This window comes from Stegostoma tigrinum, chromosome 8 (genome assembly GCF_030684315.1).
Source record: "Stegostoma tigrinum isolate sSteTig4 chromosome 8, sSteTig4.hap1, whole genome shotgun sequence".
Lineage (NCBI taxonomy): Eukaryota > Metazoa > Chordata > Chondrichthyes > Orectolobiformes > Stegostomatidae > Stegostoma > Stegostoma tigrinum.
Genome location: NC_081361.1, coordinates 17,989,787 through 18,050,734, shown reverse-complemented (window position 1 = coordinate 18,050,734; position 60,948 = coordinate 17,989,787). Strand labels below are relative to the sequence as shown.

At 41.0% G+C, this 60,948-nt stretch overlaps 1 protein-coding gene across 2 annotated transcripts; it reads left to right on the top strand.

Annotated features, from left to right (window-relative positions):
• Positions 1-1,021: 1,021 nt before the first annotated feature.
• tsen15 (TSEN15 tRNA splicing endonuclease subunit) lies at positions 1,022-47,762 on the top strand. Of its 2 annotated transcripts, none has more exons than XM_048538720.2 (4): positions 1,022-1,225; positions 4,118-4,199; positions 15,589-15,724; positions 39,667-39,891. In XM_048538720.2, exons 1-4 carry the CDS (start codon positions 1,064-1,066, stop codon positions 39,758-39,760), a joined length of 474 nt encoding a protein of 157 aa, XP_048394677.1. In that variant the 5' UTR covers positions 1,022-1,063; the 3' UTR covers positions 39,761-39,891. The 2 variants fall into 2 exon arrangements, with proteins under 2 accessions (XP_048394677.1, XP_048394676.1); XM_048538719.2 differs by lacking the exon at positions 39,667-39,891 and adding an exon at positions 47,113-47,762 and having other exon boundaries at positions 1,025-1,225.
• The last annotated feature ends 13,186 nt before the right edge of the window (positions 47,763-60,948 follow it).

Here is a 60,948-nt window from a genome sequence, read left to right as displayed (position 1 = left end):
CTGAAGGCTTTTCTGTACGTGATGGTCCCACATTGGTCAGCGGTAAGATGTTGCCAATGGTGGGCATTAGGCAAAGAGTAGAGGCGGTTTTATGATATAGCATGGCGAAGGACTGGTGGGACCTGGTGCTTTCAAAGCAATAGATGCAGGAAAGTGCAGTTGCACGTGCAAGGAAGTATCAGTTGCACGATTTTGTGCTTATGTGAGACATTGGTTTATGCCAAGTTAAAATCTGAACGGGGTAGTTCGACGACTGTGTCAAAAAGTAATACCCTGATGATAATGCTGCTCTTTAGAAACATATACAGACTGATCCGAGATATACAATTTTCAAACCTTTTCGTGGATTGCCAACTTGCGGCAACGGGGATATTTGAGCATTCAGTTGATCCCAAGTGCGAAGCTGTCAGGAGTTCTCAACTCCTAGCAGGGACACCCATGACGGTAAAGTCGGAGAAGCGCAATCCAAAACAAATCTTCAGCAGTGATCCAGGCAGAAGGCATTTGTCTGATACGAATAGCTGCGATGATAGATGAAGACTGCAGCAGGACGCCAGTCATTGAGGTTTCTTTGCCAGCTTCTGTCAAGGTCAGTGTGTGTGCACTGACATGCTGCAACATTCCCACACAAGGCATTCATGTCTTTCTAATCCAGGATTTAGGAAGGCTGCAAAACCTCCTCATTATGAGAAAATAGATTCGCTGCGATGAATGACGAAAAGTGAAGGCAACAGTTGTAAATGAACTCACACTCAGAAGAAAACTGGAGTTTAAAATCTGAACTAAACTGAGCTACTGGGTGAGTTTTTAAATCAGCTAGATCTTGTTCCCCCTTTTGATCAGTGAAATAAATTATCTTGGGAAAGAGAGTGGGAGGAAGGGAGAGAAACAGGGGAAGGGATTAGGGGTATGGGGGACAGAGGAGAGAGAGAACTGCCTGCGGGCGGTTGCTCTGTGCAGGATTTGCCTGGGGCCCCCCGGAACCTGGATCGCCTGCCCCTCTGTCCCTGCCCGGTCGCCTTTTCGTGTGACACTAGCGGAGTGAATTCGGGGCTGCACTGAGATGGAGATGGAGATGGAGATGGATGTGGCGTGGGAGCTGAACGGGTCCAGCCCGAGTCCAGGGGGGGAGGAGGAGGAAGAAAAAGAAGAACAGGAACAGGAACAGGATGAGGAAGAGCTTTGTTGGCGGCGGTCGCCGCCGCCGCCACGGCACCACCCTAAGGTACAGGGGGACGGAAAGGAGCCACTAACTCCGCCCTTGGCACCCCCTCTGACCCTCCTCATGTCTCAAACCCACCCTCACCGACCCACTCTGTCCCTCCTCATGTCTCCCCCCCCACCCCCTCAGACCCACTCTGTACCCCTGCATGTCTTTCTCTCCCCCCCCCCCCTCAGGCCCACTCTGTCCCTCCTCATGTCCCCCCCCCCCAAGTTATTCTGTCTTCCACTCCTTCTGTCAGGCAGAAGCTATGAAAGTAGTATATACGTACAAATAGATTTAAGAACATGATAAGGGAGTTGCTGGCTGGGCAGCAATTATTGCCCATCCCTAATTGCCCAGAGTTAACCACATTGCTGTGGGTCTGGAGTGACATGTATGCCAGATCTGGTAAGGATGGCAGTCCCCTTCCCTTAAAGGGGCAATAGATTCATGGTCATCGTTAGACTCTTAAATCCAGATTCTTAACTAATTCAAATTCCACCATCTGCTGTGGCGGTATTCAAACCCAAGTCTCCAGAAAATTACCTGGGTCTCTGGATTAATAGTCCATCTGTTTCCAATCCCTAAAAGGAACTAGTGAAGCAGATGGCTTTTTCTAACAACCAACAATGGATTCACAGGCATCATTAGATTCTTAATTCCAGATATTTTATTGAATTCAAATTCCTCCTCCATCTGCCGTGGAGCGGGATTCGAAACCGGATCCCTAGATCATTATCTGGGTCTCTGGATTAACAGTCCAGCAATAATACCACTAGGCCATCGCCTCTCCATCTCTTGCAATCTAAATTTAATGTTGATTCTGCTGTCTGCACACCTTCCCTTTCAGCCAGAATGTTGTATTCTTTGCTCTATTTTCTTACCCTGTGTACATTGTATGGTATGACCTGCCTGTACTGAATGCAAAACAAAACTTTTTATCTTACCTAGGCAGCTGACAGTAATAAATCAAATCAAAATCAACTGACTCTAACTTGGGTGGGCAGTATCACTGATGGCTGATACTCAATTCTTTGAAAAGCTTTATAACTTAATTGTGATGTCTCTGTTTATGAGTGTCATGGGAATAAGATTTTTTGCTGTAATACTTCTTGTATTCATGCTTCAATTACATATAAACAGTTTTTACAAAATATCTGTGGAAGATGTATCTGATCCAGAATAGCATGGAGGGTGTCTTTGGCTGCTAAACATTTTCTGGGGCATAGAATGCTAGGAGTTATTCACATTGTTGGAGTCATGGTTCTCACTGTATCACCCCTGTCTTTCTTCAGCCTCACAGGAACCTTATATTTCAGAGAATCAGGATTTAATATTTTCATCTTCAAATCCCTCCATATCTAATGCATCCCCAGGCCTCCTGAATTCTCTGACACTTTCCTATATAATGTTTCTTGCAGTATCAGCCACTGGAACTCTAGCTTTCTAGATTGAAGCATGTTATCCCACAAGTTTCCTCATGCAGCCAAGTTTACATACACTCCATCAATTAACATGCAGCTTACTTTCTGTGGAAGAACAGTCATTGAGACGTTGTGTGTGGAATTATACAGAACAAAGTGATTTGGCTCAGCATATCTTCACTCACTCTTTGAAAGAACTGTTCAGTTAATACAAAGCTCTTGGTCATTGCATAGCCTTTTGAATGTTGCCTCAAATAAGTGTTTATCCAGTTTCCTTTTGAAAGTTGCTTTTGAGAATCTGCTACCATCATCTCTTCGGGCATAATACATCAGATCATCATAACACATTGCTTAAAAAAAAATTTGAAGGTACAGCTGGCCCCAATTACTCTTGAACTAAGTGTTCTGCACTGCTGTTTCAGAGTTCATTTAAGAGTCAAACACATTGCTGTGGATCTGGTATCCCATGTAGGTCAGAGCAAGTAGGCATGGCAGATTTCCTTCTCGAAAAGATATCTTAGAACCACATGGGTTTTCATAGTTAATCACAATAGTCCAGTGATCTCCAAACCTGAGACTAGTTTTGAATGCCAGAATTATTAACTGAGTTTAATTTCCATCAGAGGCAGTGATGGGATATGAACTCTTAACCCCATTACATGAGCATGGCGTCTGAACTACTAGCCCAGTGATATTTGATATACTACACTGTCCTTTCTGCTCCTTTCACCAATTACATTACATCTGTTTTTTTTCCAAGAGTTCCCTGGAACAATTACTCAGATTTTATCTGACTTCACACAATGCCTAGCTGATTTCCTACATTGATTGTACATTGGATGGACATAGACAGTTACAACTTTTACAGTTTGTAGATTTTTTGCATTAATCTGAGCTAATATTCATCACTTTAAATATAGCTTATAATCTGTGATTCTCTGTGGATTTGATTCTTTGATATCGGCCAGCTAATTTTGCACTATGTCAGCACAAAAAAAGACCTTTGACAATCATTCCCAGTTTAAAAATGACTAATAATTGAAAAGCTAAAAAATCATGAAAACAGGAGCAACCCGTGGTCTCTGCACGTGATTAAAATTACCTTCTAAAAATCATATATTTTTTCAACAAGATCCCGTCATGGATATTTTCGTGGATGTGCTGTCCTTGAGAATTCATGAGAGGAGACCTGTCTGGATTTTCGTACTATGCATTAAACAGAATTGTCATTTTCAGCATGCACATAGTATTATTCATCCCTCGATCTGGTATTGGTACTTTTTTGAATGCCTCCATCCCAGCAGATATGTTTTTTTGGATGAACAAAATATGTAGTTCATGTCTGGTTTGTGAATTCCTGATCTGTATGTTCTCTGTTTGCTATTTAGTTTGTACTTCTGTCCATTTGCAATCCAAACAAATATATTATAAAACAAAGAGATGATGCAAGCTGGATTAGAGTGGTATAATTCTTGTTTCTTATTTTCAGTACACAGAGATGATGGCTTTAGACATTGCAGATAGTACACAAGTATATACAGCTTTTCTGGTGCTTCTTGATCTTCTGGAAGGTAAGATGACATGAAATATTCTAGTTTTTTAATGGGAACTATTCAAGGTAACTATTTTGCTAATTATCTGCCTTTATGTATAATTTTGCGTATGGTGATGAAGGCATTTGGTACACTTGCTTTCATTGTGTATAGGAGTTGGGACGTCGTTTTGTAGCTGTACAGGAAACATTGGTGAGGCGACTTCTGGAATACTGTGTATAATTCTGGTCACCCTTCCGTTGTCAAGATGTTCTTAAACTTGAGAGGGCATAGAAAAGATTTACAAGAATGATGCTGGGACTGGTGGATTTGAGCTAGAGAAAGAGGCTGGATAGGGTGGGACATTTTCCCCGGAGCATCCTTATAGAAGTGTATAAAATCATAAGGGGCATGGATAGGGTGAATAGGCAAGGTCTTTTTCCTAGGATGGGGTAAGTCCAGATGTAGAGGGCATAAGTTTGAGGTGAGAGGGGAAAGATTTAAAAACGGCCTGAAGGGTAACCTTTTTCACACGAAGGTTGGTGCGTGTCTGGAACAAGCTGCCAGAGGAGGTGGTGGAGGTGGGTACAATTACAACATTTAAAAGGTATCTGGTTTATGAATTGGAAGGGTTTAGTGGGATATGGGCCAAATGCTGACAAATGGGACTAGGTCAGAGTGGGATGTCTCATCAACACAGTTTGTTGGACCGAAGGTGTAGAGCTGGATGAACACAGCAGGCCAAGCAGCATATTATGAGCACAAAAGCTGACATTTCGGGCCTAGAGGATCTGCTTCTGCACTGCATGGCTTTATGACAGCCACAAATTCTCAAGATAGGTGATCAACTATTCATGGGTACCTTTAAGGTATTTCATTAGAAAGCAACAGTTCACAGATGAACATTAGCTAACCAGTCAGAAAACATACCCAACCCGTAATGGTTGAGGTCTGTCACTACTACCAGACAGCAAATGGGTGGTTGGCACAGAGGGTATTGATCTTTATAACTTGTGAAAGCAGGATTGTTCTGTCCAACTTAGTCTTCCTTTTCTGGCTCAAATTCCAACTTAAGAAAACAAAAATGCTGGACATCAGGGCAGGCCAGGCAGAATCCATGGAAAGAAAGCAACCTAATGTTTCTGGTGTGGATACCTTTAACAGAGCTGACATGAACTGTAGGGGGAGCAGCACTTAAGCAATAGTAGAGAGGGGAGAAAGGATGTTGATAGTTCAGATTAAGTGATTGGAATATGAGAATGGCAGAACAATGATATGTTTAACTGCCAGACTGGAAAAGACACTCTCACTGGGGTGGGGAGAGAGGATGGACATGGTGACAGAGAATGTAACAAGCCAAGTTAAAAGAAAGTGAAGGAATGAAAGAGGGTTGACAATTTGATGGTGTTGAACTCCATTATTAAGTCCAGAACTTTGCAACCTTCCTATAGCTGACAACCAAAGTTCGGGACAGCATAAAAGAAAAGCGTACAATGTGGTGAAGATTAGTGAGAAGTCAGAAGATTGGAAAGCCTTTTAAAACGAGCAGAGGACAACTAAAAACAATAAGGGTGGAGAAGATGAAATATGAGACTAAGCCAGCTCGTAATATAAAAGAACATTGTGAGAGTTTTTTTTAAGATAGTCAAATGGTAACCAGAGGAGAGTAGTGGATGTCCCACACGTGGGCCCCTGAGCACAACTGGAAGGTAACCAGTGGACATTGGGCTGCTGGAAAATTAGGCGGGAGAGGTAGTCATGAGGAACAAAGAAATCGCAGAGGAACTGAACAGGTACTTTGCATCAATTTTCATAGTGGAAGACACCAACAGCATACCAGAATTTCAACAGAGTCAGGCGACAGAGGTGAATATAATAGCCATCACCAAGAAGAAGCTTTTGGGGAAGCTGAAAAGTCTGAAGGTGGATAAATCACCCTGACCGGATGGACTACATTCTAGAGTTCTGAAGAAGATTGCTGAGGAGATTGTCGAGGCATTCGTGTTGAACTTTCAGAAACAGTGGAGTCAGAGGGGGTCCCAGACGAATGGAAAGTGGCTAGTATAATAAACGTGTTTAAGAAGGTCGGGGGGGGGGGGTGGCGGGGGCGCAGAAAACAGAAAACTATAGACTGGTTATCCTGATCTCTGTCGTTGGTAAGACTGTAGGGTTCAGTATTAAGGATCAGATTGCAGAGTACTTGGAAGTGCATAGCAAAATAGGGGTTGAGTCAGCACAGCTTTATCAAAGGGAGTTCATGCCTGACAAATCTGTTAGAATTCTTTGACGAGGTGACATAAAAGTCAGACAAAAGAAAGCCATTTCAAGAGGGCTAGAAAGCAAGACCAGACATGTACTGCTGAAGCTGTGTAATGCTCTGGTCAGACCACATTTGGACTACTGTATACTATATTGATCACCTGGTTTAAGAAAAGATGTGAATGTTTTAGTGGCAGCTCAGAGAATCATTACTAAATTAATACATGGAATGGGTTGATGGTCTTTAGGAGGAAAGGTTGGGCGTGTTTTGCTTGTATCTGTTGGAGGTTAGAAGAAGTAGTGATGATTTACAAGGCCCTGGGGTGTTTGACAGTTTGGATGTGAAGAGGATGTTTTCTGTTATGGGAGAATCTAGAATTAGGGATCACTGTTTCAAAATAAGAGGTTACCCATTTAAAGAAGTCAAGTGGTTACATTTTGGAGTCTTTGTAACTCTCTTCCTGAAAAGGTGGTGGATATTTCAATATTTCCTATTATAGTTTCAGCTTTGTAGGACTTTTGCTTGGATACATACCCCAAATTCATTGTGTGTACGTACTGGTGTTGGACTGGGATGGACAAAGTCAGAAATCTCTCAACACCAGGTTGTAGTCCAACAGGTTTATTTGAAATCACAATACTTCACTTGACGAAAGAGCAATGCTCCAAAAGCTTATGATTTCAGGCCAGTCAGCAGCAATGCGGAGAGTAGTGGATGTCCCACACGTGGGCCTCTAAGCACAACTGGAAGAATCATTAATGAACCAAAACAAAGGAAGGGAGGTTGTGTACTTGCATGCAAGAGGATAGAATGACCTGTAATGTTATTACTGACAAACAGATGACAAAGTACAGATTAATATCAGCATGAAATGGTAAGCGGTATAACAAAGAAGAACAGAGATGTTTATGGTACAGAGGGCATGAGATGACAGGGCACATTGTATTGGAAGCAGCTTTCCCTCAAATATCCTTACCGGCCATGTGGGTCTCCGAGCCCCATGCACTGCAGCCAGTATCATGATTGACATGCTGACACCCATCAACCTACATGGAACATTGGAGTGGTTACATACTTGCACAGCCGAGCAGCTTGGAGGGAATGTTGATTGAAAGCATGAAAACTGGCAATTTGGAGAAAAGCAGGCTGACAACAAGGGTGCTGGTCCAGCACCCTATTCAGCAGAGGATTCCCATCCAAATCACCAGTCCAGCCTGCCAGTCCCCTCCCATATGCATTTAAATTTGAAATGAACTGCTGAAGAGAAAGTAGTATTCATTAAGGCTTGAAGCTTTTTTTTAAACCGCTATTAAGATTAGACAATTGCAGATAGAAAGATAAGGCAATGTTCCTTGAGCTTGTGTTCAGCTTCATTGAAAAAATGTTTTGTTCTGTTTTACCCTACATTTAAAACTACTGCACAAATGTGAATTGTTTGCCCTACATTTAAAACTACTACATAAATGCAAATTGTTGTGAAAAGTACAAATTATGAACCAATGTTTACAATACAAGGGATTTATTTTTTCTTTTCATTATTCTTGTATGTCTCTTAATTAAATGTTTGCTTCCCTTTTTAAAATGTATTGGAGATTCAGAAAACCGAAGTCCGAATGCTCTCAGTTCGAATGAGATGGGGAATTGAAATGGCAGTGTCAGGGATGGAGCATTGGTTATTTAGGGCAGCACTTAGAAAATTGTGCAAGTTGCTAATTTGGCATATTGGTTGCTAATTCTCAATCCCTAACATGTTTTCCCATTGCATGAAACTACGCACTTTCATTCTTGAAATTTGAACTATTTGTACTGTTTCATCCCTCTGTGTCAAATGTTGTTCAGAAGAATGGTATTGTCAAAAGTAATGACAGCAAGCCCATTAACATTCTATCCTCATGTTAATTCTGTAATGTTTTAATATCAGCTTTTCACATTAGTTAGGCTGTCTCTGGGTGAAGTATTGATTGTTGCAACTATCATTATAATGTGATCTTTTGAATAGCTGGAGGACGTGTTACACCAACTCCAGTTAATGTGAAATGTGTTTAAACGGGAAGCAAACTTTTGACCAAAGGTTGATATGGAACACAGCAAAACACTTACCAAAGCATAATTATAGATAAATGGACAGTGAGATATAAGGAGAAGGTGATCAAAAGCAGTTAGGCTTCAAGAAAATTCTTTGAGGAAACCAAAACTTGGAGAGAGTAATATGACTGCAGTAATCCTGTTGATTTCTCTTCTCACATGACTAAACACCCCCCCCCCCCCCCCCCATACCAGTTTTCATATTAAGGATGCCGATTCCAATTACAAGAGCTTTGTGAATGCCCTGCTGAGTTTGGCCTACCGAACATAGAAGTGTAATGGAATATAATACTAGCTTGTCCATTTAGTCTTATTCCAAATAAATCACTGGTGTCAAGCAGATGAAATTCAGCAAAGAAAATCACTTTTCACACTTAAGTTAACAATATAAGGAATAATAGATGTAAGATGGTGCTTCCCAAACATTTTTCAATGTGTGACCCCGTTTTATTGCCTTAGATTTTGTGTTAACCCAAAGTGAAAGTTGTTTAGCGTGAGGAAGTAAAGAGTAGTTGATGAATCTGTTGAGGGAGGGGGCCGACGGTGGTGGCCAAGGAGGTTGAAAACCACAAGGTGTGTCCTGTAGAAAGCGAAAGGGCAGACCCACCTTTTTTCAGGCTGGGTTTATAGTAGAAATTGGGCCAAATAGAACACCATGGCTGACAGAAAGAAAACCTGAACATGTCGGAATTCAGTCCAAACTCCACAGCTGCCATTACTGTGTCAGAGCTTGCAGTCCCCAGAAACTCGGCTTTTGACCTTTGGGGTTTGTGCCCCTCAGGTTGGGAATAGCTCAAGGCTAACAGGAGTTGTGTGTAAAGTGACTGCTTGGAACTCTTGTTTTATGATAACTCAGTATATTAATGGTGAATAGAATTATACAATTTGGAGTATGTGATATCAGAATTGAAGCATTCAACTCACTGAAATCAGATATGGTCTGTTTGTTTTTCAGCCTTTCCATGCTGAGTTTTACATATATAAACTGCTGAGTTGAAACACAAATACCGGTCAGTACAAAAGGCCCATTCAACAGCAATTGCCTTGAATGTTGAACTTTGATCTTTTGAAGCCAGTTGCAGTGAACCACATCAGTGTATTAACATGTCCACACAAAATGCATAACTTTCTTCTTAAATTCCACATTGAAAGGTTGCCAAAATGATTAGGTTAAATAATTAGTTTACCAGATGCCAATATATCCAAGCAATATAGATGATCCTTGGTAAAATGCTGAACTGAAAGTACAAGTGAGAGGAAACCAAGGTCAGACTGTAGTACTGTTGTCAGATCTCAACCCAGATATAATTTCTCAGTTCTGTGGAGTCATTAGAGCAGAGGAGCATTGAGAACAGCTATAGGGCTTTTACGAACTTTCTCAATGTAATTGTTTATGGCACTGAGGAGCCCTACATTGTCGGTGTTTACTTTTGAATGATAAATCATCGTTGCCCTCGGGTGAAAGTACAAGACTTTTAACTGAATTAAGACACTATTCAAAGCAAAGCAGGAAGTTCTCAGGGTGTCTTGACCAATATTTGTCCCTCAGCCAGCACCTGAAACAGATTATCGAGTTAATTACTGAATTGGTGTCTTTGGGAACACAACATTTGCAAATAGGGTTCCATAATTCCTATATTACTGTAGTGACAATGCTACAGAATTATTTGATTGGCTGTAAAGTGCTTTGGGATATCCTAATCTTGAGTCAGGCATTGTGAGTATGTAAGTCATTTTCCTTTTTTTTAAATGAAGAACAACTGGCCTTTTCAACCTGCGGAGGAGTTATTTGAGAGTGGATTTTGTGGAGGTATATAGTGCTATTGAATTGGAATACTATTTCACAGTAAGCAGAGGCAGTAAACTGAGGATTCAAATTTTAGGAACTGATATCAGGAAGTTCTTCACAAGAAAAGTGATCACTCCTTGGAATGGATGTTTGTGCAGAGTGAGGAAATCTCTGGAATCATTTAAACAGCATGTGAATCAAGGAATTGTTTTGGGTGAATCAATTAAGATGAGCCAGTGGGCACCCTCATCTGTAAATATGTTATGGTGATCTTTTGCAGAAACATATAGTAAATGTTTGTTATTCACATAGCCATCCATCTCTGTGCCCTTGTTGGAAATGTGCCCCACAGCTGTTATGTGTTAGTTTCCCTATTTGGTTGAGAGAGAAATTTCACCCATGGAAGGAGGTGCTATTTTATTGTCATCTGTTCTGATCATTGCTGCAATTCTACATATTGGCATTTTGAAGTTGTTTGTGTCATCTGGTGCTGGTATTACAATTCAAGAAAAACGAGCAAATAATGATTTGAAAAGAATTGATTTTAATGCTGATTGTTTCTGAATGCCTTTATTGTGCTGTTTCTCAATATCTATTTAGAATAAAAGACAAGATTTCAGAGATTACAATTATTTGACATTCATCTCTACTGTTGTAGAAAATATTTAACACTCTGCTTCCTGAGTAACAAAATAACATTTTTGCAGCCAGATTACAATTTCTGGTGTTGATAATTTTCATGACACTATTATCCCTCTGATTGCAGAGTGCTGAAATTGTCTAGTTTTCTAAACAATCTGACCTTCGAGGAAAATGTTTGACTGTAATGTTGAAGTGTAAAAAAGTAGGGGGAAAAAAATCTGCTTATCTGAGCTTTGGCATGGCAAGGGCCATTTTTCCCTAGGGTTATACAGCATGCTAAAACAAGAAGACCCCAAAATGTGATAATACTCACATCCTTGGTTTCATAATTGCTTGTAAATTTTATGCTTTTGAATTTAATATTACTTGCTGCATCAACATGTGTTGATGTTCAAGAAAGTGCTGTGATGAGGATCATCAAAACTGTCCCTTGTTAAACCACACTTAATCAACTAACTTAATAAATACTGAAAATAGGAATTTTAAAGCAATGAAGGTATATTACAAGTTATTTACAACAAAACAGAAAGTAAAGTATTGGTAAAGTGAATGAAATCCATAGCTGCTAACTTCTAATTTGTAGCCTTAAGGTCAGGGGCATAAATGTTCAGTGGTGACCAACTCACTGCCCCATCCAATGAGTAATCTCACCAGAGTGATCTCCAATTGACATGCTAAGAGTTGATCAGTGAGTTTCTCAGTCAATCGCAGACCTGAATAGGGGGAGTCCTGCCATCCTAACCTCCGATTGTCCCCAGATTGGTGCAGATGAAGGTCACAGTCATCAAACTGGCTGGCAGATTGCCCTGTTTTCCAGTTGGCAACCTAGCTACTATGTTTCAGAGATAGTAGGAACTGCAGATGCTGGAGACTGAAATAACAAGGCGTAGGGCTGGATGAACACAGCAGGCTAATCAGCATCAGAGGAGCAGGAAAGCTGACGTTTCTGGCCTGGACCCTTCTTCAGAAACGTCAGCTAGGTCAAGGCCCGAAACATCAGCTTTCCTGCTCCTCTGATGCTGCTTGGCCTGCTGTGTTCATCTAGCTCCACACCATGTTATCTCTTACCCTAGCTACTTTTCTAGTTTTGCTGGGGGTACAGGTGATTTGGCCAGTGATGACTTGAGATCCTTATGCGGCACTCAACTAATCACTTGGGGCCTTAATTACTGGCAAATCAAGAAAGTCCCCGATGGACCTTCTTACCCGGCATTTAGTTGATGAGGTAGTGATAAGGGGCAAACTAAACTATTTGCTCTTTGTGATATTTCTCAGACCACCTCCTGAGAGGGGAAAAATTGCCTTCTATATTAGCAAATATTGCTGCTTATTTGGAGCCTTGGCTTGACCCTGTCTAGACGTAGAATTCCTTTTGGTGGGCATTACCCATTTCAGGATACATTAACTTTGGCGAGGTTACAGTGCCGATTCACAATGATTGGGTGCCTCGGCTATAAGGGTAAGCTATTTAAACCAAGTTTATGTGCTTTCTACCTGAGCAGAAAAGTGGAATGCTTAAAATGTTGAAAGGATTTGATTAGGTGCATACAGGAAAACTGGTCCTTTGGAGTACAGGGAGGGGATTAGAAAACAGAATGAGGAGAACATGATATTAAAATGAGAGTCGGGCAGTTTAGGAGGGAAATCAAGAAGCACTTTATCATGCAGAGAACTATGAAATCTGAAATTTGCTTCTTCTGGTATGCTATGTAAGGTGGGCTAGTTGAAGCTTATGAGACAGCTTAGTGGGATTGTAACGGGTGTGGATATCACAGGATATGGAGCTAATTTGGGTAAATGTAATCGATGTACAGATCAGGCATGGTTTAAGTGGATTGGGGAAGGATACCGGGGGCTGAATGGCCGCCTCCTGTCTGAACGTGAATATTTTGATTTGACACTGAGTAACCCTATTGTTCTGAACATTTTGATTAAATGAATAATGACTAAGAAGAGTTAAGATTAAAACAGGGATATGCCATAAGGCCCTTAAATCTTCACCATGATCAACACCATCATTATTGAACTTCTATATTGATTCCACGTTCTTGTGCTGACCTTGTATCCCTTGATATCTGTGCACACAAGGTAATCTATTCCTTGACTCTGTCCACAGCTCGGAGGAGTAGACAATTCTGAAGATTCACTATTGAGTGAAGAAATTTCTACTTAAGTGCTAAATGTCTGGCCTCTTCTCCTGAGACCGTGACCTCTAGTTCTTGCCTCTTCACTGAGGGGGAAGAACCTCACATCACTGATCTTGATGCAGCCTCTAAGAATTGTCCATTTGAAGAAAATAAAATTTCGTTCTAGTGCACTCCAGGGAATATAGGCACTTGTTTTTATTCTAGACCGATTCAGACCCACAATCAACTGTTTCCAGGCATTTCACCCTTGGGACAAAGAACAAACACAGAAATTGAATCCGTCATGGATTGGAGGAATTCAGTGAAGAATTAGAGGAACATTGCTAAATGAAAATTATTTACGTAACTGTTAGAAATCTTGCTTTTTGCTTGCAAGCCATTGCATAGAAATCTACCTCAATTGGTCTAAAACTGGGCAATGCTTGGAGACTGAAGGACAAGAACAAGGGGGAAAACAGCCAATGATTTTGTGTTTAAGAACCTGTTCACTCAATCATGCCTTAAAGCTTTTCTAGAATAATTTTAGGCCATTTGTTGAGTCAGTGTTGACTTTCTACAAGAACAATTCAGCAAGCAGGTCCTGTTCCCTGCCCTTTCCCAGAAGACCTGCAACTTTTTTCTACTTCAGAAAATGATTAGGACCCGCTCATTTTCTGAATCATTCTCTGTGTTTGCTTCAAATTTCTAGCATCTGCAATTGTTTATTCGAGTTTAGTGCCAAAAATTCCTGTTTATTCTTGCTGTCTGTTTTTGTCCACTAACCAGTTCTCAATCCACATGAAATTATTACACTAATCTCATGAGCCCTAATCTTATGCCACAACCTCCTCTGTAAGTGTATTTCAGGTACCTTCAGAAAATTCAGTTATATAACATCCACCAGTCCATCTTTAGCTCCTGTTGTAGTTACGTACTCAATAAAAACCTTTGTCAAGCAAAGTTTCTTTTTGTTAATCCATAATTTCTAAAATGAACTTTGTGCCTGAAGCATTTTAACATTGCATTAAGTTGCTTCTGGTACATGATTTTCCAAGTCTGAATTTTATAATCATTTACCTCCAACAGTTTGAATCCAATCCTGACCAGTATTTTTTTCCCTTTAATCTTTGTGAACAAAGTTGTTTATATTTTGCACTAACCTGATGTTTTTGTCGTGGTGGCAGACTTTTGAAAGAGAAATGTTGCAAGTAGTAAAATAAATGTGAAGTTTTTGAAGGTTCGACTTGAGGCAGCGAATTTCCAAAAAGTAAGTGAAGGTTTGACATGCAATTGGCTGATTTTCGCATTTGGAATGTAGAATATAGTCAAAATTGAGGTTGATTGGCCTGCCGAGCTGGTGTGTTGTTCTGCAGACATTTTGTTACCGTGCTCGGTAACATCCTCAGTGCAGCCTCTGATGAAGCGTCGGTGTCTTTTCCCGCCTGATTTTTAAACTCTGGGGTCCGTTGCAATGGATTGCTTCACTTCCAGATTCCCTCCGTCGTGGAATGTATATGGGGTCGAGTTCAATGTGTTTATTAATAGCATGCTTCGTGGAGTGCCATGCTTCCAGGAATTCTCGTGCTTGTCTCTGCGTAGCCTGTCACAGGATCTTGTCCCAATCAAAGTCCTTGTTCGTGTGGATTGAGATGCGTGAGTATTGGTCGTGTCTTTTTGTAGCCAGCCGCTGTTCATGTACTCTTGTTGTTAGTTTCCTTCATGTTTGTCCGATGTCGTGTTTCTCACAGTCTCCGCAGGGGATCTTGTAGATGACATTGGTCCTGTCCATGGCGGGGAGTGGGTCTTTAGTTCGGGTGAGCACTTGTCGTAGGGTTGATGTGGGCTTGTGTGCCACTCTGATGCCTACGACAAGTGCTCACCCAAACTAAAGACCCACTCCCCACCATGTACTGGACCAATGTCATCTACGAGATCCCCATGCAGAGACTTCGAGAAACACTACATCAGACAAACAGGAAGGAAACTAACAACGGGGGTACATGAACACCGACTGGCTACAAAAAGGCACGACCAATACTCACTCATCTCAATCCACATGGGCGAGGAGAACCACGACTTTGACTGGGACGACACTAAGATCCTGTAACAGGCTAGGCAGAGACAAGCACGAGAACTCCTGGAAGCATGGCACTCCACGAAGCATGCTGTTTATAAATACATTGAACTCAACCCCATATACATTCCACTACGGAGGAAACCCGGAAATGAGGCAATCCGTTGCAGCAGACCCCAGAGTTTAAAAAACCAGGCGGGAAAACACACTGACACTTCGTCAGAGGCTGCACTGAGAATGTTACCAAGCACAGTATTGAAACTTCTGCAGAACAACAAACCAGCTAACTAACTTCAACACCCACAACCCGAGCTACAGATCTACTCCAAAACCTTAGAAATGTAGTCAAAAATTATTTTTCTCATGTTTCCCACTGTGCAAGGATTCCCCTGTGAGGAACAGGTGATTCCTGTCAGTATGTTTAAGCTAACCATTTCCTTATGTTTTTGAAGCCAGGAACTGGAAGGATGTCGCCTACAAAGGATCAGAAGAGCTTCAGTTGGTTTATCTACAGGGTTGTCCAGGCGGGCAGGAGGAAAAAGAAGTGGTGGTGCCAATGCCAGTTCATATGACATTGAGTCATGAAAGGTGAGCATTGCTGTGAGACAATGGCTGCATGTGAATTACCTGCAAATTTGTTGGAATGACAGGGTGGGCAGAACCATTCTAGGTTACTTTCTATTAGAGGACCGTAACTTAAATGCTTTATATGTGTTGTACAGATGGCTGAGCCAGAGGATGCAAATAAAATTAGTTGAACACGTCAAGTAGCGTCTGTGAAGGAAGAAATTGTGCCAATGGCCTCATGTGAAGCAGCAGGGATTCGCACCCAGAACATTATCTGAGTTTCTGAAGTAGCAGGGAAGATTGCAGAAGGGAAGGATTGCCATGTAGAATGGTGTCAGGAAGAACCCACTGTCTTCCTGACACCATAAGAACTAACCTCTGGCTGGGAAGGCCCAGCCCAAACTGCATGTTCCTGGCCTGCTACCAGTTGAGATTTTAAGTTGTCACTTAACAACCAGTTGAGGGCTCTTCCAGCCACTGTCACAATGAGGGATGGCGCAGTAGCTCAGTGGTTAGCGCTGCTGCCTAACAACGCCTGGGATCTGAGTTTGATTCTACTCTCCGGAGATTGTCCATGTGGAGTTTGCACATTCTCCTTGTGTCTGCATCTGTTTCCTCCAGATGTTCTGGTTTCCTCCAACAGTCCAAATATGGAATTCCTATTGTGTGGAAACAGAGCGTTTGGCCAAATAAGTCCACACCAACCCTCCAAAGATCACCCCACCCTGACCCCTCCCCTATCCTGTCCCTTTAAACCCTGCATATCCCAAGGCAGACACACCTTCACATCCCTGAACATTATGGGTCATTTAACATGGCCCATCTACCTATCTTGCATATCTTTGGACTGTGGAAGGAAACTGGAGCACCCAGAGGAAACTTCAGACCAGGTGAGGATGGCAGATTTCCTTCCCTGAAAGGCATCCGTGAACCAGATGGGTTTTGTCAGCAATCGACAACAATTTCATGGTCATCAGTGGATTCTTAATTCCAGACATTTTTTTTGTTTTTGAATTCAAATTGCACCAATTGTCATAGCGGGATTCGAACCCGGAACATTATCTGAGTTTCTGGAATAATAGTCTAGCAGTGATACGACTAGGCTATTACCTATCACAGATGTGCAGGTTAGGTGGATTGACCATGTGAAATGCAGGGTTACAGGGTGGGTTGCTCTTCGGGTGGTCAGCATGGATCCAATGAGCTGAATGGCTTCCTTCCAGATTGTAGTCATTCTATGATTCTATGAACTGCATACCCAGTACAGGACAATGGGTGAGTAATGGCAAGCGTGTTATCCCTTGTTTCCAACTCCTGTTCCTGTAGTCCGCATACTGTGATATCTCCTATCCCTGACATGTTACCTTACCTGCTGCTCCTGTACCTTGGCAATACTGTTATACCAGCAGCCTCTACCTCTGAGGCAGCGCTGCTGTCTACAGTAGCTGTGGGACATTGCTGTCCAGGTGTAATACATTGAAACACCCACTGGGTGACCAGTTTTAGGTGCCTAATTATTTGACGTAAGATCTGGTGGGTTTGTAGACTTGTGGTGATGGGTGTATCCCACACATTATGGCACCTGCCATTTGCAAGTAAAAACTTCGGCCAACAATTTGGATCACTAGGCAAGTGGTCATTGACCACTGTCAAATCTGGAAAGCACTATGTTGTGATGAAAGGATTTTCTCCAAGTATCACTTCATAAAATAACTAAAACTTTTTCTGGTGCAGACAACCTTTATTCTTGTAATTTCATGATATTTATTGAATTTCTTTGGCCTGTAAAGATATCAGAGAATTTCTAATAATTGATAATTCCTTTGCCTATGACTTAGTTGTATAAATACCCTGGTCATCTGTTTCAACACATTGCACTATGTGTTCCTTTTTGTTTGTGTACATCTTTCATTTTACCTGAAAGACTCCAAATTATGCCACAATGGTTAACTAAACCTCAATAAAATGTTTGGACAATTGTACTAATGAGGTAACTTGTCACCTAGGAGGTGGTGGAAAACCAATTACTCATTGTAAAGTACTAGAGGACCATAGGACTGTTCTCCCATTAGCGATAGATGACTGATATGAGTTTAACATGAGTGTCATCGTGCCGCAGGCAAGGTTGAAAAGGCCAGACCTTCATGGTTTGCATGTCTTGCTGCTGGTGTCACTGTGCATCGTAACCAACCATCTCGCTCTAATGAGAGAGCCACCCTGGGGTCCCCGAGGATTATAGCAACTTTACCCATTCTACACAAGGTTTGATATTCATCCCTATTGAAGATGGCCAATCTGCAAGTGCAAGATTCCTGTCTGTCTGTAAAGTAGAAATCACCCTGTGATTTTACTAGACTCTCTGGCGTGGTTGGTACGAGCTATTTTTGTAAGAAGAAAATGAAATTAAATCTGACATCCTATTTTCTGGGCATTTTAGCAGGATAAAGTAAACATAATGTGAATGGGGCATTAGTATAATCCAAGCACTAATCACCTCGCAAGGAACTCTTGACAGAAAGTATTATGTTCCCAGCAAACTTTGCCAGCTCTCATCACATGGATGAGGAGTCACAGAGAATGCTTGTAAGTCAAAAGATTTATTCAGGTTGAAAAGTAAGGATGACTGAATAACTATTTGCTGGACAGACAAGTAATTCATTGTTGTTATTACATTGTTAAACTCATTTTCTAGCGAACAATTTTTCTGTGCTATATACTAAACTCAGTCAAAATAAGTGTGGAGTTCTACTATGTTTTATTTCAGATAAATATTCAGCATGGATTTACCTATACGTAAACACATTTATAATTTTGATTGAGCAATAACTGGAGTGACCAGCAAGGTTTTGGGTAACTGGGTTTTTGGTATTCGCATATGAAACCACTACGGTTATGTTGTCAAAGGATTAATGAAAGAGCGAGTGGTTATGTCTGGAAAGAGTCATATTCATAGCTAACAAATGGAAGCTATTGCATTCCTGTTGATTGAGTGAATGAACATTTTGGTGAGCTTATGAGCCATGGAGATCAAAAAAGCCCCAGATTTGAACCCTAATCTGCTCATTGATAGAAACTATCCACTGACTTGCTAAAAATATTATACTTGCAAATACAGCAGTATTTTGCTTGTCTGTGCTTCTTCTCACAAACATGGTGACATTCAATAATAGTTCATGTGGCTAAAGGGACAGGCACTAAAATATTGACTGCATTTGTAAAATTGTATTTCCATGAAGAGAGAAAGCGCTGAGGAGGAAATTGTAGTTAGGCTAAAAAAAAACTTTGCCTACCGTCCTCATTATTCACTTCCAGGTGGTGAGAAAAGAACCTTCAGGACAGTATGAAATTCTTAAACATGTTGTCAGGTTTGAGTACTTCATATTATGTTTACTGTTGATAATCTTGATGGTGATGTTGCATTTGAAAATTGAATTATCCAATAATTTGACTAAGCATAATGGAATACACAGGAATCCAAAGAGATTAGTGCTCAAATTGAGCTACAAGGTGATGTAAATTAAAGTCTTTGGATTGGAGGAGTAGGTTGTAGTTAGGATTGTTTTTTCATGTTTTCGTTGTTTTAATGCTCACTTTCAGCATTGACTTCTAATACAGAATTCTACTGAGTGTTGTGTTTTGGATTGACTTTCTGTCGTACTTGTCAGAATTTCTTAGCGTGCGTTTTATGTAAAGTGAAATCGAAATGTCCTAATGTACAAAATGCTTGAAGTTCCTTTTTTCAAAAGAAAAGAAATTGGAGGTCGTGAATAATAAGGAGAAATGTGAGTTTCAAATTTGGGTTATTTCAATTTGGTTAAACTCACCTGATTTAAAAGTCTTAAATTAACTCCTTCAAACCATGAGTTCAAGTGCTTCATGCTTGGCAGAGATGTATCATAGGCAAGACTGGGTTACTGAATAAATGAATAATATCTGATTTTATTGAGTATAATCAAGGAAGATGGCACATTCAAGATATGTAAGAGACTATATCCTTATTGTTTTTTGGACTATGAATCGAAAATGAGAAACGGACATGCTTTAAAAAGGAGACAAGGTGCACTAAGTTAGTTGCAGCTTTGGAACAAAACAAAACTAAAAAACGCTAGCTTATGTTTTTTTTGACAACGCTTTGCTTAGATAATCTGGGGCCAACTATGTGTGTTCAGGGTAATTCTGTCCAGAAATAGTCTTTTGATCGGTTTTTCATAGCAACACGCCCGTGGTCAGGTTGCAGTTTAACAATGACTCGATGAAGGGGAATGAGAAAAGAAGACAGAAGCCCCAGGAGCTTAGCAGAATCAACATCTCTATTACCTGAAAAATTGTCTTTTCCACTCTGTCAAAACAGCGGGGGAGAACAGTGTTGATTTCCTGAAACGTGCGATATTAAGCTCATAGGAAACTAAAGAGTACAGGTCCAACCAAGCAACCAGTAAGCAAAAGATGAATCATTGCTGTACAGATAACGTCAGTTAGGAAAGGAGAAGGATTGTGGAACTAATTCAACTGATTTTGAACTTGGATACAAAACTGTGTTCCCTTTATTTTCCCCCTTATGTTTGTGTTTGTCAGTTTCTCTTGTGGTGCACATGTAGGAGACTTAAAAGGGGTAAAGTTTAAGTTACATATATTGGAAAGTCTGTACTTATTAAAGAAAAAAGTGTTGCAATTAGTAGAATTATTTTCATTTGTTACTGAAGAACAGGGCGTGGTTTGCTGTCATCCTGGACAGCAATAATTAGGTAATAAAGTAGGACTTGTGGTAGTTACCTTAAAGTTTTACATTTGTCATGTCTCCAGGAGTAGTGGGCCTTGATTTTTAGCAAACTACCCAAGTTAGCCCTGAGCTGTGCAGAAAACATTAAAGAACATTGAAGAAAGGAAAAGGATTGTGGGAATAACTCATTTGCTTTTGTGATTTTGAACTGATGATACAAACTGCATTCCTCATGATTTCCCCCCCCCCCATAATGTTTGTGATTGTTTTTGTTTATGTGTGTGCAAATCTTTGTCTCCGTTTGCATGCATGGTGCTTCTAATCAATCACTTGTTGGCTGACGTGCTCATAATTTAGCTCGTAAATGTTTTGATTTTGTCAGTGTCACGCATTCAAAATGCACAAAATCGTGTTTTGGCTTTGTGTGACTGATAAAATGCATGTGCTTGCATATGTGTCTGAAACTACATGAACTAAATCTTAAACCCAGAATTACTCGCAGAAGATTTCTCATCACAGTATCTTGAAGGAATGACCCAGTCACCGAAACAGTTATTTTTAGATCACCTGAAGCAAATAAGCTGTAAATGAATTGGGATTGTGTTAGCACACGTTTATACGTGGTATGTTGAAAACTTTGCAGTGCCTCGGTAGGGTCTGTGTGCTGGAAGTATTGCTCTTGTGAGAGAGTTATACCACTTTACAGGACAGCTTGATGACACCACATCCACAAATATTTACTTTATTCAGTAGCATCAGTGTGCACCATCTACAAGGCTCCTTAGACAGCACCTTTGAAACCCATTACCAGCGAGAAGGACAAAGGCAGCAGATACAAAGGAACGCTACTACATGTGAGTTCCCCTTGAAGCCACTCTCATCCTGACTTGGAAATATATTGCCTTCCTTCAGTGTTGCTGGGCCACAGCCTGGAACTCACTGTGCTTTGTGAGTCTACCTACAACAAATATACTGCAGGAGGTCAAGAACTCAACTCACCACCAACTTCTGCAGGCAGCTAAGGATGGGCAATAAATGCTGGTCCCACAATCACTGCCCACAGCCCATGAATTTTTTTTTTAAAATCATCATTCGTGTGTCCTCCTCATGGATAGTGTTGGCAGATAAATCTCTATTAGCCACATAAGACACCATAAAATCTTCCATGGACAAGATCAGTATTTTGGGAAGTTAGTCTAGCCAATCAACAGTTTGTCAGAACCTAAAAACTTGGTTTGCTAAACTATTACTCTACTAATGTCAGTGAAGCATATTGTATTCATTACAACTCATGAGAGAAGACTTGAAGTGAAGTGACTTCTGATTATGATAATCACTTGCATCTGGCCTCATCTTCCAACTGTTTTTTCAGTGCACCTTCAGGCTCAAGAACTGCACTTTAAGGATGATTCTGACACCTTTCCTGTCAGTAAACTGTTGGAATCAGCTGCAGTGTTGCTTTTACAGAATGATGAGTGAGGGACTTAAATCGACATGCCAGCTCATACTGTGGATTTCTTGCCAGATGGGGTTTGTTTAAAAAAGAATTGATAGTGTATTCAGTTCGGTTGATGGAGTACTGCTGTCAAATCCCACTCCCTAGGTTGCACCCTTTAATTAGCAACTGGGAAATGAAAGCTCACATCTCAATGTAGCGCTCATTGGTTGCTAATCGGAGTGCTTATACCACCGAACCTGAGGAAGTTTCTAAGGCTGACCCAACATTTGTAAAACTCCACAAAATAATGCATGTGGACATTCAGAAAACAGGTTTCATCTTACAAAGCATTAAAGACATTTGGAATTTCTTTTTTGTTTGTGCTGTTTCCTTCATTGGTTCTTTACACTCCATGACTTCTCATAGTTCTGTTCAATTAATTTGCACTTTCATATGGAGAACTGCAGACTTTGTTAATTTCACTTTACAAAAGAACACCTGCCATTTCAGGACAAGCTGGGGAGACAATAAATTTGCTGTTTTAAGCTACAGCTTCTCATCATTTTGCTTTTCCAGCGTATAGGAAATTCTTCATATATCCAAAGGACATCTTGCTGTCTTGAGATAGCTGATTGTAACACTAGAAAATAGCAGAGAAATACAAACTAGCGGAATTCACTCGGAAGAAATTAAGTTATACATGGTTTATTCTTGCTGTGGTTTTATGTTTGTGAATTTAATTGGTTATAAAATTTCCATTAATTATATAGGTACCACCCCAAACACATTCATAAGGTCAACGATGGTTTAAAAAAAATACCCTGGCAATAAATAAAAAATTCAAAATTCAGATTCTGAATACTTTATGAATTGCCTACAATTTCAAAACTGTATTTCAAATTATTTAATTGGATTGTATATTACATATTGTAGAACCTCTAGTCTGGCTTTGGTCTTGTCAGTGATGATGTCAGAATGTACTTTGTTGTAATGTCTGTGTTACACTTACTGATCTCTCCTAGAACTTCAAAATTAAAAGAAGCAAACCTTCTGATCAATTTTTAATTTGTTGGCTATTTTTAGATTAGCTTGAATATTTTGTCAAGGTTAAGAGGGACCACATAGTATTGTCGATGTTTATTTACTTTAGTTTAAAAAAATCTGTAACAGCTATATTGCACAATTTAAAAATAAAGTGTTTATTGGGACAGATTTTATTTGAAATCTTTGTCAAACATTGTGAGAAAATAGCATTGTTTATCTTGTTTTTGGCATTATTCTTCACAATGTTGTATGTTTCATAGGTATAATAATGGACTTTTGAGGAAATGCTGTATGTTTTGAAGGAACAATGTGATTTTTCACTGAACTGCTTGATGTTAACTCATATATTGACTCACTGATTTAAAAACCTTTTCTCAGAAATGTATAATTTGCCTTAAGCTACTTGCCAAATTCTGAGCAGCTCTTTACAGGGAGCAGGTACGGCATAGGTTTTCATTGCTACCACCTGCTGCCATGCTTCTTTCTCTCACTTGGCAGGACAATCTGTTTTACAGGACTTGACATAGGCATAGTAAATTATGCAATAAGTCAGCAGGAATTGAGAACGGCAGGTCCTTCTTGGTCATTATCTCTTTCTGTCTTTCCCTTCACTTTCCCGTTCTTCATTTCTGTTGTTATCTGTATTTCTCTTGTTGTCTTCAGTTTCTGACTCTTTCTCTCCCTCCCTCTATGACACTGGTCACTTTAGCTATTCAGTTTTCTGTCTGGAAGTCTGGTTGAGAGCTAGGAGATGTTGTCAAGCAAGGTTGGTCAGGGATTAGCTCTGATCCTCCTATTACTGCGTGCTTTGTGTTTCGAAAAGAATGGGATTCATCCTATAACCAGTGTACATTTGCAGGCCACCAATTATTACAGGGTTTGGGCAATCCACTACCCTGTGGTTTATTTCTTGATTTTGTAAAGCCCCGGAGGATCTAACTCTGCAGTGTATCTGTTTTAATGTGAAGTAATGACAAGGAAAGAGAATGCTGAGTTGGCATTGAAAACTTGGGCAATAGTAGCGACTAGGGGAGGGGAGGTGAGAGAAAGGGTTCCAGAAACACAGTCAGCAGTGAGGACCCTGATAATAATGCAGTGATTGGAAGATTATCTTCAAATGTGCCTGGTTACTCCGCAGACTGGCTATCAAAACCTTAGAGGCTCAAGGGGAGGCATCTTTTGCACGTGGTCTGATTTTTTTGTTATCTTTGTAATTATACACACCCTTGTCCTGATGATGACCTTTGAATGTGGATACCAGTGGATTGATATTTATGAGATCAAAGGATAAATGGTCCTAAGAAAAGAGCTCTGAAAATCTTGCCTGTCATTTGACAAGAAGGGGGTTTTGTAGAATTAAAAAATCCAGTCTTTCTGTGTATTGTCCAAAAGAATTGGAAAGTTCTTGAAGACCAACTTGAAGTGAGAATTGACTTCAGCACTACCAGACTCCAACTCATGTCAGTGAACTCGAGTTCAGATGTCAGTTGGTTTGAAGATGCTGCGGTAACAGGTTTGGATGTGGTGTTCCAAAGAGCAACTATCAGAGGCTCTGTGAAGTCATCGTAGTTTTGACGCCAGTTAAAGCGTTAGGGAAGGATCTTACAGTCAAGCAAAATGGCGAGACATGAGAGGTCTCTTGGCTTGGTGTGGTAATCTCTTGGCCGAGCATAGTGGTAGCATGGCGCTACATGGTCTCTTGGCCCTCTGTGGCTTCAGTGTAGATTTCCAGTCACGTGATTCTTTGAAATGTGATTCCACCATGGCTAAGCACTTAAAGACTATAATGTTTGAACTTCCAGCTTTACTCTTTGCTGACTTCTTGGTTTTAAGTCGAAAATAATATGTAACTTTTATCCTTAATGTTTAACTTTCTGCCTTGTTCTTAAGATTCCGTATCTAGGTACTAATATCTAAGATGGTGCCTTCTGTGCCAACGTTATACACTTTTTACAGTACTTTTGTACTTGAGTAGACGTGACAATAAAATCAAATCCAATCAAACCAAATCAAGTTCATTCAGCTGAACCATTGGATACAGTGAATGTTTCTTCAGAAAATGCTGGGAAACTTGATGTCTTCTGTACTGTATTTGTATATATACTTGATAAAGAGTATGTACCTTCATCATTATTTACTTCAGACTATTGAAGCACCATCAGCTTCAAAGGGAGGCCTGTTTCTGTCATTCGAGAAGTCTGTATGTGCAGTGAAATCTCTCCAAATCTTAGTAAATGGCTACTAATTCTCCTTCCTCAAAGAACCAATAGGGGTTATTAATTTAACCTGGATATGTGCCTAGCTGTGCGGTCTTCTCTGAACTAATAATAATTTTGTGTGAAACAGCCAGCTTTATTTGGTGATGTCTTTTCATGTGAGCAACTGGTTTTTGCAGCTAGTTACCACAAAGTGGACTGTCAAATGAGCTCATTCTTGGAGGAGTCCATAACCTGTTTCAAAAGTATGGTAATGCAGGGCTGGCACCAGAAAGCTGTCTTTATTTAGGATATTTTTACAAGCAAAATAAATGTAACATTCCTCAGTTTGATGGCATGCAAGCCAGCATCAGGCTTCTTCTGAACCTCCCTTCCATTCAGATAGTCCGGTTTCAACTTTCTTTTCAATGCTTTCCCTACTGAACTGGATTGGCGAGTAGTGAAGAGGAATGGACAGGGCAGGAAGAGATTTAACATCAGAGGTGGATAAAGCATCATGTGGTTCTGAACCAGATTTCAATCTTCAAAGGGATGAGAAGGGACAGGAGGTTGATGAAGCAGTGGGCTCAGTATTAGTAGGGTGCCACTATGCCAGGGCCAGTTTCATTTTGGGAAGGGAAGCTGGTCTGGCTCAGTGCTTGGTTTCATCAGTTATAGTTCGGGGAGAGGCAGCTTTGCAGTTTGCATGGTTGGGGGGGGAAGTACTAGATGGTGATCTTTGGTCTCAGATTGTGGGTTGAAGGAGCTGCAGTTTTCCCTCACTGAGTGAAAGGGAATCATGCTCGTGGCAGAAGGAACATGATTGGGTCAGGCCATGTGTGAAGTTCAGTCCAATTTAAATTTATTCTTTTAAGGGGAAGGAGCAATAGTTTACATCTGTTCTGTGGAACAGTCAATAGGATATTGTCTATAAGCTTTATGACACTGGGTGTGTGGGTATTAGTATGGATGTATGGAGAACAGTAATTGGAGGTGGAACAAGAATGCTTTTGTTTTTTAGTGATATAGTGTGAAATAAGATTTTCCAATTGGATTGACTAAGGCAAGATCCGTTCTCAGTGTAGCAGTCACATCTCAGAGATCTGAAATTTTCCTTTTCCTTGTTGTCATTGTGTCAAGGTCCTACATATGCATCAAATCTTTTAAAAAAGGGGCATGTTTAGTTGAGAGCAAATCTATTTTTCTGCATAAACATTTTTAAAATCCCAGTTGGATTTTTTTTGATGTTACGTTCAACTATCAAAACAATTGTAGGAGCATATCAATCAGCATGTGGTGCTCCCTGCATCAATTGGATGATAATAGTATGATTGTTTTTATTGAGTATGAGCCCAATAGAAGAGATGATTTTGGTTTCAATATCAGAAAAGCGTGTTGTTGATCAAATCTTGGCACTATGAAGCATTTTCAAAAATTAAACTGTTAGTAGTTGTTGAATAGCAAATTGTTATTCATTCCTCTTCCCATTTCCTTCCTTCATATCCTGCAGTCCTTGGCTGTTGCTCACAGAAAGTACAGTGAGCGATGGCCTATTCAATTTCAGAGAACTTTACAGCAGAGCATGTACAAAATCTAAAATTAAGCGTGAAGGTAAATTAATTGGATACTGTACCCAAGACAAACCACACTGCTGTTCGTCAAACATCTCTGGACATCAAGATCCCTAACTGATTCTTTAGCCTGGCTAAAGGGTGTTGAACACTAATTGTAACTCTCCAATTGCCAACCAGTGTGAGACTAATTGGGTCAGAACAGGGGGCTTTTTTATGAAACACATTTGACATAATGTCGTAAAGGATTGTGTTTGTCTATGCAGCTTAATTCCACATACTGAACATTTACTCACAAAGCCATAAGGAGCTTTATTTTCTAACAGTGAAAACTGGTTGATCGGTGTGACTGACCTATGTCCCTGTTTATGCGTCTCATGATCATTGTTATGCCTTATTTCATCTATCCCATATCCTTCTATTTTTCTTACCTCATGTAGTTATTTGACGTCCTCCTAAATGCATCTGTTAACTACAAGTACTTCCTGCAGTAGCAAGTTCCACATTCTTGGCACTCTTAAAAGACATACAAATTATTGTTTCTTTTTATTTTCATCATTCATTGTTTTCGTTGGAGTAGTTATTGAGTGCAGTATGAATAATTTCAGTTAACACAGCTTTATTATCACAGTGAGTAAGCTCACTCCAATGATCTTTAAAAAAAGATGGGTGGATGCTGTATTGGAAGTCTTTTCCTGATTTCTGGCAGATTCTTTTTCTGCCTTCAGGAAAAGGAATGTGGGTGGATCATACAGGCAGGAAAATACAAATTCACCAGGGCCATTTGAGATTAATGCTGCATTCAAACAGACTCCATTTTTACTGTTCCAAGTGCTAGGAATTAAGAATTTATAGCAGATATGTAAATGGTCATTAATATGGATACGATCACAATTCAGCCTCTCATGATCCTAGATTGCACCTCATAGCCTCACCGCACCTCAATGCCACTTATACTTTCCATACCGTCTCTACAACCATTCAGTATTCGGTCACAATCTAAAGTTATTTAAATTCCTAGTCCTTTAAAATGGTAAAGAAAACCTTGGCCATAGCTGTCCATTAGACAGAGGAAAAGACGCTTGCTGCTGGAGTACACTGACTAGCCATCTGATGTACTTTAGGAAAGAATATTACCCTTTGGACCTGCAGTTTCAAAAGTCTTCATTGTTGTACTTTGAACATGCGAAGCCCATTACAAATGCTGGGCTGAGTTTCAGAAGCTCCTAAATTGCTTATCTCAGCAGGGGACTGACATCACACTTAGATAATTTTAAGAGGCCAGGGAAGGGTTCTTTAAGACCACTACTTAAAAGTTTGTATTTGAGCTGGGTTGACCACCTGAGTGAATTTAAAGTCTTTGAATGAGTTTCATGAATGGAAATTATTTTGGTGTATCAGTGAGAGCTGTCTTAGATTGTTTTGAAGTTCATTATTTGTTTCAACCCTTGTGTCTACTGGATCTGTCTGTTGTGGAAACTGAAGGGCTGTGGATGTGGTATGGAAAGTGTAAGTGACATTGAGGTAGATTGAGGCTATGAGGTGCCTGAGGAGTCATGAGGGATGAACAGGAAGCTAAAGGTTAGATGACCTAACAGCCTCTCCTAAAATTGAGCTGTGGTCTTCGAACTGAAATGAACCTTGTAACCATCCTCCCCCAGCTCTTACAAAAACAGAAATTGCTGGAAAAGCTCAGCAGGTCTGGTAGCCTCTTTGTAGAGAAATCAGAGTTAAGGTTTCGCGTCCAGTGACCCTTCCTCAGAACTGATGGCAGCTAGAAAAATGTTGGTTTTTTTACGCAGAAAGTGCCTCAGCACTTGGCTGGTCTTCTACCCACTGACTGAAAATCCTGTCTGTAGAGTTTGGTTCCACTGATTCCGTCCTTTCTGCTTCCAGGGTGAAAGCCTGGCAGCTGCATTTGAGGTAGTGCTGATCCTTGTTCTCTATTGTAAATAATTTCAGTTTATAAAAAAAAAATCATCAGGCTCAATAGCTGTCCAAGCTGGACCCACTGACATTATTGCCCATTTACTTTCAAACGGGCTTTCTTTTAGAGATTTATTTTGCAATTTTGTGAGATGCTGATAGTCAAGATGCTTGTTTAGAATGTTTGGGTTTTATTTTTCTATTATACAATGCTGTGTACATAGATTTAGATACGCGGTGTATTTGTGTGCATTTAGGAATGTCTTATTCTGCCCAAAGTTAGTTAATCTGCATTTTTTTTAAACACAAGCTTTTAGTCATCAGCTCTTAAGATTGAACAAGTGGCTATTTTGACGGCCATTTTTACCTTTGAGGGAATGAGAACATTCTGAACTAGGTACGTTTTTAATATTCTGTTATTTTAGTGTCTTCCTGGGGTCTGTGGTAAATCTAACTGCTGAATGCAGGCCCTTGTGACGTTGCCACTGCAGGACTTATAACTGGCACTTCAGCTACAACTCTTCAACAGTAATATGCAGTACAGTTTTGAAGTCAAATTCTATACACCCTGTGTGTTACACTGAAAAGATATTTTGCAAACTTGGAGCCCTCATGACCTCATATCTTCAGTCCTCAGGTTTAATTTTTAGTCCAAATATTTTCAAAGTAAACCTGGAACTATCTACAGGTTGGAGGTAGAGACTAAATATTTATACATTTGGAAATTGCATCCTCTTGGTCAGCTGCCTCTGGATTGTAATGGTGGTTACAATTAGACTTGATTACATGAAGTACATTTATTTTCTTTTGGTGCTCCTTTCTAAGTAATGCTACACTAATTACCTTACAGCACGACGTTACTTGACCTGTGAATTAAACCAAGAAACACAAATTTGGTGAAACCATTTTTATTTTCTCAACTTGACCAATCAGTGGGATCTTTTTTGTACACTAGTTGTACAGTAACAAAATCATATCTGTTTTCATGGATTTGGTTTAATGTTTAACACAGTATAGTATTCCAGTTTATCAGTAGCGACCATAAATTATTTGCTGGTCCAAGTTGGGAAATTTCTTGCATTGTTGGAACAAACTGTGATTTCCTTTTCCCCTCCCCCCACAATTTAAATTAAGCTGAGTCATGTTCACTTAGCCCTGTGCATGCTTTATCAGAATGTGTAACCATGTTTGCTCTCATTAAAATATATATAACTGCATTCCTACTTGCCTTTCTAACAAGCAAAAAGGAGACAGAAGGCACCACAGCCATGGGGAGAGAGGTGGGAGGAGTGATCCCTGTCCGTAAGCATAAGCTAATATTAAGTAATGGAGAATACTCTCTGAATAAGAGTTACTCGCCTCGTTTTCTGAATTTCCCAAACTCGTCGTTAAGCAACCAAATACTTTGGAATCTTGGAAGTTGAGTAATCTGATTATGTTTACCACTTTGCTTTAGAATTTCAAAAAAAAATTCTCATAATTTTAATCCTATTTTCAGAAGTCATTAATGCAGGATTCCCAAGGAGGTATTTTCACATCCTCCCAAACAATCGTGCTGTGTAATACCGTGCACATATTGAGCACACAATATTTAGTTGGGTATTCAATTGAACAATTCATTCTACTACAGTGCCTGATAGTGTAAGAATAAGTTGGAGCGCAAGAGTTGATTGATGCTATATATTCTCTTGGAGGGAAGGCTGGCATTCAGTTTTGCTAGTCAGATACTGGGTGTGTATTGTTGGAATGTGACCTGTGATGTTTTTCTATTCAACAGTCTCCTTCAACCAGGGGCTGAAAAAGACTGGGAAGGTGCTTCAGGCACTGTGCAGATGGAGGAGCAACAGTGGGGTTCTGCAGCTAAGCTTTAAATAGCAGTATTCTCATTTGGGTTAAAAATTATTTCACAAATGCTATACAAGTCAATCAGTGCTGTAACAGATTAGTTTGCACTCCATTCATTGTTTAATTTTGCGGTAAAATGAAACGTTCTGCAAAAAACCTTGAATGACTATAATTGACCAGTTAATTGCTGGCAATTAAACTGTTTACATATTATTGTGCCTCGCGCCACACCAACTACCACATGTGGGTAGAAATACAAACATGGACCAGTCCCTAAAATAAATTCCTGTGAGGTATTGCTCTTTGAGCTTGCACAGATATTCGCTAATATTCCACAGCAGGCCTACAACAGAAATGTTGACTTGGGAGCACAGTGGTGTGTTAAAGTGGCAGGCACTTGGAAGCTCAGGGTTATTTTTGTAGACAGAATGTAAGTGTCTTGCAAAGCAGTCACCCAGACTGTGTTTTGCTTCTCTAGTGGAGAGGAGACCACATTGTGCGTAGCGAGTACAGTAGACTAGATTGATTGAAATCACTGCTTCACCTGGAAGATACAGCTGGGGCGTTGTATAGTGAGGAGGGAGGAAGTAAATGGACAGGCATTACACTTCTTTAATTGCTTGGGAAGTTGCTGTGGAAATGATATTGGGAATGGAGGAGGAGTGAACAAGAGTGTCCCAGAGGGAACTGTCCATGTGGAATGCTGGCAAGGGACGGGAGGAGAATATATATCTGGTCAAGACATCCTGTTGGAGGTTACAATTCTTTGGACTTGGAGGTGGTAAGTAAGGACCAGGGGACTGTATCATTGTTGTGGGAGGGAAGAGGGCAGAAGTACAGGAGATGGGTTGAACGTGGCTAAGGGCCCTAATAACCACAGTAGCCCGAAACGTCAGCTTTTGTGGGTCTAGGCCTGAAACGTCAGCTTTTGTGCTCCTGAGATGCTGCTTGGCCTGCTGTGTTCATCCAACTTCTCACTTTATTAAATTGAAGCAACCAACGTCCTGTCAATGGTGTTTGTTAATCTCAGGCGATTGTGTGGAGTTTACACATTCTCTGTGTCTGCGTGGGTTTCCACAGGGTGCTCTGTTTCCTCGCATAGTCCAAAGATGTGTAAGATTGACCATGGTAAATGTGAGGTCTCAGGAATGGGGGTGGTGCGTCTGGGTGGGATGCTGTTTAGAGGGTCAGTGCAGACTCGCTGGGCTGAATGGTCTGTAGGGATTCTGTGATTCTATGACAGTTCTTCGTGAATAGGTTGAGTGTATGTAAAAGGACAGGAGGAGCGATCAGAGTGGAGGAGAGTGGGACAGGAAGAAGACTCTGCCCAAAGAAGTGGGCACAGAGGCGGAGGTGACAGAAAAAGAGTTCAACATCATGCTGCTCCCAAAGTTTATTGAGGTGGGGCGCAGAAGGATAAAACTGAGCTCTTTGCTGAGTATGGAATACTCAGTATCAGAGAGTGGAAGATCTGAAAGGGCTAGTACGTACCTGACAAGTATTGTCTCAGATGCTGCCAGGCCTGCTCAGTTTTTGCAGCAGTTTCTGTTTTTCTTTTGGATCTCCAGCATCTGCAGTTCTTTATTCAAACTGAAATTAAGGTTTGTTGGTGAAGAGATTAACACTTGCTTGAAAGCCAGCAAGATTTTGTTTTCCCCCTTGAGTTTGATTAGTTCAGAAATAAAATATTTGAAACTACTCTAGCAAAAACTCTTTTGTCTCACATATGCCGGAGTTCAACAGTAAACTAAATATAGGGTGAGATTTAGGAGACTTGGCACACAGGATACGTGCAAATGGTTCTGAAGACACCAATAGATTGCACAATAGGTTAAATAAACTTGTTCTGTCCTGTTTCATGTTTGTCATTATAATATTAGTTTCTTTTGAAAAAAAACACTGTTGCCTGTGAACATCTTCAATTATATTTTGTTTGTTGTGTGCTACAGTTTCTTCCAATACGTACTGGATAAATTATACTGTACACTCTGTGCTTTTATTCCCCCATTTAAAACTGCATTACGAATGTAAAACATTTTAAACTGGAGTCAGTGCTGGTTTAAACCAAATTTGTGCATAACCTATTCATCCTGCTTGTGAAACTAACAAGTGCATCTGAGCCAGGCCAAAGCTCGCAAGGTGAAACCCTACCACAGAAGTTCTGCATCTCTTCAATTCCAAAGTGCTATAAATCTATGTTTGACAGGTTCTTGCTCCTTTTGGTCTGTGGACTATGGCTCTTACTAGCTCATGGAATGGCTTGCCTGCTCTGTAGCTAACTGCGTCCTATTCAAATCTCACAAGTGACTGAATTAGTGGCACAGAAATTGCAGCTACTTAAATCATTAAGGTGTGTCAGGGACACATGCAGCTGTTGATGCACATTCTGAGTCCAGAGATCCCATCTTAAATGCCAGTCACAAAACTTAAAGCAGAACTCCCTGTCTGTATCAGACAACAAAATGTGAGGCTGGATGAACACAGCAGGCCAAGCAGCATCTCAGGAGCACAAAAGCTGACGTTTCGGGCCTAGACCCTTCATCAGAAGGGTCTAGGCCCGAAACGTCAGCTTTTGTGCTCCTGAGATGCTGCTTGGCCTGCTGTGTTCATCCAGCCTCACATTTTGTTGTCTTGGATTCTCCAGCATCTGCAGTTCCCATTATCCCTGTCTGTATGTTTTCTTTATTACCTGGACCTTTTTTCTAATATCGTATGCAAGTGTTTTAACACTTGTCACCAAACCATTATTCCTTGATTTACATATCAATTTGTAGAAGTGGTTAGGAGGCCATCGTATTGAGATAATCCTTTGTATTTTTCCAAAACTTCTTTAACCAGGGTTTCTTCAAGGACTTTGAATCACTTCTTTTCTTCCACTGCCCAGGTTTGCTTAAAACCAGGGTTGTTCTGTTATGCTGTTACACTGCATAGGCTTACCTTTTCTACATATATTTTAACAGGCAGAATATTATAGTTTGTGATAAAGGCATTGAAAATGTCGCCAGAATGAAATACTTATTCTCTCCTTTGAAAAACTCATTTGATTTTCCCATGGATGGATATGGGGAATATTGTTTAAGAACATTTATTTGATTTTCTCCTTGACAGCTGTATATCAGATCACTTGATTCTGAGTAGTGTTTAATTAGTAAAAATTGTTCAAAATGGTTCAGCTGACATTGTTTGACTGAAAAGCCAATGCTGGTTGTATCCATGAAACTCAGTGGTGAACGTTGCTGTCAGTTAAGTCCCCTGATCAAATCTGTGTGAATCAAGAACACCATATTATGGAGCTGTTTAGTCAAGTAGTGCAGCAGTTGAGCAGAGAGGATCGCAGATGCTTCTGGTAGTGCAAGATGTATCTTTTGCTCTATTGACTATTTATAGTGAAATTCACCCATTTTATTTGAGGCAACATTTGCCATTAATTTATCTGTAGTTTGCTTTGGTTCTAATTTGTACTAGGGTAAAAGCTCCAAACAGTGGAATCTTTGGGGATCATTTAGCAAATTTGGCTATTTTGTTTCACGTTTTCCCCAGGGAGCTTAAAACAATCTTTGGAAATCTAAAGATCCAATTATGAGTCCATTAAGTAATCTGAACTTTGTATAGACAATTGGAATATAAAAAGTTTGTTCTTCTAATGTATCACATCATCCATGCAGAGGGAAATCGGACACTCAGTGTGCCTTTGTAATACATGCCTAATTTATTGGAATCTCTATTTGGATTTACGCCACTGCTGATTCATCACCAGTGCCTGGTAGAGGTTATATTTTTAATTCTAATTCCCAATATAAATACTTAGTACAGCGTTGAGTGTGTGTTGATTGCATTAACATTTACGTTTAAGCTGTTATTTAATCTGGAAAAAAGCTTGCAATGCATTTTGGAAGAAGCAAATGGAATTCATTCTGGAGAAATGCAAGGTTATGCATTTCAGGAGGACAAACAAATAGAAGAAATAGACAAGAAACTTGAAGGGCACCAAGAGGAATAGAGGAAGCGGGAGGTCTTGGAGTGCATGTTCATAAGTTGGTGAAGGTGGCATAAGTGACATAAGTTGGTGAAGTTAGATAAGCTGGTAAATATGGAGACTTCACTTATCAGTGGTACAGATTTGAGTTGAATGGTAGAAAAAGGATTAGAAGGGACAGGAGTAAAAACTTACACCCAGAGAGCAGTGGGTGTCTAGAATTCACTGACCAGTTTGGTGATGAAGCCGTCAACTTGTTTTGAAGGAACCTGGATCCATACTTGAAGCACTGTCCGCTGCAGGAATATGGGACCATTGCTGGAAACTGGGATTAGAATGAGTGACTAGCTGATTTGGCCAGTGCACACGCTGTCGGCTGAGTTGCCTCTTTCTGTGCTGTAACTTTCCTACGTTCCTGGTTTAACTTGCATTGGAGAGGTGACTGCTTATAATAAAACCTATGACCTGATTGAATGTGAACATTCCCACTGTGAAATCTTTATCTTTAACATAATTATTCCAAATACTTCAAGTTATCAATGTGAACCAACCTAATCAGCTATTAATCTTTTTGGAGTGAAAACTATATAAGAATCATTTGATTAATGAGTACTACCTGGTGGTGGCTTAAGCAAATGCAGAAACTTGCTTTTCCACTTTCCTCCATGTAGTTTATTTATGGTTAATTATTCCATTGTGTTCTTGTTCATGCAAAATTCAACAGAGGATGCTGTTCAAAATATCTTGAAAGTTATTACAGGTCCATTGTCCTCATCACTGTGCTTACGCCCTGGTCCATGGGTTGCTGTTGCCCAAATGTCAGTGCTTGTAGCACAGAAACAGAGCATCCATGCTGCTCTGTAGATTTTTATACCAACCTATACAGACATGCTATGACACCTCTGGTGCAGGTGTTACTTAAACCCAGACCTTCTGGCTCAGACATGGGAATACAATCACTGCAATACAAGAGCCCTTCTGCTAGTCTATTCGCTGTTCTACATGAGCCTCCTGCCCTTTAATTCACTGTCTGTCGACATATCCTTTCTCCCTCAAGTGCACATCTAGATTGCCTTTAGATGTGTCTGTGCATTTTGCCTCATACATAAGCAGTCAGTCACCATCTCAGCTACTTCTGGTGGCAGAGAGTTCTTCTGGCTCCAGTTTCATTAAAATATGGAAATTTTACGAGGTAATTCAGCACATTGTGGTGTTCTGTATTTCCTGCTGCCCAGCATGGTGCATGTTGCAAGGAGAAGGCTTGCTGGTGAGGGAATTGCACTTCCTGGAAAACAATAATGTTCTTATTTGAAATTTGACTGGATTCTGATGTTTGTGATTTCCAGTGGTCTTAGGTAAAGACTGATTGAATGAGCAAAACAAGCCAGAGGCCAAGTTCACTGCCCTAAACGAAATATTGCAGTGTTGAGCAAAGGAATATTGACATGAACGTGAGTTTTATTAAATTCCTGCTAATGAGGAAAACAAAAATTAATGTAATGAAATTGAACAAAATAAGATGCAAATGGAAATCTCATTGGAGAAAGAATCAGAACTTCAAGGTGGGCATTCCTGGAAGAGAAGTAGCAGTGAATGAAGCACAAAATCAAAAACGAAGTATTTAATTAAAGGCAAGTCCAAGTAGGTTAGTTCCTTACATTATTTGAGAAAAATCTCTTGTTCTATTCTAATTTATTCTGCCTAATTCGGTACATTTTCTAGCTGAAACTGTGTATATTTAGCATCATCTTGTTTGCATCCAGGTAATGGCAGTGGAAACATCGTTTATATCATTGATTTGCATTCAGTTGTTCTGCGTTGCAAAGGTCTGATAAATGCACAATTAAAACTAAAATGCTGAACACTGTTTTTGTTAATGAGTTAAAGAAGTGTTGCACCATGTGCCTTTTTATTCAATTTTACCATGATATACAAAGAGCAGCACAGGAACAGGTCCTTTGGCCCACTAAGACTATGCTGACACATGATGCCTTTCTAACCCAAATACCATTTGGCGGAAAGCTGCCTATATCCCTTTATTCCCTTCCTTTCACAGCTGTCAAGATGCTTCTTAAAAATTGCTAACGTATCTGTCTCCACCACCACCTCTGACAACTCATACCAGCACTTACCCTTTCACCTCAAACCTATGTCCCTAGATTGACATTTCTACCCTGGGAAACAGACTTTGACTATCCATTCTACCCATGCCTCTCAGAATTTTGCCAGCTTCTATCAGGCCTTCCTCATCCTTCAGTGTTCAAGTGAAAACAAGCCAAGTTTGTCCAATCTCTCCTCATAGCTAATACTGTCCAAACTAGACAACATCCTCGCAAACCTTTTCTGTACCCTGTCCAAAGCCTCCACATGCCTCTGGTATTGTGGTGACCAGAACTGTATGCAATATTCCAAATGTGGCTTAACTAAAGTTCTACACAGCTGTAACATGACTTGCCAGTTTTTATACTGCGTGCCCTGTCCAGTGAAGGCATGCATGCTGTACACTTGCATGACCATCTTATCCACTTGCATTGCCATATTTTTCAAGTAAAAAAATACTTCCCTCCTTTTTAAAAAGTATGACTTCTAAGAATGCAATTTGATTAATTGCGTGGGGATAAAATAACAGCTAATCATAGCATACTTACACGAATGATTAGTTGGTGCCTTATAAGGGATGAATGAGCTGGGCATTGTTGTATTATAATTATCCAAATCTGTTAAGGCAGTGCCAAATTTTGAAGAGTTTAATGTAATGACATTCAACAAAGTACATTTTACTAACCAGTTTATGGAGAAGTGAGGAAGTTCTGCAAAGGAGAGATCTGTAAGAATAGATTTCTAGTTGGGGAGTTTAAGCCCCAAATAAGGAAAAAGGACAATAAACGTTGGACGATATCACTCTCCCATCACTACCTCCTTGGACTCTCAAAGGATCAATAATTCTATTCATCTTTTAAGGTTTCGTATAAAATATCCATTTACTTGTGTACAAGACTCTCGGCATTTAACCCTGGCTAAAACTTGGCTTGTGGATCTCTCCTTCTCCTGCCTCCTTTGAAATGTTCCTTCAAAATTGGCTTCTTGATCACATTTTTTATCAGTTGTTCTAATGTCCCAGTTATTTTAATGACTAACGAGTCATTGGAGGGTTTATTGCATTTGCACATCAGGACCAAGTGAAAACCTGGCACAGTTGACTCTGGGAATTGCCATAGAAATTGGATTTTCTACTGGTAGCTGGAACCACCTAGAAGACCAGTGAAGTTGCACAATTTAGAAGGTTCTGACTCACTTGAGCTTAATTGTTACTGAGGAAAAAGTTACAAGATTAAAAGTCTGCTCTAACTGTTGGGTGACTATTAAACTGAATCCCTTCCCACGGACTCACCAACGATTCCCCAACTATATCCTTCGAACTGACTGGACAGCCATTTGACCACCCAAACTACTGTAAGGCCTCATCCATTTGTCTGACAATCTATCCCCCAACCTAGCACCATTAGCCCTCACTATCCTGGCACGTTGCCCCTTTACTGCCTGTCAGGTTGCCTTTGGGGCCTTTAGCCCCTGAAATTTGAAAGCAAGTGGCATAAAAGGGGAGCGGGGGTGGTGTTGTAGCCTACAATGCAATCTGAAAAACTGCGTTCTGACTTTGAAATCCAGACATGGTGATGAACTGAAAAATGTAAAAGTGAATTTCACAGCATAGTTCCTAAAATCAGTTAGAAATTGACTTGCTTAGCACTTCTTATAATGTTACTACAGAAGACTTCCACTGCTCTCTGTCTTCTCTACACTGCTGGCCATTTCTGTTTATGCTTGTCCAACATTATGTTCCAACGGTGCACATGTTCCCACTATCTATGCGTGCCAAGAAGCCTGTGATTGAATACTATTCAAGCATTACCACACCAAACAGATTTTACTTACGCATTTCTCATTTAATACATTATGCTGATGTTGCATTCTTATGTGCAACACTGCTTTCCATCTAAATTTCTGTTTTGTTTCATTCCAAAATATGCCCCAATAACATCCGTCTAAATAAGATTTATTTCTACAGATTTTAAATCTGCTGTAAATTTAAAAACTGTTGCCTTTGTCAAATATATGCAGCTGAAAGCATAAAGATAGGATATAAACAGGAGAAGGTTTATGTAATATTTTACTGGGGTTTATGATCAGACAGACTGCCTGTTTGGTTGCACAGAGAGCGATATACTTCCAATGTTTTGGTTTTGACTTCTTAAGCTAGCTCCCTCACAAAACAGGTTCACAATTGGAAATTGTGCTGTGCAGAATACAGTGAGACTTTCTGTTCCTTTCAGTGTTTTGTTTCCAGTTGGATGCACTGCATCTTGCTTCCTTAATTGACATGTAAATTTGATCTGTGATACTGGTTCTGATCATTTCAGGAAAACAATTTTTAAAGCTATTAATTTTTTTTAACCTTTACAAAACCATTTTGTGAATTGCTACTTTGAGTTTTGTTTATTATGTTGCATTGTTTTCTCACTCTCTTTGGTTGTGATCTTTGTTTTTTTTCCTGACTCTCTCTGAGGTTCTCTGTATAATGCTGTTTAAAATTTTCAGAACTTTGCAACAATACTGAGACTCATTTTCTCATTAACCTGTTCAAAGATGTTATTAAACACCTTCTGTGACTTAAACTTGGGTCTCCTGGTTCAGAAGTAGGGACACTAACATTGCATCACAAGTCCCTCCGTTGAGATTTCGTCCTTAAAAGTCACATGCAGCCAATGCAGTGAATAGATAAAGTGGAGGCAGGGAGGTTGTTTCTGCTAGCAGGTGAAACTAGGACTAGAGGGCATCACCTCAAAATAAAGGAAAACTGAGGTCAAGAGGCACTTTGTCACCCAAAGGTTTGTGAATCTGTGGAATTCCCTGCCCAGCAAACTACCTCACAGAATGTTTTAAGGCAAGGCTAGGTAAATTTTTGAACAGTAAAGGAATTAAGGGTTATGGTGAGTGGGCAGATAAGTGGAGCTGAGTCTTGAAGATCAGCCATGATCTTATTAAATGGCGGGGCAGGCTCGAAGGGCCAAATGGCCGCCTCCTGCTCCTGGTTCTTATGTTCTTATGTCCTGGAGTCCTGATTGTGGAAGAACAGTTCTCTGATTATCGTGAGTCTAGGAACCATTTTTCAAGCTCAGGTTTTGTTTACTTCACACTTTCAAGTTGAAATCAATCTCACTTTTAAATCTCTCTCAATTTTCTCTTATAGTGAAAATCTTAAGGCTGTAACAGTGAGACTGATTTTGCTGTGGAAGGGTATCCAAGGGCGTCTGCCATCAGTTAGACATGCCCTTGTATGTTGAAGCCTTACATTTTTGAGCAAGGCAAGCTGCTGGAAGTGGAAGCAAGGGTCTCTGGACTCTGTAAGGAAGTTTCAATCGTGGGAAAATCCAGCATCAAATTCGATACGGAAATAGAGGAGAAAATAAAAGTATTGGACAAAGAATCAAATTGAATTGATTGAATCATTTATTGCCATATGAGTTCAGTATGAAATACAGTGAAATGTGTGTGTTGTCACCTGCATAGGCACCATTCACATTGACTTAAAATAAAATTTAAAAAAATAACTTAGAAAATCTAACTTTTCATTCTTTGCTGTTGCAGTCCTGCTCTGGGCTATGCCAGCCCATGCCATACTGCTGGCACAGTCCTGCGGAAAGATAAAATCATGTTTAATGCTTTTTAAAAGCCCAACAATAATTAATTCCTGAGTACATGAAACTCCACTCTTGTAATGGATAACTTTCTGTGCCAGAGATCGGCAGTATTAAACACTTATCACATTGTTAAAAAGGTATTTAGATTGAAATAGACCATCCAACTTTATACTTATTACACTAGTATAGCAACTTCATGTGAGTTAGTGTGCATCCATGACGAGTCAAACAGTGAGCTGCTGTTTTATTAAGTTAATGGCAGAATGACAAAAGTTAGACAGTAACTATTGGATAGTTAACCTCCCATCTGGTCCCTTACCTCAGCCTGCAAGTACCACTATGTTAGCCACTATACTACTTTGACGGTAACATCTGGGGAAATATTTCACAAGGTACCCTGAGAAAGACATTAAATTGGCTAAGAAATAGAGTCAAAACATTGTGAATCTATGTGATTTAACTGTCAGTTTTTACTGTCATTTTATACAAATGTGTTTAATACTTTGTGCCAAGCGGTTTGAATTTGGAAGGAAAGGCACTTCTTTTACTGGTATTAAAATCATTACAGTACTGCCCTTTGTTAACGATTTTCATAGGAAAGAAATAGTTTACTCTGGTTCAGACTAGCTGGCTGTCTTCTTCTCACTCTGTGCCAACGTTCATATCTAAGCCATTGCCATAGAGCAGGAAATTATCCTATTAAAACACAGCAAACTTTTTATTAACCGGCACCTATGGGACCAGGAATGAGCCGGTTGATCAAATATTTGGGATAATCAATGTAAAAATGCAGTATGTCATAGAAATGTAATACAGGGCTGTGTACATCACTGCTTTACTTTATTTACTGCATAAAACATTTAAGTAATAATGCAAATTTGCCTTAAATAAACATAGTGGGAGAGAGCCTTCTCACTTGCACCCTCAACTGTCTACTCAGACATTGTGGTAGATTGCAGTATTTGAGGAGAAGTTGACTTGAAATTGAATCAACTGTTGATATTTCATGTGGCCATTCAATTAAACAGAAATATATTTACATTGAGGTAAATAAACATTTTTTTAAAAACTTTATTAATTGGACAGAATCATACAGTAAACTTCACAGTACTTGAGGCATATAATTCTTGCCGGTTTAATGAGAATGCCGGTTCGTAAGGTGCCAGTTAAGACAAAGTCCGCTGCAGTAGCGGAATTGTATACCACCTCCATTCGTAACCCTGTGGTTCAGCAGCATATCTCTCACTCTAACATTACCATCAAACAGGGAACCAGCCCTCTTTCATTGGGGAGTGTATGAGATTTTGCCAGGAACAGTACCAGGCATACTTAAAACATGTAGTGAAACTACAATAAGCTTGTTAAATAGCAGCAGCAGTATGTTACAGACTGAGCACAGTGATCCAACAAAGATCAGCTTAAAATTCCATTGACTGAACACATCTAGTCTCAGATGGTGGTTGACAATTTAACCAAGAGGATGATACTTAATGATGGTGCAGCCCAGTGCGTTGTAGCGAATGACAAAATTGAAGCATTTGTGGCCATCTTCAACAGGAAAATGCCCAGTGAATGTTCCATACTAGATGTGGTATTAAGGCATCTTTTGAACATTTGTGCCATCTGTGATTCTGAGCAGCTCAGGTGGAGGCCACAATGGATCATCTGCTCAGTGCTCCAGGCTGAGGGTAGTTATGAATACTTCAGCCTTGTCTGTTGGACTGACATGCTGGGCTCCTGTATCATTGAGGATGGAGATAACACAGATTGGAGCTGGAGGAACACAGCAGGCCAGGCAGCATCAGAGGAGCAAGAAATTTCTGAAGAAGTGCCCTGACCCGAAACGTCAGCTTTCCTGTTCCTCTGATGCAGACTGGCCTGCTGTGTTCCTCCAGGTCCACGCTGTGTTATCTCAGACTCCAGCATCAGCAGTTCTTACTATGTCTCATTGAGGATGGAGATGCTTGTAGATGTTTCTGACTCCAGTTAACTGTTTAATTATCAATAGCCATTCACCACTGGGTGAGTATTATAGGACTGCAATGCTCCATTGGATGTGAGATTATATAGCTTTATCTACCACATACTGCTTACACTGTTTATCGTGCATCTAATCCTGTTTAGTAGCTTCAATAGGGTTGGCACCTGATCTTACCTTTACCTGATGATCTTCCTGATGTGTTTTTTTGCACTTCTCTCTGAATTAGAGTCAATCCCCTGGCGTATAATATTTCAGAGTGAGAGATATGCCAGGCCATGAAATGTCAAATTGTGGTTCAGTGCATTTTTGCTGTTGATAGCCCACTGTGTCTCAGGGATGCCTAATTTGAGTTGCTAGAGATGTTCTGAATCTAGCTTGCTTAATGCAGTGGTATTGTCTCAAAACAATAGAGGACGTCCTGAGTATTAAGAAAGGTCCCTGTCTCCATAAAATATTGTGTTTTGGCCACTCTGACAATAATGTCATAAAGAGTTATACCTCTGACAAGAAGATTGGTGAGGCTCATCACCTGCTGCAGATACAATCTGACCAATGCATCCTCTAGGACTTGGCCAGCTTGCTCAGTAGTGGTGCTACCGTAGGTAAAGAGCACTAAAGTTCCCCACATTCTAGGCTCTTAACACAAATTGTGTTCAACATGGAGGACTGTATGGAATGAATATCTTAAATGTGCTTGAGAGGACCATTATTAAATAAAATTTGACACTTGTACAGGGTTGTGAAGTGATCAAAGCATTTGGTCTTAAGTAGCATCTTAAGTGGAGGGAGGGAGGGAACCCAAGCCCTGTGGCATGGACAATTGAAAACACAGCCAGCAATGGTGGAACTGTTTAAAATTGGAATATTAAAGGGGGCAGGATTGGAGCAGCATATTTGTCCTGGCTAGTTGTATGACTGGGAATTCTGCGAGGATTGGGAATGTTGAGGCTTTGCAATGTTTTGAAGGCTAGGATTAGATGTTTAAAGGTGAGGCATTGCCGAACAGGCAACCCATATCAGTCGTAGAGCACAGCAGTAATGGATGAACTTGACTTGATATATGTTAGGATATGTGTAGCAAATTTTTGGCTGAATTCAAGTTTATAGAGGATGGAAGCAGGGATATCAGCCAGAAAATACTCAAGTCCAGACATAGCAAAAGAATGATTGACGTATTCAGCAACAAGCAGGCTGGGACAGGGTAGAGACAGTAATACTCCTGGAAGCAGAAGCAGGCCCTTACTTGGCTCAAAGTTTATCTCTGGTTAAATAGTCTGGTTCAGCTTCACACAGTGTCAGGATGAGCGATGGAGCTGATGGCTGGGGATTGGAGAACACCATGGATGATTTTTGGTGATTCAGTCTTGCATGTTGATTGTCTTCTTGCGGAGGCGGTTACAAAATGTTCCGTTTTTCCTTGGCCATGTTTTGAGATAGGTTGAGGTGTGGAATGAATGGGAGAGGCTTGGTCTGTGTGATATCTGGATTGGTTTTAAAGGGAGTTGAAGAGGACATGACCAGTGTATTTTCCTTGCATTTTTTTATTTTTTCCTGTGTGTTACCTCTCGTGAGAGATTATATGGTCATGAGGTATTGTGGTGGGAGTAGGGGCGGTGGTAGTGGTGGGAAAAAGGAAGTGTGTGTGAGGTTAAAGCTGAAGTCGTGGTGCTGGAGCCAGCAGAGCACAGACTGGGCCAGTTGATCTTTCACTGACCCTTCATTTTGTATATTTGAGGGAGTGATGTCATGGGTGAAATTATGAGCAATTTTGAATGTTAGAACTCTGTGATTTCAGCTCATCCTGAAATTCAGTGACGTTATTTATGCTGTAGTCTGGAAGCCATAGAATTTATAGTAATGAAGAAGTTTAAGAGAATTTTTTTCTTATTTTTGCAAAAGCTTACCTCTGGTGGTGATTATAACTACATCATCACAAACTTCAAATGGCAACTTGTTAGCATTTTGTTAATTTACCCTGAATTCTGGGTGGCTATTGTACTGAGGCCAATGAAAGTCTCCCCTCTCCAGTGTATGTAAGATTTTGAAAGATGGCTTTCATTTTATTACTGGCTGCAGATCCATAGACTAAAATCACTCATTATATTACACCAAAGCAAAATACTGGGAACCTAATATTAATGTTAAAGACATTCAGAGAGCCAAACAGTATCTTTGGAGAGTCGATGCTTCAGGTCATTGACCTTCCCTTCCTTTGCTGATGGAAGATCAAATGATGAATAACTATCAGGGAACAAAGACAGGAAAGGTTGTAGAACAGGAATAAGATAAGAATCCACGTATTGGTAGTGAATTAAGAATTTCACTTGGGGCATGGAAATGTCATGCCATTGCAGCCGTTGTTGCTGACCTGAAGTTAGCAAAACAGACTGCAAAGGACATAAGAGAATTCTTTCTGTTTAACCAGCATTCTACCTGAAACTGTATACTTTACAAGACTAGTATTGCATCATCCATTATTGAATCCTCATCTTGATCATCGCAAAGGCCACTTTTGTCTGTATAGCACAATGCCACATCTTTATTTTGATGGGTCTGTTTCATCACCTGGATTACCATCAGATATTCAAATGGCTTTTGATAAAGCGTTATATAATGGACCCTTAAGTAATCTCGGAGTAATAGGGTGCCGAGTGTGTGAAATATTTCCAATATTACAAAAAGGTTTGAGATAACAGAGCATGTTTCCATGCGTGGGAAAACTAACCTGGGACCCACAAATATAAGCCAGTAAGCAACTCAAGAGCACTGTTCCCAGAGGGTCCATGCATGTTAGAATCCGTACAGTGTGGAAGCAGGTCATTAGGCCCATCAAGTCCACACTGACCTTCTGACGACCATCGCACCCAGACCTAGCCCTGCTTCCCTATCCTTCTAACCCTGAATTTCTGACATCTAATCCACCCAGCCTACACATCTCTGGACTCTTATGGGCAATTTAGCAGGGCCAGTCAATCTCATGTGCACATCTTTGGACTGTGGAAGAAAACTGAAGGACCTGGAGGTCATGCAGACACGGGGAGAATGTCCAAATTCCACACAGGCAGTTGCCTAAAGCTAGAATCAAACACAGGTCCCTGGCACTGTGAAGCAACAGTGTTAACCAATGTGCACCCTAATGGTGATTGGAATGCTGATATTGTTTGCAGTTATTGACTTCCAGTTCTGCAGTGGGTGCTGCACACCGACCTCCGAGGCGTGCACAGAAGGAATCTAAAATTAGCAGGAATGCCTCTCAGAAGTAATGTGCTCACCCAGTGAATGGTTAAGGTATTCAACTCACTACTACAAAGTGTAATTGAGGTAGCAAAGTATTGTATTATTATGCTAATAAAATGAGATGAAGATGGCTGGGAGGTTTATATGGAGCATAAAAATCACCATGGTCCGGTTAGACCAAATGGCCTGTTTCTATGCTGTAAATTCTATACTATTTCAGAGTTGCTGATTGCCTAATTTTGGGCCAGTGCCAGTTGCAGCAGATGGACATTTACATGTCAAAAGAAGCTAATATTTGATATCAAATTGGGTGATACATTTCATAACTGTGCAGCCATCTGGTTCCTGTGCAATGTATTTTAATGGCAGGCAACCTGCTGTGCAGAGAACCCATCATTCTGGGCTAATCTCTCGTGAACTTCAATACCAATTAATATAACTATCACAAGATGTGAAGACAGTAAATCTGTTGAGTGTTCTTAAAAAGAGTTTTCTTGATATGTTTCTAAAAAAAGCTTGCCTTGCTTTTGGCAGTTAGGGGAAGAAGAAATTGAACACTGCATCAAACAAACAAGATTAAAACTTGGTTAAGAGGAAGTATGATTTGAAGACAGTTTTGTAGGAAGAATTGAAGAGATTGCAAGAAGATGTTACCCATTTGACCTGGAAGAGATTTTGATGAATGTTATGTTGATATGAAGGTGACTTTGGTATGCAAAAGGATTTACTCTAGAAAGCACAGACCATAGTAATGTATAGGAAATATTGGTTAGGATAAAGAATCAGTTCTCTGAACTGTACATTCCTGCATTGAATTGGTGGGGGTTGTCCAGCACAGTATTTCAGCCTTTAATGTCAGAACACACGTGATTCACGGGGTCCAATCTAAACAGTGGCTGTCATTGCTCCTGTATGCAAAATGTTGTTTTATATTTAAGGTTTAGAATTTGACAGGTTGGCAAGCCAATCACAATGCAGGGAGCTGGGGAGGGTTGCTTAATTATTTTGCTTTCTGTCTTTCTTACATTGATTCTTTCATTCTCGCATTCTTTTTCTCTCTCTCATGGTCAGAATGAGAAACAGATGTGTCATGGTCTAAAGTTAGTGCTGGCCAATTTAGATTAATGACTTATGAAATGAGTTAGATACAAATTAACAAGCAAAATTTGAATCTTAAGAGGAAATGCAGTAGTCTGTCCATTCACCACCTACACAGTGCACCAAGAAGATGGGTTTATATTACAACTGGCACCATCTCTGAAGAATGAAAGAAGTCATTTGACAGGCAAGATCAGGGAGTCAAGTATACATGAGAGGCCATATTGTTAATTATAGATTTTCAATTTCCCAGCTCTGCAATTCCTTTAGTCTCTTTGTTACAAATGCCTTTGCAATCATCTGTCATCACTAAACCTCGCAGTCCTGGGGAATCACTCGTACCGTTATTTCTGCTGCTTTTAATGTCATGTCTCTTGCGTAGTGCTGCACAGTCAGACCTTAGCAAGAAGTATAAATCAGTTTGTCTTTTCTGAAACTACTGAAAGTTTATTCAACCTGGGCTGAAATGTATTTTATTCATTTTTAACTGAATGATCAATTCATTTTTCCTTAATTTTAGCTCATAACCTATCCACCATTTGTAGTTTAGGAAAAATTTATACATCTCGACAGTTGTATGTTTAAGGCACAAACACAATTCCTTTTAAAACCTGAACTTGGGTAATTCCGTGCAACCATAAAAACCATAGCAATTAACAATTGTTAATTTTGTTTTTAGGGTTAGAAAAATTATGGAAAACATCTGCAACCCAAGTAAAAAGGAGTTCACGCTGGCCATTGTTGACTCAGACTCGACAGTTGTTTATTATCAACTTACCAATGGCTTTGTTATACCAGACCCACCGGACAACATTGAAGAGATTGACAGCAAACAGTGCAGAAAGAGACAGAAGAAGTTTCGGAGATGACCACTGTTCATTTTGTTAATGCTAATACTGTTGTGAATTTTTTTTCTCTGTGGAGAATTATAAGTTAAATATCTGCAAATCAATAATTGTATCAGTTGACTGCTATGTCCTGTATTTACAGGTGTCTCATGGCCTTGCTTGTTGCTTTCACTCTGATGGTATTATTCTATAATGGCTGTTACAGTCTTAACCTTTGTTTAAAAATCAGTTGCAGGAGTGTCCAAGATAACTTTGAAATTCTGATGAAGGGCCTAGGCCCGAAACGTTAGCTTTCCTGCTCCTAAGATGCTGCTCGGCCTGCTGTGTTCATCCAACTCTACAACTTGTCACCTCAGATTCTCCAGCATCTGTAGTTCCTATTATCTCAGTTGCAGGAGTGTGACAGGTCTGAAATGCTGTATCGCAGTGTTGTCATATTTAAAATATATGTATAAATTAAACTTGAAATTTAAAAATTGCATTGATTTTACTTTTTTTGTATTGTTAGGCCTCCCTGCTTCCTTGTTTCTGCCTAGAGAAATTCCTTGCAAGCCTCCTTCAGCAATGTTGGAAGAACTTTCTGCTTTTGGTCTCACTGATGACCTCATGCCACGCACGCTGATTTTTCAGTGAAGTGAGAAGTTATATCATAAATCAGCAACATCTGACAAAATAAATCTACTGATAGGACAATAAATGTAGTTATGACAAAGTTGGGTTTTGCCTTTCTGATGTAATGTACTCTGCATGGATTTGTGCCTTGTCACATCCACTAAATATCTGATTTGGAAAGATAAACAAGTGTGGAAGTGGTTTCAATCTGTACTTGCCTTAATCTATCGCAGCCTTAAGTAGATTGAGTTAAGAACAAGTAAGAATTGACTCCCACCAATACCAGCTGAGATTTTGAGCACTGAGACAAGAAGCTGTGCTGTAAGTCACTTGAAAGAAAAACGGGATTGTTTTAGTTTGTGATTGGTTGAATAATATCAAAAGAAGCTATCCTTCCTGCCGGTATCCTTGTTTTGGATAATGGGTTGTTAAAAGGAGAATAAAAGAAAGAAAATTAAATGCTGTCTTTATTGTGTATTTTTGTATTTAAACACTTGGCTTACATTTAATGCCTTCTAAAAGTCAGGGCTTGGCTGTGCTTCCATTTTAATGGAACATATGTGTTTTTTCTTACAGGAGGGCAACATTGATTTTGAATTAGAATTAGAAACATCAATTCCATCAGATGTTGTAAGAATTTGGCCATATTTCTCATTGGTACAGCAAGGTTTTCAACATTGCTGTCAGAAGACTGTCGTATTCCACAGACTTTGCAAACCTTTGCTTTTAATAAAGAATCTGAGGTTAGTGGAAGAATGTAAACATTTATCCAACTATTTTGAGCTACTGTGAATCAAGATATTAAGATCTGTATGTTCCGGAGAGTTCCGACAGAGTTGTCTCGGTAGTTTCCCACAAGGTCGAAACTTCCTACAGGCTTTTACTTGGCACCTGGAACTTCCTGGCAAAGGCCTCAACTCTGAATTAGAGTCAGAGACCTTAGAGGGGTTGCTTACGTGAATTGTTAGCCAGGAAATATTAGATGAAGAGAAAGGCCAAGTATTAGAGGTGGAACTCCACCCCCTCCCCCACCTAATACCTGACACTGACTCCACTGTGGACGCTGACAACTTGTCTCCCCACAGACACCCAATACCTGTCTCTCAGTTGGACTTGTGACTAACTCCCCAATGGACACCCAACTGATCCCACCCTCTTACCCGCCATGTGAACCCCACTCCACCTATCTGCCACCCAATTTCCCATCCGCCACCCCAACCTTCTAACCACTTGTACCACTTGCTCACCTGTTATCCCATCCTCCTGGCTGACATTGCACATTTGGAAGCTGGCAAAGTGAATTTGCTATCTTTAGACCTTGGAATATGGCAGCTAATGCCATTAAAAGGGGATGTGGTTTCTGCACCAATCCAATAAGTGCTGTCTACGTGGTTTGCTGGTCTGCTCTTGATTACAACAGGCTTTGGAAGTGTGGTCACAAAGCACCTGAAAAGGTAAATGGGCAACTTTGTCCGTGCTGGATCATTTTCAATCCAGGGTGGACAATTCAGGCCAAAGGGTCAAGGATTTTGACTGGGATTTTTAAGCGTCTTCTTTATTCCAAAAAAATCTTTGCAGTGTAGTGGTTGTTGCTAATGTACATCTTGTTTGCAGCAGTGATTATCACATCTCTTCAAACTAGACATGTTCATGCCAAACAAAAATTAGCAGTGGAAATGATACCTTTCTGTTAGTCAATAACACCACAGTACATCGACAAAAACAACCTTGCAGCTTGAAATACAGCTGAATATTGAAAGGCAATGGCTTTGTGTTTGGGGACGGATAATAAATTTGCATGCTAATACAGAGGGAGTTTACCAACTTTTAATTTAACTTCTACATGCAAGTAGACAATAATCTTGCATTCCATTTCATCTGGGCTAATTATATTTGTCGTCACACCCCCAGTGTACTATGTTAAGTACAGTATACCAGTACTGCAGTAAATAAATCCACAGATTAATAAATAGGAGTGAGGGGAGATGTCATCAGAGCGAGGCTGAGAGAGTAAGTAACTGAATGAAGCACTCTAATTAAGGTTTATTGCACATGATAAACCTCAAGAGCAAAAAGAGAATACGGGAGGAAATAAAGCACAAATCGAGCAAAGTACCTGCACTGAGATCAAAGAATCATTCAGTACAGAAGAGGCCATTGAGCTCATCAAGTATGTACTGCCAAAAATATACAACAGTACCACTTTCCCACACCAGGCATATAGCCTTGTACGTTATGACACTTAAAGTGCTCATCCACGTAGTTTTTAATGATAGTGCGGTTTCCTGCCTCAACTACTCATTCTAGGCAGTGCACTCCAGACTCATCACTCTCCGGATTAAAAAAAGGTTTTCCCTTAAATCTCTAAACCTCTTGCCTTTCAACTTTAATATTATGTCCCCTTGTCACTGGCCGTACAACTTAGGGAGGGGGTGGTGGTACATAACTGCTATCTATCCAGTCTGTTTCTTCATAATCTCACATCTGTATCTGTACCCTCATACCCTCAACTTCTCTGCTCCAAAGAAAACCAACTAAGCTTATCTATCCTTTCTCCATTGCTGAAACGCTCCATCCAAGCAATATTGTGATTTTCCTCTGTGCCCCCTTCAATTTAATCACATTCTTGTCGTAATGTAAGTGTATAGAACTGCACAGAGCGCTCAAGCTGCAAACTAACCAAAGTTCTGTAGAGCTCAAACATTCCCTCCCTGCTCTTATAATCTATGCCATGACTGAGAAAGACAAGTGTCCTGGAAATCTTCTTCACCAGTCTATTATCCTTTCCTAAATAATAAAATGTGAGGCTGGATGAACACAGCAGGCCCAGCAGCATCTCAGGAGCACAAAAGCTGATGTTTCGGGCCTAGGCCCTTCATCAGAGAGGTGGATGGGGTGAGGGTTCTGGAATAAATAGGGAGAGAGGGGGAGGCGGACTGAAGATGGAGAGAAAAGAAGATAGGTGGAGAGGAGAGTATAGGTGGGGAGATAGGGAGGGGATAGGTCAGTCCAGGGAAGACGGACAGGTCAAGGAGGTGGGATGAGGTTAGTAGGTAGGAGAAGGAGGTGCGGCTTGGGGTGGGAGGAAGGGATGAGTGAGAGGAAGAACAGGTTAGGGAGGCAGAGACAGGCTGGACTGGTTTTGGGATTCAGTGGGTGGAGGGGAAGAGCTGGGCTGGTTGTGTGGTGCAGTGGGGGGAGGGGACGAACTGGGCTGGTTTTGGGATGCGGTGGGGGAAGGGGAGATTTTGAAGCTGGTGAAGTCCACATTGATACCATTGGGCTGCAGGGTTCCCAAGCGGAATATGAGTTGCTGTTCCTGCAACCTTCGGGTGGCATCATTGTGGCACTGCAGGAGGCCCATGATTGACATGTCATCTAAAGAATGGGAGGGGGAGTGGAAATGGTTTGCGACTGGGAGGTGCAGCTACCTAGAATACACCTCCTCCCACCCACCCTCCTGCAAAAATTCCATCCCCTATTCCCAATTCCTCCGCCGCATCTGCTCCCACGATGAGGCATTCCACTCCCGCTCATCCCAGATGTCCAAGTTCTTCAAGGACTGCAACTTGCCCCCCACAGTGGTCGAGAACGCCCTTGACCGTGTCTCCCGCATTTCCCGCAACAGATCCCTCACACCCCGCCCCCGCCACAACCGCCCAAAGAGGATCCCCCTCATTCTCACACACCACCCCACCAACCTCCGGATACAACGCATCATCCTCCGACACTTCCGCCATCTACAATCCAACCCCACCACCCAAGACATTTTTCCATCCCCACCCTTGTCTGCTTTCCGGAGAGACCACTCTCTCCGTGACTCCCTTGTTCGCTCCACACTGCCCTCCAACCCCACCACACCCGGCACCTTCCCCTGCAACCGCAGGAAATGCTACACTTGCCCCCACACCACCTACGTCACCCCTATCCCAGGCCCCAATTTGACTTTCCATATCAAGCAGAGGTTCATCTTCACATTTGCCAATGTGGTATACTGTATCCATTGTACCTGGTATGGCTTCCTCTACATTGGGGAAACCAAGTGGAGGTTTGGGGACCGCTTTGCAGAACACCTCCTCTCTGTTTGCAATAAACAACTGCACCTCCCAGTCGCAAACCATTTCCATTCCCCCTCCCATTCTTTAGATGACGTGTCCATCATGGGCCTCCTGCAGTGCCACAATGATGCCACCTGAAGGTTGCAGGAACAGCAACTCATATTCCGCTTGGGAACCCTGCAGCCCAATGGTATCAATGTGGACTTCACCAGCTTCAAAATCTCCCCTTCCCCCACCGCATCCCAAAACCAGCCCAATTCATCCCCTCCCCCCATTGCACCACACAACCAGCCCAGCTCTTCCCCTCCACCCATTGCATCCCAAAACCAGTCCAGCCTGTCTCTGCCTCCCTAACTTGTTCTTCCTCTCACTCATCCCTTCCTCCCACCCCAAGCTGCACCTCCATCACCTACCTACTAACCTCATCCCACCTCCTTGACCTGTCCGTCTTCCCTGGACTGACCTATCCCCTCCCTATCTCCCCACCTATATCACCCCATCCCCCTCTCTGATGAAGGGTCTAGGCCCGAAACGTCAGCTTTTGTGCTCCTGAGATGCTGCTGGGCCTGCTGTGTTCATCCAGCCTCACATTTTATTATCTTGGATTCTCCAGCATCTGCAGTTCCCATTATCACTATTATCCTTTCCTATAGCCTTCAGGGATCCATGGACAAGCACCCCAAGATTGTTCTGCTCCTGAGTTTCATAGTGTCCTGCGATTCATTGAGTACGCCCTTGTCTTGTTCCCTCCTCCAAAATGCACCACCTCACAATTGTCAGGGCTAAATTTCATCTGATCAATCCATATATATCTTCCCATAACCTAACACCTTCTTTCTCCCTGTCAAGCACCCAGCCAATCTTTGTTAAACGGCGTAGAGCTGGATGAACACAGCAGGCCAGCAGCATCGGAGGAGCAGGAAGGCTGACGTTTTGGGCTGAGTCCCTTCTTCAGAAATGGGGGAGGGGAGGGGGAGGCGGCTAGAAGATGGATAAAGGAGAAGATAAGTGGAGAGGAGGCAGACAGGTCAAAGAGGCGGGAATGGAGCCAGTAAAGGTGAGTGTAGATGGGGAGTTAGGAGATGGGTTAGTTCAGGGAGGACGGGCAGGACAAAGAGGCGAGAAGAGGTTAGTAGGTAGGAGGTGGGCGTGGGGCTTGAGGTGGGAGGAGGGGATGGGGGGGGGGAAGGATAGCTTAGGGAGGCGGGGACAAGCTGGGCTGGTTTTGGGATCCGTAAGGGGAGGGGGAGATTTTGAAGCTTGTGACGTCCACATTGTTACCATTGGGCTGCAGGGTTCCCAAGTGGAATATGAGTTGCTGTTTCTGCAACGTTCGGTGGCATTGTTGTGGCACTGCTGGAGGCCCAGGATGGACATGTCGTCTGAGGAATGAGAGCGGGAGTTGAAATGTTTCGCGACTGGGAGGTGCAGTGTACGTGTTCTGCAAAGTGGTCCCCAAGCCTCCACTCTGGCAAACCAAGCAGAGTCTTGGGGATTGCTTTGCAGAGCATCTACACTTGGTTCACACTAAACAGCTGCACCTCCCATCTTTGATCTGATGAAGTAAATGTATTTCACAGCCTTTCAGGGGTCACCTTTTGCTTTTAAATAATTTAGCTGTAACTCTGCAAACCATCTCTTTGGACTATCATCATCACAAAGAGTGCAGAAGCCATATGTGCAGGTCAGCAAATTAACCTCTTGTTTTGTGAAGGGAAGGTCGTGCCTCACAAACCTTATTGAGTTCTTTGAGAAGGTGACCAAACAGGTAGATGAGAGTAAACCGGTTGACGTGGTGTATATGGATTTCAGCAAAGCGTTCGATAAGCTTCCCCACAACAGGCTATTGTACAAAATGAGGAGGAATGGAATTGTGGGAGATATAGCAGTTTGGATCGGAAATTGGCTTGCTGAAAGAAGACAGAGGGTGGTTGTTGATGGGAAATTGTTCATCCTGGAGAGCAGTTACTAGTGGTACACCGCAAGGGTCGGTGTTGGGTCCACTGCTATTCGTCATTTTTATAAATGACCTGGATGAGGGCGTAGAAGGATGGGTTAGTAAATTTGCAGATGACACTAAGGTCGTTGGAGTTGTGGATAGTGACGAAGAATGCTATAGGTTGCAGAGAGACATAGATAAGCTGCAGAGCTGGGCTGAGAGGTGGCAAATGGAGTTTATTGCAGACAAGTGTGAGGTGATGCACTTTGGTAGGAGTAACTGGAAGGCAAAGTACAGGGCTAATGGTTAGATTCTTAGTAGTGTAGATGAGCAGAGAGATCTCAGTGTCCATGTACACAGATCCTTGAAAGTTGCCACCCAGGTTGACAGGGCTGTTAAGAAGGCACACAGTGTTTTAGCTTTTATTAATAGAGGGATCGAGTTCCGGTACCAAGAGGTTATGGTGAAGCTGTACAAAACTCTGGTGCGGCCGCACTTGGAGTATTGTGTACAGTTCTGGTCACCGCATTATAAGAAGGATGTGGAAGCTTTGGAAAGGGTGCAGAGGAGATTTACTAGGATGTTGCCTGGTTTGGAGGGAAGGTCTTACGAGGAAAGGTTGAGGGACTGGAGGCTGTTTTCATTAGAGAGAAGAAGGTTGAGAGGTGACTTAACTGAAACATATAAAATAATCAGAGGGTTAGATAGGGTGGATAGGGAGAGCCTTTTTCCTAGGATGGTGACAGCGAGCACGAGGGGTCATAGCTTTAAATTGAGGGGTGAAAGATATAGGAAAGATGTCAGAGGTAGTTTCTTTACTCAGACTAGTAAGGGAATGGAACACTTTGCCTGCAACGGTAGTAGATTCGCCAACTTTGGGTACATTTAAGGCGTCATTGGATAAGCATATGGACGTACGTGGAATAGTGTAGGTTAGATGGGCTTGAGATTGGTATGACAGGTCGGCACAACATCGAGGGCCGAAGGGCCTGTACTGTGCTGTAATGTTCTATGTTCTATGTACCTTTCTAGCAGTTAATCTCTTAAAGCAACATGCCCCACCCTTTTAAATGTTGTAGCCTTGCACTTCTCATGCATTCACCCCATTTTGTGAAGTTAAACTTTAATTCTTGAAACAAAAAACACACAGTAACTCATATGGACCCTAAACTAGGTATTCAAAAAACTCTCTTCTCAAAATAATATCTCCTAATTTCCTTGTTCTTTGGTGATATGTTTTGTCCTTATTTTAGCCATCAATGCCCCCATAATTTGCATATCTGTAGTCAATCTCCTTAACCATGCTGGTTTTGTAGTGAAAGGAACTCGTTTTTCTTGTCTGTCCTGAGCAATAAGCCTCTCACACCCAGTATAATTATAATAAGTCTTTTCTATAATATCTAAATGGCTATTCCAGCTTTACTAATGTAGCCTGACTAGAATGGGACACAAAGACATAGAGTGACCTAAATAACAATGTGCGTAACTTCAGCCTGTTAACAAAAGACCAATATCATTAGCCTTGTTCTTGTTCTTTGGTTGCCTATGAAATGTAAGGTACAAAATCTGTCTAGTTGTCCCCTCACTTCTAAAGAGTTATTTATGTGAAAACCAATGTTTACCTGCTTGTTAAATCCTTTTCAAGTCTGAATGTTTATTCTTTCTCCCAAAATTAATCACCTCACACCTTCACATTAAATTCAATTATTGAATGTCTTGAAATACTTTATGCTTTTCCATTAATCCTCTTCAATTTTGTCACATCTGCAGATTTTGGTATAAAGCTTCATCATTCCCATGTCTAGATCACATATTGAGAGAATTATATCCCTCCAGGTTGGAAAATGCCCTTTTACCTCCTTCCTAAATCTTTTTTGTGCTATAGTCAGTTTCCTATTTCTGTGTGATCGGACTTGTTTTAATATCATGTAACACATCAGCAAGGCCCCTTGGTGGCATCAATATCTTGAAAGACAATAGACGCAACATCAACAACAGACATTTCATTGCCTGAGCTCAGTTAAATTCTGACTGACTTTTCCAAATTTATAAAAGTGTGACCCTAATTACCCCATGCATTCCAAGTCATTATTCATTTTCTTTATCTCTGTGTGCCCTCTGGAGTGTTGTCCACCATAAATCATAGGCCTATCAGCTTATAGTTACCTGGGTTCTTCCCTTTTTCTCTTGTACAGAGATACACTATTGGCCATTCTCCAGGCCTCTAGGGAGGTTGAGGAGATTAGAAATGAAAGAAATGCCCTTCCTTTTTTTAATAACAAGGTGTAGAGCTGGATGAACACAGCAGGCCAGGCAGAAGAAGGGTCTTCTTCAGAAGGATCCAGACCCAAAGCTTCAGCTTTCCTGCTCCTCTGATGCTGCCTGGCCTGCTGTGTTCATCCAGCTCTACACCTTGTTATCTCAGATTCCAGCATCAGCAGTTCCTATTATGCCTTCCTTTCTTTGCAGTTTCAGATGTTGTGAATTATGATGCAGCTTTTGAGTCCTTGAGGAACAACATTCTAGATTCTGCCATGGGATCTTTAGAGTTCATAAACTAGAAACGTGTACAGCTTCTTTATCTTATTTTACTTCTTGAGTTTTCCAATGTAAAAATAATATGTAGCAAAGCTTTAGTCTGCAACTAATTCTGCAAGCCTCAGACTGTTTATTTATTTGTTAACAGTTTTGGAAACTGGGCTAAACTGTGGTCAGCTGATTGTCATTGCTTATTTTGAATTTTTTTTTTCCCTTTTAAACCATTTGTCCCTGATGTTAAAATCAGATGATGGAAGTTAAAAATTGATCATCTAAAATTTACCATTATCATAATACTGTGCAGATTTGGACTACTGCAGGATTAGATCCAGTAATGCCTCCTTTCTAGTTAGTTAACAAATGTGCTAATCCAACAAGTTATATTTTAGAAACTCCTCTCTCTTCTAACCCTTTTCTCTAATATTATTCCAAATGATGTTTGGGGAATTAATATCCCATTAATTTGCATAACTCTGATTGTTCAAGCCCCTCTATCTATCTGCAAACTTTGTCTCTTAAGTTAATAATCTAATTATCTTGAATGCTAAGCTTGGATCAGGTTCTGTCACACTCTTAGGCATTGCATTCCAAATCCTAACCACTTGCTGTATGAAAAAGCTTTTCTTATGGCACTATTTTGCCAGTCGCCAAAATTCAGTGTCCTCTCATTATACTAGCCCTCATGATATTGAACAATAGACAATAGACAATAGGTGCTGGAGTAGGCCATTCGGCCCTTCGAGCCAGCACCACCATTCATTATAATCATGGCTGATCATCCACAATCAGTATCCTGTTCCTGCCTTATCCCTATAACCCTTGATTCCACTATCTTTAAGAGTTCTATCTATCTCTTTCTTGAAACTATCCAGAGACTTGGCCTCTGCTGCCTTCTGGGACAGAGCATTCCATATATCCACCACTCTCTGGGTGAAGAAGTTTTTCCTCAACTCTGTTCTAAATGGCCTACCCCTTATTTTTAAACTGTGTCCTCTGGTTCTGGACTCACCCATCAGCGGAAACATGCTTCCTGCCTCCAGAGTGCCCAATCCCTTAATAATCTTATATGTCTCAATCAGATCTCCTCTCATCCTTCTAAACTCAAGTGAACATCTCTATCTTATAGAATCATAACATCCTGAGTTTGGAAGCAGGCCATTCAGTTCATCAAGCTCATACCAACCCTTGGGAGAGCATCCCATCTCTCTGCCCTATCCCAGTAACCCTACATTTGCCAACGCTAATCTACCTAGCCTGCACATCACTGGATATATGGTCAATTTAACATGGCCAATCCACCCAAACCACACATCTTCGGACTGTGGGAAGTTACTGAAGCAACCCCACACAGATAGAGGGAGGGAGAACATGCAAACTCCACACAGACAGTTGCCCAAGGCTGGAAATGAATCCACGTTCCTGGCACTGTGAGGCAGCGGTGCTAACCACTGTGCTGCTTTCTCAAATTTCGTTAAGAACAACCCCAAAGTCACCAATCAATTCCTTCAGTTGAAGTCTCTCATCCTTGAAGCTAGTCTTGCAAATCTTTCCTGCACTTGCTCCAAAGTCGTTGTATCTTTGCTTTAGTCAGGTGCCCAAAATTAAGTGGAGTATTCCAGTTGTGGCAGAACCAGTGGCTTGTAAAATTTCACCATGAATTTCTCCTTTGTCTGCTTTGTGCCACTAACAATAAAGTCCAGTGTCCTCGATGTCTTATTTTCCACTTTCTCAACCTGTCATGCTATCTTTAACATTAAATTCACAAACGCACTTGGGTCCACCTGTCCCCGGAACTCTTTTAGAATTGTGTCCTTGATATTAAGTTGCCTTTTCTCATTATTCCTGCTGAAATGAATCACTGCGCACTTCTCAAAGCCACACAATAAATCTCAGGGAAGCCATCGGGGCTGGTTTTTGGCCTCACAATCCCAGGGGGTGGAGAGTTGTTGGCGGATTTGAGACAATAATGCAAGCAAGCTTACAGCAGGAGGCAGCAGACTGTTTTTGAGGTAACAGCCTAGATGTATCATGCTGTACAGTGGCGTCCCTTACTGTTGGTGTGATTGAAGCACAGCCTGTTGTCAGAAAAGCACACAGCTGATGAGGCTACATAGAGTAAAACTGATTTCAATTCCTGCAACCCCAGGCCTGGTTTTACTCGACTTGCCCAATGATGAGAAAAACCTCCATAAACTTTTCTGATATCATGCTAAATGCATCTTCCTTCCTTGTCCTCACTCCAGTGGTGAATTGCATCTGACCCCATAACACAAACAGCTGATATACTTAGAGATAGTAAGAACTGCTGATACTGGAGTCACAAATAACACAGTGTGGATATACTTGTAGTGTTTGGGTTATGTACATATACCTGTTGGAAATCGATCCTAAATCCAGACATTCCTTCAATTTGATTTTGATTTGATTTAATGCAGTCACATGTATCTAAGGACAGCAAAAAGTTCTGATTTGTGAGCAGCACAGGTAGATCATAGCAAACAAGGACATACAGATCATAGAGTGTTAGACAGAGCAAGACATGCAAGGTTACAGCTGCACAGGAGGTGCAAAAAGCAAGATAAACATTAGCAAGATCAACATTATCCGAAATTAGAGAGGTCCATTCAGCAGTCTAACAACAGCAGGGAAGAAGCTGTTCTTTAACCTGTTGGTACAAGGATGGCACGGTGGCTCAGTGGATAGCACTGCAGCCTCACAGCACCAGGGACCTGGGTTTGATTCCAGCCTTGGGTGACTGTCTGTGTGGAGCTTGTACATTCTCCCCATGTCAGCATGGGTTTCCACCAGGTACTCCAGTTTCCTCCCACACTCCAATGCTGTGCAGGCTAGGTGGATTGGCCATGCTAAATTGCCAGTAGTGTTCAGGGGTATGTGGATTATAGGGGGATAGGTCTGGGTGGGATGCAGCAAGGGGTGGTGGGGACTTGTTGGGCCAAAGGGCCTGTTTCCACACTGTAGGGAATCTAATCTAATGTGTTCAAGCTTCTGTATCTTCTGCCTGATGGATGAAGCTGTAGGAGAGCATTACCTGGGTGGGAGGGATCTATGATAATTTTGGCAGCTTTTCTGTGGCAACCAGAAGTGTAAATGGAGACCCATGGTGCGAGGTTGGCTTCTGTGACAGTCTGGTCTGTGCATAGAACCTTCTGTGGTTTCTTACGGCCGGTACAGCTAGGAACAAAGGAACCAACAGCTAGAGTAGGCCATTCAGCCTCTCAAAAATTCAAGTTATTATTTATTTACATTTACCTGCCTTTTGAGCACAACTGTTGTCTAACAAGAAATGGTTAATCTCTATCAATGGTAAGGATGGGTTAACTTTGGATGTGATTACCACTTGCTAAAGATTCTGTAATATTCAATTGGGCCACTGACCTTCACTGAGGACCAATGATGTGTCTCTCCAACGCAGGACCCCAGAACTCTCTCTAGTCCGTTGTGTTGAACAAAGTCAAAATCAAATCAGTCAGTTTATATGGTTCCTAATTCTAAATTTACCCTTACCTGGAGCAACTGCTTCAGTGTCAGCAAAAGGTAAAACCCTCTTCACAAAATGTAAGAAACTTTTACAAATTAAAAGTAACTGTAGTTGCCTCTAATTGCAACAAAGATGTCAAGATATTGAAATCACATGGTGAAAAGGAAGGAAAATTTCATGCCAGTCCTTTAAGCTGCCACATTCACTTTGAACTACAGAGGGTGCTATTGCTGTACAATTTAGGATTTGATGCTGATCCTATATTTCCACATTCAAACGGGAGAAACATGGTGGCCAGTCTAGTTTCATTGCATTTGGGTCTAATTCAGATTCAGTGTTAACACCACACAAAATTGCTATCTAAGTGATGAACTGAGAGAAACCAGGCATGACACACATTAATGCTGACTGTAAGTTTGGAATCTGTTACATTTATATAGTACTCACTCTGAAGTTAAATCAAGGTTGATATTTTTATTTTATATAGATTGGACCTGGATAGCTTTGAACAAAGTAACGTGGTGATATCTTAAATTGATGGTACTGCAGTGTAATGTGGGACATAATGAATGGATGTGGGCCATAGGCATCCTCGCTTGACGGTCATTCAGTCTAACAGTAGCGACGCACTTTATAAGAGGGTGAATAGGTTAAGAAGTATCTGTTAGAAGGCTCAGTCTGGCTTGTCTCCCCATTTCCCTGACTCTCTCCGTGGATGATTAGATTGCAAAATCAGGCAGAGACCTGAATCCTGACCGATTTAATGGCAGAAGAGAGGGGCTTGACAAAGGGATGGGACATATTGTGAAACTCAAAAAAAAATTCAGACTGGTCCTGTGCAAGTGTCTCTAGACTCCCCTCCATCAGCCGCCACTCTGCCACACTCTGGTATTATGTTTGTTCATCTCTTTGCCTTAATCAGCTTCTCCAAATGAAACCTACCCATCAGGTTGTGCTTGAGACCATGTCCCTCACCTCTCTGTCACTGCCAGTTTAAGCTAGTTTTATTTTACATGAAATG

Bases quoted from the DNA above. Each gene is read 5' to 3' on its own strand.
- tsen15 (XM_048538719.2), top strand. From the start codon at position 1,064: ATGGAGATGGAGATGGAGATGGATGTGGCGTGGGAGCTGAACGGGTCC. The intron at 4,200-15,588 runs GTAAGATGACAT...ATGTTTTTGAAG, and splicing joins GCTTCTTGATCTTCTGGAAG to CCAGGAACTGGAAGGATGTC. The intron at 15,725-47,112 runs GTGAGCATTGCT...TTTTGTTTTTAG, and splicing joins ATGACATTGAGTCATGAAAG to GGTTAGAAAAATTATGGAAA.